This window comes from Solanum dulcamara, chromosome 8 (assembly GCF_947179165.1).
Source record: "Solanum dulcamara chromosome 8, daSolDulc1.2, whole genome shotgun sequence".
NCBI lineage: Eukaryota > Viridiplantae > Streptophyta > Magnoliopsida > Solanales > Solanaceae > Solanum > Solanum dulcamara.
The window spans coordinates 4,486,688-4,548,543 of record NC_077244.1 but is presented as its reverse complement, the minus strand read 5'-3'; the positions used below and the strand labels follow the sequence as shown (position 1 = coordinate 4,548,543).

The following is a 61,856-nucleotide window of genomic DNA, read 5'->3' as shown; positions in this document are numbered from 1 at the left end:
ACGATACCTATAATAATTGCATCAGAAGACGCAGCCTCGGGTCTTCCTGGAAAAGAATAGCACTGAGTGAGTGTGTAGTGGTCACAGAACCACAGCACCACCACTAGAGGCTCTACCACCTCTACCTGTCTGAATAAGTGTGTTGAAGCCTGAGTGAGTGTGTAGTGGTCATTGGCGCATCAAATAAATTGGATATCCACAACTAAAGCAAGGCCCCAAGACAGAAGACTACTGCAATGACCCTAATGGAATATCATAACCACCTCGGCTCGAACTCTGAGAACCTCGGATTAACTTCCCACTATAAACTACTGGCATAGAGGCATTGTAGCATCCCCTTTGGGAGGATGCCACTTAAGAAACAAAAGATAATTTTTGTTTAATTTCAAATAGTTAACACATTCAGAAAACTTGTTTTGAAATTCTATTTCCAATTTAACACCGTTGCGGGTCCATAAAATACACAAAACTCAAACTAGTAATTATCACAAACTATTATCTTCCTTTGTTCAAAATGACAAGTCAAAGTATAAAAACAGTACATGGCATTACTTGAGTTAAAAGCACACTCTAAAATTAGCAAAACTAGTCACCCAGTTCCAGTTACAAGCATATGGTTTTGTTTTCACAAGCCTTTAAAATTTTATACATAAGTGCCACATGTATCCTATACAAGTCCCCAAAATATTTACAAAACTAGATGTATATGCAGATGTGATCTTCACAAAGGCTCTAAAAAGTCTACTCCAAATGGCCATCTTCATATCTCATCCCGCACATTACCTATGATAGAAAACAACTATCGCTAAGCATAAAGCTTAGTGGTGTATAAATTTTGGGCTTGGAGCTATTAAATTCTTCAATTTCCTTGTTCATCGTAGGTGGATCAATAAGGTAAAAGTAAGCCCAAGTGAACAAGTATATCAAAGTACCAAATACAAACCTTGAATAGTTTCAAAATATCAACACTACTATTGGAAGGCTCAAGTATCAAGAAAGCTTATAATTCAATTCAAAAAAGTTGTCAAATAATCAATTTTTCCCAATATATATGTCATGCCATCACACTAAGCACAATCATTATCAAGACAGACCGAAGCCCCGAAATCAAGAAGAACCGAAGCCCATATCAAGAAAGGTCGTCACCCAATATCAAAAGAATCAAGAACCATGTTGAAAGTTGCTTTCCACTCGTACTCGAAAGTGGACGAACATCTATCGTCAAGAAGAACTGTAAATCCAAAGTTAAGATGGGCAAGATCCGAATCGAGAGGCATGTCAATATCAATGAAAAGACACTGTAACAAGAAGGACAAAGTTCCAACAAGAATGCAAAATGATCAAGCAATTCGTACAAGTGGGCAATTTAGCGAAAGTTTTGCAATACTTGAGATAATAATCATACAACGATATAAGACAAAGAGTAAGAAAATAACCCATCAAGAAAACTTCAAATTTTGAAAAATAAAATATTCCAAGTTCAAGTTTATACACGAACCTTGTAGTTTTAGCACATAAGAAGTTCTACCACAACTCGAGGAGTTCAATTCATCTACGCCATAGACCAACCAAAATTCACTTTGTCAAACAGTTCCTCTTAGCTTGTATAAGATCATATAAATCTTAAATACAAAATCAAAAATCTACTTAAGTTTAAAAGTCTCAGCATATCAAAACTAAATGTGAAATCAATAAAAATCCGCTCAAATTATCAAAATAGCAATTCTGGACAACACTACTATCTTGTATCGTTGCTTAGTTTCGAAGGGGTAAATGGGAGAAATAGGCTTTGTGGCAAAGAAAGTGATAGACATATGTCTTAGGGTCGCATACAATTTCGAATCACCCCTACAACAATCTTGTACAAAAAGATATGCCCAAAATACCAACAGCAGTTCATGTAGGATTTTCAAAATAAAATCTGGGCAGCACCTCCCCTATACTTCATCGCTCTTTTTCGAGCAGATAAAAGCAAAAATGAATTTTAGAGACTAAATGAAAGTTATATCCCTATGAAATATATTTCCAAAAAATCTTGAATCACTCGAAACTAAGCTTTACACAAGGAGTTATACTAATATTACTAACAACAGTCCCATCCAAAAATGGGTTTGCAAAACAAAGTTTATTCCCCCAATTTCGACAACACAACTTATCAACAACATCAACAACAATATAAACAATCATTCTACATCATAAATTAACTAATTCTACCCATTTAATCCAGTCCAAACAGCCCCTAATCCATAAGTCTCAACAAAGCAACAAACAAGTTTACAACGCTACTTCCTCCGTTTTAATCCGTTAAATCTCTAAACAAGCTTGTTAACAACAAAAGGAACCTCAATCTTATCTTAGGTTTGTAGAAAACATGACAACACACTCCTTCTTAGCTGATTTGTAGCTCAAACTGAAGGCAACGCAACGTGCAACACCTTTCTCTTCACGTGCTTCGAAATTCAGGACTCAAATTTTGGTCAAAATGACTTTTCTTAGCCTAGGAGTTCTCTCTCTCACCCTCTAAAATATTCTGGAAAGTTATGGTCTAAAATGGAAGAAATACGGCTGAACTTATCCTTATATGGTAAGAAATATGGGCCTGATCCGACTTGGAATCGGGTTGGGCCCAAAATCACTACCCAGCTCGACCTTTCTGACTTAAAATGTCTATAACTTTTGATTCCAAAGTCACATATAAGACCACGACCTATGGTTGGAAAGGTATTTAAATTATCTACAACTTTAATTTTATGAGTTTTCCAAATTTCTAAATACTAATGGGTTTATGGCCTTCCGAAGTCAGATCACCCGCAAACATAACTAAAAAATATATTTTTTTCTTCTTAAAAGAAAATTGGGGTGTTACAACTCTCCCCTCCTTAAGAAATTTTATCCCAAAATTTACCTTATACTATCCTCAAAACAAATGTGGATATTTAATTCGCATATTCTCTTCTTGCTCCCAGGTTGCTTCATTGGCAGAATGATTCCTCCAAAGGACTTTTACTAAAGGAACTTTCTTGTTTCTAAGTTCTTTTGTCTCACGGGCCAAGATTTGGATAGGTTTCTCATTATATGTCAAGTCAAGATTTATCTCAATGGATTCGACAAGGAGAACATGATATGGATCTAAGCGATATCTTCTAAGCATAGAAACATGGAAGACATTGTGGATCTTATCTAATTCCGGTGGAAGAGCTAATTTATATGCAACTGGACCAATCCTCTCAAGTACTTCATATGGTCCAATAAATCGAGGACTAAGTTTTTCTTTTTGTCTAAATCTCATAATCTTCTTCCATGGAGGAACCTTTAAAAATACCTTATCTCCTACTTGATATTCAATTTCACGCCTCTTAAGATTAATATAAGACTTTTGTCTATCTGAAGCAATTTTTAGATGATCCTTGATGACTTTTACCTTATCTTCAGTTTATTGCACAACCTCAGTACCAACCAATTTCCGTTCACCAATATCACTCCAGCAAAGAGGAGTTCTACACTTTCTCCCATATAAGGCTTCGTAGGGAGGCATGCTTATACTTGATTGGTAGCTATTATTATAAGCAAATTCTATCAAGGCTAGGTGTCTGTCCCAACTATCTTCAAATTCCATAATGCAAGCTCGAAGCATATCTTCCAAGATTTGAATCACCCTCTCGGATTGGCGTCTGTCTAAGGATGGAAAGATGTACTAAAGTTCAACCTAGTGCCCAAAGCTTCTTGCAATCCAGTCCAGAATCTAGATGTAAACCTTGGGTCTCGGTAGATACAATAGAAACAGGAACTTCATGTAACCTCACAATCTCCTCAACATACAATTTTGCTAGACGTTCAAGTGGGTAGTCCATGTTGATGGCCAATAAATTAGCACTTTTGGTTAGCCTATGAACTATAACCCAAATTGCATCATGATTTTTTTGAGTGCGTGGAAGCCCAGAAACAAAGTTCGTAGTTATTCTTTTCCATTTCCACTCAAGAATCGACAAGAGTTGTAACAAACCAGTTGGGACTTGATGCTCGGCCTTTACCTGTTGACACACTAAGCATCTAGAAGTAAACTTATCAATATCCTTCTTCATATCATTCCACCAGTAGTGTTCTTTAATGGTTTGGTACATTTTAGTACCTCCAGAATGCATTGCATATGATGAAGTATGTGCTTCATTCAAAATTTCTTTTCTCAAATTATCATCTTTAGGGACACATAACCTGTTTTGATAAAGTAGAACACCATTCTCCCTTAATTTAAAATCAATCTTTTCTCCAATTTGAGCTTATTTGATCAATTTCACCAGCTTCTCGTCTAACTTCTGTGCTTTTTTCACCTGTTCAAGTAGAACTGGTTTGACTTGCAAACCGGCAACAATAGAGCCATCAGAGTTAAAGTAGAACACCATCCTCTTAGCTTGTATAAGAGCATATACACCTAAAATACAAAATCAAATATCTACTAAAGTTTAAAAGCCTCATCATATCGAAACTAAACATGAAATCAATGAAAATCCACCCAAATTATCAAAATAGCAATTCTGGACAGCACTACTGTATTGTATCGTTGCTCAGTTTTGAAGGGGTAAATGGGATAAATAGGCTTTTTGGCCTCAATGAAAGTGATATACATATGTCTTAGGGTCGCATACAATTTTGAATCACCTCTACAATAATTCTGTACAAAATGATACGTCCAAAATACCAATAGCAGTCCATGTAGGATTTCAAAACAAAATCTAGAAAGCACCTCCCCTATACTTCATCAACCTTTTTTCGATCAGATAAAAGCAAAACAAGGTTTTAGAGACTAAATGAAAGTTATATCCATATGAAATATCTTTCTAAAACATCTTGAATCACTCAAAATGAAGCTTTACATAAGGAGTTATACTAATATTACTGACAACAGTCCCATCCAAAAATGGGTTTGCAAAATAAAGTTATTCCCTCAATTTCGACAACACAACTTATCAACAACATCAACAACAATATCAACAATCATTCTACATAATAACTTAACTAATTCCACCTATTTAATCCAACCAAAATAGCCCCTAATCCATAAGTCTCAACAAAGAAACAAACAAGTTTACAACGTTACTTCCTCTATTTTAATTCGTTAAATCTCTAAACAAGCTTGTTAACAAGAAAAAAAAAACTCAATATTACCTTAGGTGTGCATCAATCACAACAACACACTCCTTATTAGCTTATTTATAGCTCAAGTTGAAGGCAACGCAACGTGCAACACCTTTCTCTTCACGAGCTTCAGAATTCGGGACTCGAATTTGGGTCAAAAATGGTTTTTTTAGCCTAGGAGTTCTCTCTCTCATCCTCTAAAATATTCTAGAAAGTTATGGTCTAAAATTGAAGAAATAAGGTTGAACTTATCCTTATATGGTAAGAAATAAGGTCCTGACCCGACTTGGAATCGGGTTGGGCCCAAAATCACTACCCAGCTTGACCTTTCTACATTAAAACGTCCATAACTTTTTATTCCAAAGTCACATATAAGACCAAAACCTATGGTTGGAAAGGTGTCTTAATTATCTACAACTTTCATTTTATGATTTTTCCCATATTTCTAAATACTAATGGGTTTATGGCCTCCCAAAGTCAGATCACCCCAAAACATAGCTAAAACATTTTTTTTCTTCTTAAAAGAAAATTGGGGTGTTACAAGCATGAACACGTCTCTGGTGATGAAACTAACTGCCGTCTAAATGTTAACCTCTACCTCTAGACGAGGTGCCAAAAACTGACCACTAGAACGGGCCCTCTTGGGTTCCCCGAACTCCTTTCTAACCATCTATTCTGCCTCTTTGGCGGTGCTCACAATTGACTGGAAGGAAGTCCCATCACGAGCCGATCTGAACAAATAAGATCGAATAGAAAAGGTCAAACTCTTTATAAACCTACGGACTCTCTCCGCATCATCTAGGATCAATTCTGTAGCATCCTTCGACAACTGCTAGAAATAGGCCTCATACTCGGTAAATGACATTTTGTCTTGAGTCAAACTCTCAAATCTTAGTCTACTCCTCCCACACACTCTATGGGATGAATCGATCCTCAAAAGTACTGAGAAAAACTCCCCACTTAACCAGAGGAGATCCAACTGGTCTAGACCTCATGAATGTCCTCAACCACTCCCTAGAACTAGGGTGGTTTCCTCTTCTGAAACCGCTCATAGCATTGTTGATCTTCTTGAACCGCTGGGACCTGATGCTACTCTAGAGTCTGTACACCAACTCTAGTCTGTGAACCCTGTGGCGTGCCTGCAGTACCCCGAGTGAAACTCTCCAACATACCCAGCATACTCAATAAGGTCTCTTATAGCAACGGTGGTGCGGGCTCTGGAGGAACCTGGTCCTCAGCAATCTCAACCTGTGACTTTGGAGAGGCCTCTCTAGCACGACCTCGGGTAGGTGCCGCTCCTCGGGCATAGCCTCTACTGGCAACCGCTCCATGACCTTGGCCTCTATCTCTACCTCTAGCTAGGGTCTCAACAGTTACCTTGGAGACTGCCTCCCCCTACCAATAAACAGAGATCTCGTCCTTGGCATCTGTTAAAACAATACGTCTTACTCAGCACTAGCGATAAAGACTTGGCACGATAAGAAAGAATGAATAAAAAAGCTTCCTAACAGTCTACATAGCCTCTCAAAGATAACTACAAATGTCTTTATATCGATCCTCAATACTTTAGTGAGACTTGGCTTGTACATGTGAAACCTATGAACTTGGGGCTCTGATACCAATTTGTTACAACCCGAATCTAGGTGTGATGGCTTATGTTCTTTCCCACTGAACAAGTTAGCCTAAAATCCAACATTACGATAAATAAAGCGGAAATAGTCTAAATAAGTAAATAATAACAAAAGCAGAAGTCTTTCTACTTAAATACCCCGAACGATTGGTTGTCACATATATAAGTCGCTAAACAAAGTAAAACTGAAATGAAATACAAGTCTCAAATATGTCTTCAACTCTCAAGTAGAATAAAGCATAAAAGTATAGCAGATTTGAGAATATGCTGAATGTCAATAGCTACCTCTCCCAAAAATCCTAGAAGACTCGAATGATTAGAAGGAGACAGTGATCAAAATCCAGGATCAGAACCTACACAAGTAAAAAATCAAGGGTGAGTACCAAATAACGCGGCACCTTGTAAGCTAACCAGAAAAACTGAGTAAATATAACAGAATAAATCAACTCCTTTCCAATCCAACCAAACCTCCAGACTACAACCTGTACAGAAATCATCCCAACCTATCAGTTCATACTATAGAGTTCAATAAGGCTCAAAACACGGCTCAACATCACAAGAAATATCGTACAAATATTCACAAGTCACAAATAGGCATCAAACTGTCAACACAAATATGCAGAATACGTATATGCACACTCAATGATCATGCATGTGTGAAATTGCCGACAAAGACCTTGGCATAATAAGCTCTGATCGGAAATGACCTCAGTCTCATAATCTCTGACTGGAAATGACCTCGGTCTCATAATCTTTGATCAGAAATGACCTCAGTCTCATAACCTCGTCGAAAATGATCTCGACCATATAATCCCACCGAAAATGGCCTCAGAAAAATAATCCCACCAAAAATAACCTCGGCAATGTAATCCCACCGGAAATGACCTCAGCCTATCAATCTCACACCGAAAATGACCTCAGTCATATGATATCTTTGACCAAAAATGACCTCGATCTCAGAATCATATACCTTTCATCACAGTATTTTAGAACCAATGCAAACAACATGCTCACACAAGTAATGAGTAATAATCAATTTAGACAAACCGCAATCACAATTACACTATCAAGTATTTCATCAAAATACACATAGATATCTAGATTACAGCATGTAAATTTCAATACTCATCAGTATCACACATCGTCTTTTATTAACCCTATCGATTCATTTTAGATTAATTCATATCACAATTAAACCCGTAAACTCATTCCCATTATGCCCTAACACATATACCATGGGATATTGGAGAATTCTAAGAGATTCACAAAGTTTTATGTCACACCCCGGGAGGGTATCTTAGACATGGTCGGCACTAAAAAGCCATTACTGGCTCCAAAGAGAATCACTTGTCCTTATCACACATCCATTCATTCATTCAATTAGCGAAAGACTTAAAATAAAGACATAATTAGATGGACAATCCCAATCAATAATCTAACTCAAGAAATAAAGTCTATGGGCCAACAAATTGAACTCCAATTAATGTCATTAAAATAGTCTGATAAGAACAATTTAAGAAAATAAAATACTCGATCGACCCATCACTATCTAGTCTATGAAACCTCTATCACTACTATCTAATTGGTGCCAATGACAGGTTCATGGTACCTTAAATTAGAATGAAATGACTAAACTCAACTCAAGAATAACATAAGTGGTATCCTCCGAATGTAGGGGAGGACTCACCAATAAGCTGAGTGTGAACAGATCCTTAATGGTGCACCTATTGGTGATCTCTTAAACCTGTCTTTGCATCATGAAATGATGTAGGTCCAAATGGACGTCAATATGTGGAATGTATGAGTATGTAATATGGCAAAATAAAATATGCGTCGAGATAGAATAATATCAGTTCAAATATCGCAAGTCAGAAAGATAGGAGAAACTCAATCAAGGTGTCATAAGTCTAAAGTAAGAATACAATTTAGATAGAGACCAATCATATACAATCTAATCCAATTCAATCCAATCATTTACAATTCGATCCAATCCAATCATATATAATCCGATCCAATCCAATCATATACAATCCGATCCAATCCAGTCATATAAAATTTGATCCAATCCAATCCAATCGTACACAATCCAATTCAATTCAATCACATACCATCCAATCCAATCTAATCATATACAATCAACTCAACAATCAAGTCAAAGGACTCAACTCAATAAATATGAAAACTAGAATTTAGCAATATTTTACAATTCGACTAAATCATTTATAATCTTAATCAAACCAATTATATCATGCACAATCCACTCAATTTGGGATTTTCTCTAACTAACAACCATCACCTATGAGCCAGTAATGTGCAACAAGCCGACGTTGTTGCCACGTCCGTTCAATACTTTTCCGGGGTTCAACCAATCATGGATCCAAAAATCAATCAAGTCCTATCATGTCAGGACAATGAAATAGGGAAACATTCGACTTTAATAGTCCAATCCCCTCCTACGTTATCTACGTAGTTCATGGGATTCGAGTAAGGACTATACTCTTACCCAATTCGGTGTTCAATACTCCTCCCAAGACTCAATATGCTCATATCTATCAAGTGAGTAAAATACTCAAAATACTCATTTAGTCTCTTTTGGGCGTAGTTCAAAATCAATTCATTTATTCTCATTGGACTCTTTTCAAAACTCAATCAATCTGGTCGCATTGGACCCTCTTTCAAAATCAACTCATCTCAATCATCAAACTCTTTTCTTTAAATTTGATACAATCTCAACTCAATGAATGCATTTAAAACATAGTTTTTAACTCTTTGACTCAATCTCAAAATAGATGTTTTAATGTAATAATGCTTCACTCATTTATACTCAAAATACTCATGCTCAAAATAGTAATTAAGAGACTTCTCAAATTCATATCATGCTTAAACTCTTTCTAAATCAAAAATGAAGATAATCATTCTTTAAACTCAAAATAGTGCATAAATAATTTATACAAAAACGTTCACAAATCATTTTTAAGACTCCTTATCAAACAATCATTTATACTCAAAATCCTCATAAGACTCCAATCAAATCGAATTATGCAAATTATATCATGTAGTCACATTAGACTCCAATCCACTCCATCTCAACCATTATCATCAACATTACCTCTTCATCAATCATTTTACCTTTTTAAAAATAAACATCATTTACATCATCATCAAATATCTTGCTCCAAAATCCTCATATAACTCTATGTTCAATTTCATCAAACTCATAAAAAAATGCAGCATCTCACTTTGAAAGTAATATTTTTATTTATACATGAAAACCATCAATCTCAACATCAAGACAAATTATGACAAAAATAAAATCTCATCTTAGATTCATGTGAATGAATACATGAATCCATATTCTCAACAAAACTCAACTCAAGAACATCATTAATACATATGAATTTATATACAAAAACTCAATAAAAATTATCGATAACCCAAGATCTCAACTCATGAAACCTCAAAACTCAACTCAATCGAATCAATGAAGATGTAGCGCACGTGGATGAAATCAATCCAACGTTGTGAGTAGCCTTACATACCTTAGAGTAGATCTCGAAGAAATCTTGATGTTAGGTCCTAAATGGAGAGCTTGAATACTTGAGTTTGAGAGCAAATTTGTTGGAGATAATTTGAGAGAGAAGAGGATGAAGTTTAGGATTTTAGGGGAGGCAAGAAACTAAAATATGACTTCAAAACACGTACAACTTCGTATATATATAATTAGAGAATGGTCCATGTTGCCCTTACTAAAATCTGGAAATTTTTGCACAAATTTGAACTATATGAGAGCAGATCCGCGATGCGGAGGTGTTTCACCATAGTTCATTTTTTCCGAAATTTCGAGTTGAAGCAAAAACTGGCCAAGTCCGTGACGTGGACTTAGCGCACACCTCTCTAGTTAAATGGACACAACATTTTACTCCGAACTCCAAAAAGTTCAATCTTGATAGAGTTGGAAAGAAGACTCAAAGACCTTTAATTTGATAAGTCATGGGCCATCCAATTTATTATATTCTAAGAGATATGTTTGTTTGAAGTTGACCCTTATACGGACTCATTCGAAAACTTAACCGATAGAAATTCTTTGGACTTGGCTTAGTGTTAGAGATCCCTTATGACCCTAAACCACATCTAATACACTTAAAATACTTAGTAATTGATCACAACTCATATATACAATTAGAATTCATTCAGTTTGAGTCTATATGCATATGAAGAATAGTTCGAGTCTTGGCGGGAAAAAACATTGGGGTGTTACATTTTAAGAATCCACTTGCCTTATCCAAGACGCGATCAATCAATCCATGTGTGTCTTGCCCTTCTAATTATACTCCAAATCTCCACAATCTATTCAAATATACTCCAACAATTCTAAGAATGTGAAATTCGGCAAAAAAGAGGTCAAAGGCTCAAAATTCGACTTCACAAAATAGGGATTTAAATCTAGAAATTTTTGGATGAAACAGTTGCTCTTAGTCTTAGGAACTCAATAATTAAAATTGTTTCAAAAACCCAGCCCTAATCAAATCACAATCACTATTTTAAGAAATTCTCAAAGTTCTTTAAAAAGAGCAATTTTCACTCATTGAAATCTCCAAATTCATGTTAAAATCATCAATTAATCATTAATAAATGACGAAGTAGGGTCAAAATAACTTACTAAATGAAATCCCACAAGAAATCCTTCTCCAAATAGCCCCTACCGAGCTCCAAAATTCAAAAATGGAGAAAATAACATAAATCCCGACCAAAACCCCTCTCGATTGTCGCTTAAGTGATTGGGGGTTTGTTTAAGCGAAGTTCGCCTAAGTGACCCCTATCGCAAAAGCGACAGGTTGGTCGCTTAAGCAGATGTCGCTTTAGAGACACCTCCTCGCTAAAGTGAGGTGTCACGCCCCGGGAGGGTACCCTAGACGTAACCGGCACTCAGAAACCATTTCTGGCTCCCAAGCAAACCACATAGCCTGATCACACATCCGTTCATTCATTCAGCGGAAAGTTTAAAAATAAAGAATAATTTAGCGGGCAACTCAAATCACCCATCCAACTCGGAGAATAAAGGCCATGGGCCAACAGATCAACAAAAATATTTGTCATTAAAAATAGCTTGACAAGAATAACTCAAAGATAGAAGTACTTAATCGACCCATCACTATCTAGTCTATGAAGCCTCTATCACTACTATCTAATTGGTGTCAATGACATGTTCATGGCTACCTCAAATCAAAATAAAAAGGCTAACTCGATGCAAGAATTCACAGACGGTGTCCTCCGAATGTAGGGGAGGACTCACCAATACGCTGAGTGCGAATAGATCCCCAATGATGCTCCTATTGACGATCTCTTAAACCTGTCTCTGCATCATGAAATGATGCAGGTCCAAATGGATTTCAGTACGTGGAATGTACGAGTATGTAATATGGCAGAATGAAACATACCTCAAGGAAGAATAGCAGCAGTCCAAATATCTCAAATCGGAAAGATAAGAGAGACTCAAATAAGGCGTCATAAGTCTAAAGTAAGAATACATTTTTAGACAAAGACCAATCACACATCATACAATCCAATCCAATCATACACAATACAGTTCAATCAAATCGTATATCATCCGATTCAATCCAATCATATACAATCGGTTCAATCCGGTCATATATGATCAAATCCAATCCAATCATATACCCTTCCACCGTACACTTATCCAATCACATATCATATAATACAATCTATCCCACATCACCTAATCCGATCATATAAAATCAACTCAACAATCAACTCAAAGGACTCAACTCAATAAATATGCAAATTAAATTATGCAATGTTTTGTAATTCAACTCAATCATCTGTAATCACAATCAAACCAATCAGATCAAGCACAATCCATTCAATTGGGAGTTTCTCTAACCGACAACCATCACCATATGAGCGAGTGATAGTACAACAAGCTGACGTTGTTGCTGCGTCTATTCATACCTTTCCAGGGTATGAACGAATCAACCAATCATGGATCCAATCCTAACAAGTCCTATAATGTCAGGACAAACATTTTGGGGAAGCATCCGACTTTAATGGTTCAATCCCCTCCTACGTTTGGCGACATAGTTATTGGGTTTGAGTACGGACTTTACTCTTACCCAATTCGGTGCTCGATACTCCTCCCAAGACTCAATATGCTCATATCTATCAAGTGAGTAACATACTCAAAATACTCGTTTAGCCTCATTGGACTCCTTCAAATCAACTCAATCAAATCTGACCTCCTTGGATCTTCTTTCAAATAGACTCATCTCAACTCATCAAACTCTTCTCTTTAAAATTTATACAATCTCAAAATAGACCTTTTTATGTAAGAATGCTCAACTCATTTATACTAAAAATACTCATGTTCAAAAATAATTAAAAGACTTCTCAAACTCAACTCAAGCTTAAACTCTTTTTAAATCATAGATGAAAATAATCATTTCTTAAACTCAAAATAGTGTATAAATAGTTTGTGCAAAAATTCTCACAAATCATGTATTTAAAACTCCTTCTCAAAAGATCCTTTATTTTAAAAATACTCATAAGACTCCAATCGACTCAAAATATGCAATTCACATATCACATAATCACATTAGGCTCCAATTCACTTCATCACATAACCTCCTCATCAACATACCTCTTCATCAATCATTCTACACATATTAAATAAGCACCATTCACGTCATCACTCACATCATCATCAAAACATCATCATCACATCATCATCATATGTTATCATTTACATCATCATCAAACATTATCATCACATCATTGTCAAGTATCATCATCACATCAATCATCAAACATCTACTCCAAAATCCTTATTTTTGTCCTATGTTCATTTTATAGAAGCAAAGGGACATTCTTAACTAACCAATTCATTCTTTTCATTCCAATCAATACATATATACACACAACTATCCATCTCAACCTCAAGACATTTATGACAAGAAATCTCATCTTGGGTTCATGTGAATGAAACATGAACCCATACTCTCAACAAAACTCAACTCAAGAATATCGTCAATACCTATAAATCTATATACAAAGATACATTTGTAGTTAATAATATGAAAAATAACTATTTAGTAACTCAAGTCATTAAAATCATCAATCAACCATTAGTATCTAAAAACATTCCATAGTTTAGGGAAAACTTTCAAGGAAACCTTCCTAGAAGGTGCAACTCTTTCACAACTCCTAACCAACACATCTATGGGCATATGGAAGAACTCAATCCATATTTTAGGTTAGCCTTACATACCTTGTTTGAAGACTTTGAAGAAACCTTGATGTTAGGTCTTCAATGGAAGGCTTGAATCCTTGAAACTCTTGAAGGCACCCTTTGTTGGAGATGGATTTGGGGAAGAAGAAGAGGAAGAGGAGAGGGAAAATTTTAGGGCTTTTTAGAGAGAGAGAGGCTGCAATAATATGATCCCAAAATGGTCTAGGGTGATACATATATAATTTGGGTAAGTTCCCAAATTACCCCTCCTCAAAAGTTCTGAAAATAGGCTAAAAATGCACCTGGCGTGATAGTGGCGTGTCGCGCCCTTGCAGCGCTAGGCTAATTATGCCTAAAACCTGCACACCTCGTAGTGGCGCGCCGCGCCAAGGACCAAACTACTGAGGCACATTCTTGGCGCGATAGTGGCGCGTCGCGCCCTTACAGCGCCAAGGCCAATTTTTTCTGGGTTCTGGAAATTGGCTTGAAAAACCCTGCACACCTTTTAGTGGCGCGCCGCGCCAGAGCCCAAACTACTGAGGCATGTTTCTAGCGCGATAGTGGCGAGTCGCGTCACTGCGGCGCCAAGCCCAGTTTTCCAGCAATTGCAACCCAGGCCTGAAAATCTCTACTGTGCTAGTTCATCTTAGGATCGTCATATCTTTTGACTCTGAACTCCAAAAATTACATTCTTGGTGGCATTGGAAAGAAGACTCGACGACCTTTAATTTGGTAGGTCGTGGTCCACCCAGATCGTCATATTTCAAAAGATAGGGTCGTTAGAAGCCAACCCCTCATGCGAACTCCTCCTCAAACTTAGCCACGACGAATCTTTTGGCTTGATTTGGTCCTAGGGGTCCTTCATGACCCCATATCACCTCTAACGCTCTTTAATTACTTAGGAACTCATCCTAACTCATATGAAAAATTTCAAGTCCTCCGGTCCGAGTCTACACTCACGTGAAAAAATGTTCGAATCTTAGCGAAAAAAATTCCGGGGTGTCACACGAGGTCTGTACCAGACACAACTGAAGTTCTCAATTCACCAAGTTTCAAAGTTTCGAATTGACCCCGGGAATTCGTTCGGGATCCCATATAGACAAACCATATATGCAACCCTACTAAACTAGACATTCCAAATTCAACGGAACCATCGAAATTTGATTTCGAGATTTCCTTGATCCGAAAATCAAAAAGTTACAATTAAACCAATTTTATGCCTCAAATGATCAAAATGCCCTCGGAGCTTCCGAAAAATATACATGAACTCTTTCTAGGCCTACAATTACCCTTTGAATCCAACGGAGTCGTCGAAATTCAATTTCGAACATTCGATCCTCAAATGTTGACCAAAGTCAAATCTATAGCTAAAAACTCAACTATTTTCAACTCAACCCCTCAAATCCACAATATGACCCCAAATATGATTCTGTGAACTCTCCTTGACCAATTGCAACGTTCCAGAACTGACAATATTGACGAAATTTTGTTCCGAGACTCTAAACTCCGAATGACCTCAAATACCACTTTTGAGTCATTCTAAACCTCTAAAACTCAAAGTTTACCTAAAATCTCAACTTTTCAAGAAAACTATGGAACCGACATCGGATATCAATCAAATATGACTCAAAAAAAGTACCAAAAAGGGTAAAATAGTCTTTTTACAAAAAAATTCAAAAATGACCTTCAGGTTCATTATATGTTTTGAGCATGGTAGGCAAAAGGACCAGACTACATTGGTGTGTTGAGGTTACTAGTTCATCAACCGGGCAAGGCTACCAATCAGTTGCGGAGACAGAATTTTGACTAAGATGGTTTAAAATTTGAAGTAGACACACGAACTAGTTGAAGGGAGTTCGACATCTATTATATATAGATAAAAAAATTATTTTAACCATGTATAAATAGTATAATTTTCTGTCGAAAAAGATTCAAATGAACCCCTAGCCACAAACTGGGTGGCTCCTCCACTGCTACCAATAGTACGCACTAGCTTACATCTATCTAGATGTCAGGCATTTTATGACATTATAGCTTAAGATTTCTTGGCAGAAAACAATCAAACATACAAGGTTTTTACAAGAAATAGAAGCCAAACTCTTGAAATATTTTTCCTAACCTTAACTTGTGGTAAATTTTATAAGTAACTAATGCCCTCCATTTCATTTACGGTATGGTGGTAGTGCGTGACTGGGCACATAATTTAAGAAAAAAAATTACTTTTTAATGAACTTTAACATGTGAAACGTTTCTATAGCTATAAGAGCATGTCATTAAGAGTAAATGGGAAACTTAAAGTTAAAGAGTTTTCATAATATAGAAAGGTGACATTGCTTTTCTAATGTAGTAAATGTGTCAATAAACTAGAACAGAGGAAGCATAACGAGATTTGATGTCCTAATAAATCCCTACATCTATGACTCCAGAGAAATTAAAAAAAATTGTAGTAACTAACACCCTTTTCCATTAATTTGTCTTCGAGCTTGGTCTCTTTATCTTTCAATCCACTGATTTGATTTGAGGCATCAAATCTATCTCTCCTCGAATCATGTCCAGGATTTTCTTGTATTTGATCAAATTGCTTAATGTAATTTGTTCGTTCTTGTATCTATTCTCTAACATTTTCCAACTTATTCTTCATCTTCAAGTTCTCGTTATTGTTTCTTGAGAAAGACATTCTTGCTTTTGATATATATGTCAAACTTCAATCAGTACTGCAATATGTAATATAATTAAATAGATCAATTAAAAGCTAAATCAGAATACATAAAGAATTTCTATACTAGAACTATGTCAAATATATATTGATTTTGTTTATGAATGTACTATAAACCTGTTTATATAAACAAGAAACTAAATAAAGAACAAAGAAGAGCAACATAATTAATTGCTATTAAGAAAAATAAATAAAACAAAGTGAAAGGAACTAACATTAACTTTGTGAAAGATGGCACTTAATTCCTAGCATATTCTATATTGTTTATATAGATGTCACTCCTTCAATTATTTTCTTTCATTTTTTAATTATTATTTTAATGCACTATTAATTGAAAATATTACTAAAAATAAAAATTACTATATTGTAGACTAGGAAAATATATACGATTCAAAAGCAGCATGCTAGGAAATATAATTTAGGAAAATTTAATTGTAAGAAATTGGAAGAAAAATAAAAGGAAAGATTGCCATGAAATAAGAAAATTGTAGTAATTTGACACTTTTTTCAATGTTTTTAAAAGACTTTATATTTAAAAAAAGGTTTGTAGGAGTTATCAAATTTTCCTTTTCTTTGTCCAATCTTTTATTGGAGTTATTTTTTTCTAAAATTTTCAGTGTTTTCTTAGACGGTTTTCTTTTATTTGATATTTCTCCCTTAAAATTATATTGTAATACTTATTTTTAGTAATATTTACATTAATTTGTACGAGTAAAATAGAAAGAAGTAATTAAGAAAAAACTAAGGCATTGGTGTCTATATAAACAATATGAAGTGTTATTATGCATGTAATAAACTGAGTTAGGCTTCATCATCAAGATAGTTTGATATATAGTATACACCAAAAGCAAGAATGTCTACCTCAAAAGGTAAAACAATTAAAAAGAATTGGGAGAAGTTGATAGAAACGAGACAAAAGATAAATAACCAAACAAATGACATTAAAAATCAACAAAAAAGTGAAACTGATACCATGAAAAAATATTTTGAGTTTTGCAGTAGGATTATGACCTGTTGATTGTATTACACAAGTATCAACATATCAGAGTTGAAACACATGTGATCATAGTAAATCGATAGTTTACTAATTATTCAATAATTTTATTACTTGACATGATTGATTGCAACATTTTGATTTTAATATAATGCGTAAAATAACTAAAAATTAATATAAACATTTATTGAAGAATTAAAAAATATATATTTAAAGAATTTCCTTATGGTGCATGTCCTCAAAGCAAGTTGATCATTAGATCATCAATAGTTAAAGTTGAAATTCAATTCCTACATTTTCAAAATCTATTTATCCATTATATGAATCAAATATTACATGATTTTAATATAGAAACATATAGACTAGAAACATCTACAAGATAATCATAATTAAATATATTATAAATCCACTTGATATCTCCCATATCCAGATTTGTCATGTCTGGATTTGGGTTGGGAATAACAATGCAATAATAGAGCTATGGATTGGAGAAGGCAGTGTTCCCCAATCCATAATTTCCACCTAGCATTTTGTTTTCTCCTCTTATTATTAGCTCTTGTTAATCACATATTTTTTGTTATATTATTTTTATTTTATAACACATTAACGATACAAGACTTTAAGTAAATACTTAATTCTGCTAAGCTAAATTTTTGGCTATTATGAAACACTATATTATAATAAAATTCAAAAAAAAAACTTATTATTTGTCAAAGATATTTATCATAATGACTATCATATTCACTATGAAAATCGATCAATATTAAGTATAGAGCAACTCGATTTCATTGTCGGAAAAAAAACTCTAAATTGAAAAGCTACAAATGATGAAAAGATTAAATACCTCTATAATACTATAATAATATCGGGTAAGAAATGTGTACTTAAAAATTACCCTCTTTTCCTTAAGATCGTATTATACAAATATGTCACAGTATATCATAAGTTTACTAATTATCCAAATAATTTGACCATTTCTATAACCCAAACAGCTAAAAAGTACATAACATGTGATATGTAGTAGTAGCCAATAGGTAAGTTACCATTTCTATCAAATTATAACATGTGATATATAGTAGTAGTCAGTAGTTAAGTTACTACCATTTCTATCAAATTACAAATATATCATTTTTATAAAAATAATTTGTAATCATCCTTACAAGTACATACCTTTTTTCTCTACATCTTTGGTACATATATAACTTAGACTGTTTTATAATATAACAACAAACTATGTAAGTATTTTCTTTTGTTTCTTCCTAAATATTCAAAGTCGAACAATAGACTAAAATTTAAACCAAAGAGCATTGAATAGAAGAGTCAATAAAAATGTACTTGTTCCACTTTAAAGATCAGTACATATATTAATTACCTTAATGTTCTTGTTAAATATTCTTTGATTTCTCTTGAATCTGTATTTTCATTCCGCTGGACTACATAAACGACCAATTTGAAAATCTTGTACCTATTTTAATGCCTAGTTCATACATTAAGAATTCAAACATGTATATTTTAGTGTATGTAATATATATATGCTATATACATATATAGGCTTCAATGGACTATACTAAACTAAAGTTAATAGACTATAATTTAAATAAGTTTTATACATTAGTATCGGATTTTTGAGAGAAGAATATGAAGAGAGAATTAAGAATTTCTTTTCCTTTTTAAAAAAAAATTGAAAGATGTGCTCTCAACAATTCCCTAAAATGTAGTATGATAATAATTAATTGCATTAATTATCAATTTTTCTCAAAAAGAAAAATTAAAGCACACCTCTTTTTTACTCTCTAAATACAAGAAAAAACAAATAAATATTAATGTAATAAATAATTATAATATGTTAAGAATTTTAGTTAAATTTTTATTTTAGTAATTATTAAAAAGTACATTTATGACTTGTAATATGGAGTCTTAAAGATATGTACTGTGATGTGATTTTTCCTTTGTATTTTAGAAAAGAATTAATCTAAATAGATGTTCACATAACTGCTTAAATTAAAACAGCTAATGGATGTATATTATATTATAATTCATATAATAATATATGTATAATCATGTATACTAAACATAATCGTGTATACTCAACATATTAATCCATATCTACCGACTAAAAATAAACAAACAGTGATTTGAACCGGCTATTTGGGTAAATGTCCTATGTTGTTTTAGAGATGGCATGTTCACCTTCTTGAATGGCACAATTAACACTATTCAAGAACTCAAGCTAACATATGCTAATAATAGTACAGAATAATTATTTGTACTTAATGTAACATCGTATGCCAAAGACCAAATAGTACAAATACACAAGAGGTTGCACAAAGCCAATCCCCGGAAACAGTGAAGCTTCATTGTCTTTCTAATAGTTCGCATCTTCATAGACATGTCTATTTCACCATGCATATCTTCGAACACCTCTTCTAGAGCACCTTGTTTTTACTAGTTAACCCGTAGCCGTATGGAAATAGAGGTTCATAGGAGTTATGTTCTTGATGCTGGGGCAATTGATCTACACTTTTAAACCACGTCATAGGGAGCTTTCCATGAAATTCAAAATCTCCAAAAATGACATCAGTGATACCAGATCCTTCGGTGCCCGGTAACCAAGCAGCAATGAAGGCGTCCATTTTCTCCAGTAGTGAAGGCTCTATATATAAAGGTCTTCCAGAGATCAATATCACCAACGTTGGAACTCTGTCTGCAACCAAGCTTATTAGTTCTTCTCCACCAAGAGGAATTATGATGTCTTGGCTATCTCCACCGCTTTCACAATAGGGAGGTTCACCAACAACTACAATGGAATAAGAGAAGTCTTGACTCGCAAAGGTGTCTGGTGACACATTTTCCTCATATACCACATCTGTTTCCCCTCCAATAGCATCTTTCACAGCTTCCAGAATTGTTGTACCTACAACAAATTATCCATTATAATTAGCAATTGACTAAACTATACTTCATAGATGAGTTACTTACCTTCTATATTATCTTACCAGGGGATTTCAGTAAAACATGTATTATGTTATCATCGGCCGATTGATAAAACTAAGCGTATTGTCAAAAGGACTCAACACATATCCAATCCCAATCCTCGTCCTTATTGAGGTTCCTAAGGGAAGCCATGTGCACTAAGCTTCCTTTTGAACGGGGTCCGAAAAAGGACCTGATCACATTGGGTCTATTGAGGTTCATAGTCCATGAGGACCTTTGCGGAAGGCTTACAAGACTACTCACAAGCTTTCTATCTATATGTCATATAAAATTATGTTACCAGCCGGCATAATCAGGCATGTATGACGTAATAGCTTAAGATTTCTTGCCAGAAAACATATAAGGAATTTTACAAAGGCATAATACATACATATGCCCTTTAACTTGACCTCTGCTGACATCGATGCCCTCCAACTTTGGGTGTGCTTAAGTAGACACTTAAACCTGTATAAAGTTGAACAAGTAGACACATATATCCTATGTGGCATCCTACATGTATTATGCCACGTAGAACATGTATATCTACTTGTTCAACTTTATACAAGTTTAAATATCTACTTGTTCATATCCAAAGTTGGAGGGTATAGATGTCAGCTGAGGTCAAGTTAAAGGGCACGTTTATATATTATGCCTTTTACGAATCACCCACAAACAATGAAAAACAAACTCTAGAAATATTATTCCTAACTTTAACTTGTACCAAATTTTAAAATGATATAAAAAAGAAAGAAAGAATTATCCTACTCTGAACTAGAATGCTGTGGTTGTGTGAAAGTCTGCCAATATTCAAATCTACAGAGGGAACTCATAAGTAGTTGGTGCTGTGTTCACATTTCTTTGAATCCAATTAATTAAAACCATAAATCCCACAACTTGCAGCAACCATTGAAACCATTTAAAATAGGTAAAGAAACATGTTATTTTAAACTAGAATGCTTAGGTTGTATGAGAGTGCCAATGTTCATAGATACAAAGTGGGGTCTAAATTTACCCCAGAAAGTAAGTCAATGATGCAACCTTTCCACATTATTTCCTCCGTTTCGTTTAATATGACGGTGCTTGGTTGGGCATAGAGTTCAACAAAAGCAAGATTTTTACACATAGCAAAAGTACTCAAAAAACTTGTGGACTCATTTCTATGGCTATAAAAGGGTGAAATTAAAGGTAAAATGGAAAACATAAAGTTAAATAGTTTCCACAGATTTTAGAACATACTAAACAAGAAGTGCCATATAACTAGAACAGAGGAAGCATTACTTACCAATCGTGATTCTTCCACCCATTCCTTCCCATGTTTTAGTCCACCCTCCGCATTGGAATCCAAGGTCATCAGCATGTTTTCCTGCTAAAAGAATTCTCTTTGCTTTCCTATCTAGCGGAAGAAATGGTTTTGTTACATCCTTTCCATTCTTTAGAAGAACCAACGATTTGCGAACTGCTTCACGTGCTAATCCTCGATGTTGCTGAAACAATTATCAAAATGGTAAACACTACTACGAGACATCTGCACCGTTACATTCTTTAAAATGTATAATTTTACCGAACAAACAGAATGAGTAGTATATACATTGTAAAAACAGGTAAACAGTCTGCCAACTGACATAGTTAAACTTTTGTTAAGGGCAATGCAAAGCTATGTTGCTCGGACTCAGGTGTGGGTACCCAATACGGGTGCGTATCTACTATCTAAAGGCCGTACTCTTCATCACATAACTATTAGGATTTGGTGGTATGGATCCAAGAGCAGATACGGGAACGGGATATGGCCAATAAATGTATATTATTACATATATGAAGTATATATTTAGATTAATTAAAGGTACTGAACTAAAGCTAATTAATTCTTTATAAACACCTAATGTTTTATTCATAAGATATCTCATGAAATAGCCATCAATCTATACTTCACACAACACCCTAGATGAGTTGACCAAATCCCTCGTGGATCCCTCACTCACACAAATGTCGCGTCGACACGGGTGCGACAAGGATTTTGAAGAGTCCACGCAACACAGATGCAAAGCAGATGTCCAATTTGTTGTTGAGATAAAAAGTAGAATAGTTCAGATAGTCGATCAAGCAAATAAAACTTATGAAGGGCATATTTGATGTCAAAATCCAAGATAAATAATTTGATAATATCTGTCAAAATGAAGGACAAGATGGACTTACATTACAACCAACAATATCCAACAATGACCTATCACTCAGAGGGTTCTCAAAAGCTCCGGAAACAAACTTAACTCTCAGTATCCTTTCAACAGCATCATCAATTCTGGTCATTGGAATCTTCCCAGATTCCACAAGACATTTCAAATGATCGAGAAATAATTGATACCGAAAGGGAACCATCACCTGCAAAAATTTTAACAGGTAGTAAGAACATAAATAACTCATGCAAAGACATAATAACTCTTAAAACCTGATTTTATTTACCATGTCAACCCCCGCAACGATTGCTGCCAAAATACTTTGGTCATAGTTAGATCCATGAGGATGGAAAAATCGGTCAAGTGCTTCGGAGTCGGAAATAACAAAGCCCTACAAGAGTTAGCATTCAGATTCTTGCAGTGTATGTGATCTTTAAGCCAATCATATATTAAGAGAACAACTTGACAAACAAATAGAACATGAGTGCATAGCATTTCATTCATAATTGAGGAAAAATAAAACAACCAATAACCAAATTCCATGCAACCAGATTCAAATTAAAGTGAGACTTGGTTTCTCTCATCTCCTTACCTACTCCTTCATAAGTTGAAGCAAAACCAACGAAACAAGTTTTTGCACTTTCGGCTTAGTGAAGTTTTAACCAAGTAGAACCAACTCCAAGGCACATGAACTTTTCTAGCACTTGGATAAGAGAAATTTTGGTGTTTTTTGCACACTGGATTCGATTTAGGTTTTATATTTAGAAAATTGTTGAGTGTGTTTGGATTTGAATTTGAGAAAATTGGTTTTGAGACAGCATTGGGTTTGTATTCTCAAAAAAACTACACCATTAGAGTCCTACAGCAGTTTTTGAGGCTACAATTTATGCAAAATTAATGGATTCAAATTGAAAAACTACTTTCATACATTATTCCAAAGAAAGAATTAAAAAGCCAAAGAAAATGGGAATGTAGACAATATGAAAGGCCAAGACAATTGTTTGCTGAATACAAAGTCCAATCATGTTTGGGCTTCAAACCAATTTGGTTAGTTTTCTATATTGTTTTTAAAGAATGATACCGAGTACCAATGGGCCCTGAAACTCAGCTTTTTGGAACCGCAATATGTTCAATCACTTCCAAGACTAAGCATGAAAGGAAATGAGAAAAGCATCTGGCAATCTAGAGGAGTTTTATGTTGAACTCATGGTCCAAATGAACAATAGAGCATTAACAGAACAGACAATCCTTACCTTAAATCCAAGCTTCTCTTTCAAAACTTCAGTAAGAAGAAAGTGGCTAGCATGCAGGTGGCTTCCATTCCATTTAGAGTAGGATGCCATGACCGTGCAAACTCCCTGAGAAATACAGTCAATATAAGGGGTAATATGTATTCTCTCTAGATCATCATACGATGATATGGTATTTCCCTCATTTATACCTCGGTCAGTACCCCCATCTCCAACAAAGTGCTTTGCACATGCAACAACCTTGTCTCTGAAGTAAAATGCATCAATCAGTCCAAAGAGATCCTTGCCATTAAGAGAACAAATAATACAAAAGATAGAAACATCTGACGAATGATCAACAAAAAAGTGGTACTCCCTCCATTTCAATTTATGTGGCACCGTTTGACTAGGCACAAAGTTTAAGAAAGAAAGGAGAACTTTTAAATTTGTGGTTAAAACAAACCTTAGATATAGTCATAAATCACTTCATTAAAGGTAAAAGGAGAATTTTAAAGTTAAGTAGTTTCAAATTATAGAAAGGTGACATTCTTTTTGGTACGACTATAAAGGAAAGGTGTGCACATAAATTGGGTGAGGAAGAGTAATATCTAAGAGACGCTTTTCAACATTGAACTTGTTTTCAACTCTAGGTATATTTCTACTTTTTCTTCCCTAAAGATTTCTACTGAAAATTGCAATATGTAGAATAGCATTTGAATGCACATAAGAATTAAGATGATAGGTTGTAAAACACATGGGAGATACATTTTATATTCAGAGAAGCGTACAAAATTTTGGAATTTGTATTACGGCAACTTCTACTACCTTCCAGCTAAAAAAGGATAGTTTTGGGGGTATCCAGGGGGTGGTTTCCCTTGCAAGCCTGTGACTATTGAGGTCATCTTCCTAACAAGTTCGGTGTCTTCACCATAACTCTCATAGCATCTTCCCCACCTGGGATCTCTGCATACCTGTTCCACATTATTTAAATGAAGAAGTCAAGTACACCTCAAGATAATAGAGTTACAAAGAGATAACACTAGAGAGATATTGCCTTAGCTCCAGCTTGGTACTATATAATTTCTCTTTATCAATATACAATCTACTTACCTTCTCAAACAAACAAAAAAACAAGTATTACTACTAGAGAGATAGCAGCTGCGAGGGACTGGGAACATAACAACCTTCACAAAGAATTCCCACAAAGAAAAATGACAAATCATTTTTTTCTTGTCTCAGTTAGCAACATGCTACTCCCTCTTTTTCAATTTGTCTGTACTACTTTCCTTTTTAGAGCCCGTTTGGATTGGCTTATAAGTTGCTGAAAACAATTTATAAGTTGCTGAAAACAATTTATAAGTTGTTTTCAGCTTTCTTGAGTGTTTGACTAACCAATTTAAAGCCATTTTATGCTTAAAATAAGCCCCAAAAAATAATTGGGTATGTTTGGCTTAGCTTATCTAAAACAGCCTATAAGCTGTAAGTTGTTTTCAGCTTTCTTGAGTGTTTGACTAGCCAATTTAAAGTCATTTTATGCTTAAAATAAGCCCCAAAAAATAATTGGGTCTGTTTGGCTTAGCTTATCTAAAGCAGAGCTTATAAGCTCTTTTAGATAAGCTAAGCCAAACAATCACTTAGTCCTTTTCAAAAAGAACGTCTCTTTCCTAAGGGTATTTTCGTACATTCTACATATCTTTAGTTTAAGACCACAAGATTTAAAAGTCTTCTTTACTTTCTTAAACTCTATGTCAAGTCAAAACCAGACAAACAATTTGAAACAGAAGTAACTAAGAATTCAAATGATCCAAATTTTAGACTTTGATGCGATACTTGGGAGTATCCTTTTTTCCGTTTTGCTCTAAGGGTATATATCTCCAGTGTAATTTCACGTTCCTTTACTTCATTCATCCATGAAATAGACCTAAAATAAAGACAATAAAGAGACAAGAACACGTTCAACTTACAGCAACACAAGGAGCAAAAGTATAGTTAATGCCACAAGCCCTGACTTCAAGAGCAGTCACTATCCCAATCTTCTGAACCAAGTCTGCATCTCTGCTCGACATTTATCCAATTTGGGTCTTGATCTTAAATGCCAGTTATCAATAAGAAATTGGTAATAAAGATCAAAGCTTGACATAAATTCAACCTGGTGGCTCCAAGGCCCACATTTTGTGGAAAAATGGTGGCACCATAGACATTGTTATTGCCATGAATAGCATCAACTCCATAAAGAAGTGGAATCCCAAGCCGTGATCCCAGTGCGGCCTTTTGAAATCCGTCAACCATTTCTGCCCAAGCTTCCGATGGGGCATCCTCAAATGGCGCACTTCCTCCAACACTGAGTATACTCCCTGCGCCATGAAAAAGGTTCAACTAAATGTCAGTCAATCAATAAGTCTCAATCCCAGAACATCGTAGGGCCGGGTATAGAATCCTCTATACCTGTTCCTCTCCATTACGTCTAAGTGTTCTCTAAGTCCCAATTTTATCCTAAATAGATAACTAGTTTAATAACAACCAGTTAGTATCACCTGAAAGAATCATTTATATGCATTCCTCTCTATTCAGTTTCATTTCATATCAATACAAAATAAAGTATTCGCTGAATCTCATACTTGTCCCTGTACTTGGATAACTAGCTTAACTCAGCTACTTAGTATCACCTAAATGAATCCTTTATATCTTTTTTTTCCTTCTTTTTTAATGACGAAAGAATGAATCCTCCATACTCTTTCCACTCTATTCAAGCCCATTTCACTCCATTGCTAAATAAGGGTTTAGCTAAATCTCACACTTATCCAACTAAGTAGAAACTTATTACCACCTTTTTTAATAATGCGGTTAGTACCACTTAATTGAATTAATTTATGAGTTTTGTGTTTGAAAGGTAATTGCATCCATTGGTAACCTATAATAAACAGTAAGTAACCTACTGTGACAGGTTAAATTACACTGATCGTTTCAAAATTCCTTACACCATTATATACACGTAAATCCATTATTTATAAAATTTTGTTCTATTCGGGTTTATTTCATTCCAATACTTGAAAAGGGGCTCTAAATCTCACACTTATATCTACACCGACAACTAATTTAATCTATCAATTCTGGTGGCAGAGCTAACACTTTGATTACGGGTTCAAATGAACTCAGTAGCTTTTATCTAAATTCTATCTTTATCTTAAGAAATTCATTAAATATGTACCTCCTCCGTCTCAATTTAATAAACAATAACATCTTTCCATATCCAACAATAATTTAACTTCAAAGTTCACATCTTTCACTTAATAAAAATGATTTACAGCCACGGAAGTTTCTATGGCTTATTTTAGACAACAAGTTTCAAAAGCCTTACTTTATCTCTTAAATTGTATGTCGAGTCAAAACAACTATAAAGATATGGCACGTGGACCTAAATCAACCCTCAAAAGCTGGCTCATGAGGTATGGAATTATTGCACATTCCATATAAGCATACCACCTGTCTATTCCTCAACTCTGTGGGACTCCAACCCACTCTAACACCCTCTTCAATCCAAGGCCAAACTAGATCGTAAACTGAGAGCCCAAACAAAAATGAACCTGGCTCTAATCCCATATAAAAATATGGGATTTGGGTCTAACTCAACTCTAAAAAGCTAGCTCGGATTATTGCCCTACTAATTGTTCCCCAACTAACATGGGACTCTTATTCAGTCTAACATTTCACATAAATTGGAATGTAAGGAGTATAAAAAAGACTTACATCCCCAACTCATAAACTTCATATCCAATTCACCTAATATGAATCATATGCTTTTAGGGCAAAGAGGAAAACAATAATACTAAAAATGAAAGGGCAGACCTATAGAAAGGTGAGTGATGAGAGAAGGGGTTGCAACACTGCGTTCGATTTGAGTCATTTGGCCGATTTTTTCTTCAATTGTCATCCGAGATAGCAAATCTTTCACTCTTTCCTCAATGGGAGCTGATGGGTTCTTGTAGACACAATCCATTTAGCTCCTCAAAAACTAAAAAGTTGAGATTTTTCTTGAATAATAGTAATTGGGAAACAATTGAAAAGTGGGATTATTGAGAAAAGAAGAAAATGGTGATAAGTGAAAAAAATAGCAATTGAACGCTCTTTGGAAGTTTATTTAAACTGAAAAGAAGAAAGAAAGGCGAGTGTCGTTTAAATATGAGACAAGTAGGCGTAAATAATTACTTTCGTTCTTAAATTATTATAGATTTAAATAAAATATTTTTATTTGATTAATTAAATTTAGATACATCATCAATCTATTACATATTATAATAAGTGATTTTAAACTCTTATAAAAATATAAGGTTTTTAATAAAAATTTGAAAAAATTATTAAAAATATTTCTAAACTTTGCATAAATTTAAAAATTTATTTCATTTATATTATAAGATCAAAAGAATATTTAAGTTTAGTTAACCAACCGAATAAGTGTTTTTGAGATTATCAGAGAATGAAATATTTGTGGGTTGATTTTTCTTTATTTATTTTTGTTTTGATTTTAAAGAAGAAGCCAAATTAAGATGAAAGAATCGGCACACGTGTCCGAGAAAATTTGGTCTGGGCCCGAACCTAGTAGGTGACGTTTTTGGTCTATGACATCGGTGTTATAATTATCTTAAAATTATTTGGATTAGTACTATTCAGAAATAATTATTGATTTTTGTCATATTTTTAATTTATTATCATCTATAGCAATATATAATAATATTATGATAAATTTGTTATGTATTAAAAGTATTTTATTCATATAATATAAATATATTATAAGTATTTTAAAATATATTATGCTTGTTTGGTAAGAAATTGACATAATATATTATAAATATATTAAAATGTGTGATAAATTTATTATTCATGAATAAAACTTGTATTGTATGTGTTTTATAAATTATTTTTGATAATACGTATTAAAATTGTATTATAAATGTATTATAGGTATTCAGTGAAAAAAATATTATTGATATAAATAGTAAATATTTTCTTAATAGCATATCTATGTAAGTTTTATATAATACACAATCGTATTTTTTAACTTGATTTTAGTTTGTATTTATATTTTATAATTTTGAGTGTGCAGAAGTAAATAAAATTGAACAGTTATATACACACATTCTACACGATATAATACAAATCAGTTCAAATATATTTCACATGAATTATCATATAGACAATGGCGAATTTCCATCAAAGAGGTTCAAATAAAACAAACAAGCAAAAAATTAAAAACCTGTTGAAGCATATGTGGAAAAAAGCCCAAGCACAAATAGCGACATCCTGAACCTGTTTTACCACTAAACCACGCCTTTGGATTATGTTCAGAGGGGTTTAATATTAAATATATACATATAAATTAAAAAATTGCTCCTATATAAATAATGTAATTTTTTGACAAAAGAGGTTTGGATGAACCTTTGGACTTCGTATAGCTCCGCCCTGCATGTAGAACGCATGTGTCTACTTGTTCAATTTTATATAAATTTAACTATATATTTGATTCAAAGTTAGAGGGCATAAATGTAGGTTGAAACTAAGAGTGGCAAACGAGTAGGTTAAGTCAAATATGAGTTGATCGAAAATGAGTTAAACAAACATGGATAAAATACTCAACTTAACTCATATTTTAAACAGGTGAAAATGAATTATTAAATGGATAATATAAGTAAATATGGATATCCATATTATAGTAAGAATCCTATTAAAAATATCAAAAACAAAATCTTTTTACCCTCACTCCTCATCCCCACCCCCATTCCGTACACACAAAAAGACACTTTCTAAATTAATTTTTTAAAATTAATTTTTTATCACCCGCACCCCTAGTCCTGCTCCCAACCCCCTTACCAGCCCACCCTTCCCTTACTCCTAAATAGAGCTGTTAAAATGGGCTAGACCCATAATGCAGGCCCAATATAACTCTTAAATTAAGTGGGGTTGAGCTAGATTTTTTCAGCCCATTTAGGAACGAAACTTTTTAGCCTAGTCTCATTTGATCCGCCGCCTCATAAGCTCAACTCGCGAGCCTCAGAGGCCAGCCTGTGGGACGTGAATTTTAAAAATATCTATTATATATATATTAAGTAGTGCTTTATTTTGTCAAATCTTCAACAACTAGGCAATTGAAGTTAGTATAACTATGAATCTTTGACCTCTTTTACTTTTGTGTTTATGCCTAATTTTTGTTTCTCCTTTCTTGTCTAGTTTATGGAAAAAATGATTATGTAATGTATGTTGTTTTAATGAATTCTATGAATGTTGATTGTTGTATCTTGCCTATTTTAGTTGTTTTGTAAGTATTCTACTAAAGTGTGTGCAACTAATGGACATGTAAATTTTTGACGTATTGGTGTTGCGTTCATCAATGTTCGATAATCTTTCTGAGAGACTAATGTTGTCCATCTTTTAATTGAAGGGTTAACTCATCCCAACCCGTAACCCACTTAGAATTGAATTAGACTGCTATTTTATAGGTCCTTTAGTAAAAGTGTCAGTCCGTCCTGATTCATTTAACTCGCTAGCCGTTTAAGATTGGACTAGCGCATTTTAACAATTCTACTCCTAACCAAGCCCCTAGCCCCACTCCGCCACGCAAATCTCAGTCCCTCAAAAAAATTATTTTTTAACTACAGCTATCCCCGCCCCTCCCAAGGCCACCCCAGGCCCTACCCACCAAAAATTCATTTAAAAAATTAATTTTATTTAGATTTTTTTACCAGTCCACACCCTCAACCCCCCCCCCCCCTCCTCCCTTTTCCAGCCTCCTCCCAAAAAAATATTTTTTTTGAAGAAATTTTTTAATTTTTTTCCTTAACCCACCCAATCCCCTTATCCTGATCACCTACACCCAAAAAAGAATTAATAGCGCTTTTCTTTCTTTTATGAATGGACATTTTTTGCCCATTAAACTATCCATTTTTAAATGGTTAATATGAGTATCTATTCTTTTTTTCCCATCTTAAATGGGTTGGGTACTCAAACCATTTAAAATGAGTTAATCTAAATAAGTATCTCTATAAAATACCCATTACCTTTTCTTATAAGACATAATAAGAAGTACAAGAAGTTCAAAGCGTTATGTGAAAATAAATAACGAAAGCGACACAGATAAAATAGAGTAATCAAAGTATAGAGAGTAGTATATAATAACAGAAAACAGAGCACAAGAAATTATAGTGCGCTAATACGCCTACTAATAAGGAAGAATAATGAGACTTTGTACTAGCCTTCTACCCTAATATGGGTCTTCCACACCCTCCTATCTAAGGTCATGTCCTCGGTAAGCTGTAACTGCGTCATGTCCTATCTAATCACCTCTCCACAATAATTCTTCGGCCTACCCCTACCTCTTCTTAAACCATCCATGGCCAACCTCTCACACCTCCGCACTGGGGCATCTGTGTCTCTCCTCTTCACATGCCCAAACCATCTCAGTCGCACTTCCCATATCTTGTCTTCCACCGAGGTCACTCCTACCTTATCTCGAATAGCGTCATTTCTAATCATATTGCTCCTGGTATGCTCACACATCCATCTCAATATTTTCATCTCGACAACTTTCATCTTTTGAACGTGAGAGGCCTTAACTGGCCAACACTCCGTCCCATATAACATAGCCGGTTTAACCACCACTTTGTAGAACTTGCCATTAAGTTGTGGTGGCACCTTCTTGTCACATAGCACACTAGAAGTGAGTCTCCATTTCATCCACCCTACCCCAATACGATGTGTGACATCATCGTCAATCTCTCCGCTGCCTTGCATGATAGACCCAAGATACTTGACACTACTTTTCTTTTGGATGGCCTTGTCACCAAGCCTAACTTCCACGCCAACCTCCTGAGGTATCTCACTGAACTTGCACTCTAAGCACTAAATCATCAAATCTAAAAAAAAATCATCCGGTTAAAAAAAAATAAAAAATCTCGTCAGATCTAAAAAAAAATAAAAAATATTTTTTTAAAAAAAGAATTTAATTTAAATTGTGCTCACCATATATTGCCTAAACTAAATCTCTAATATGCAAATTTTTTTCCAATGTCATATTAAGTGTTTGAATAAAAAAGAAAAAAAAAAGAAAAATTCTTCCGATATTATATAAATTGATAAAATATCTGGAAAAAGATCACCGGCAATTTAAGTATGTTGTAAAAAAAATATTTATATTTCTAAAAATAATAAAATTGGGCTCTATTTCATAATGAAAAAAGAAATTTTAATTAAAAAGATATTAACTTAAGTTTTAATGTTAACTACTTATGTGTATTAATTAATAATGAAAATGTCTAATTAAAAATGAACATGTGTTCAAATTAATTAGATTTTATACTTCTTTTTCGTCTCTCGCATGCCTCAACGAGAGTGAACACACTCTCTGTGCCACCTCAGTACTAAATGGTGTGTTTATTACACTTTAAAATAATTCAGAGGGTAATAAAACCTTAATTTAATTTAGGTGTGTCCTAGCTTTGACCCGGGTCTACACGATTTCAATTATAGTTAAAGGGATACTTGTGTATTTTAAGTTGAAAGGGTATTTTAGTCTAAAGTTATTTCATTAAACTTATACTTGTGTATTATCCCTTATTTTAAGTTGAAAGGGTATTTTAGTCTAAAGTTATTTCATTAAACTTAAATAGGTCATTTCCAACCAAATTCATAAAGCCGGGCGAAAATATTCTTTTTGTGCAAATTGCCCACAAATATTAGTCCAAATAAATATTAACAGCATAACTTTTTTGCACGCTATCAGGTCATCATTTGCATATAAATTTTCATAAAAAATGAGAATGGTAACATAAAAAATTAATGCAGATTTCCTGTTACAAACATGTTTCCAATGTCATTCTGTATAAATTACATCCTAAAATACTATACAACATTGAATTTCCTCTTGACTCTCCTATGTGTATACATCAAACTTTATAGAGCTCCTATACACAGTATCTTACAAATTAATTTGAGTTACACAATTAAGGAGTTTAATGGGGAAAGAAGAAACAAGCTAGGTTGCTCGAACTCTCCTGAAATGTTGCGGCACCCTTGTCAAATCCGACATGCATCGGTCAACATTTTTGAAGAGTCTCAAACAAGTACATGTTCATTTTCTCAAGAGAAAAAAAAACAAGATTTTTAACTATCCCTCATTAGTCTTTAGCCTTTTCTTTACTATCTGTTTTGTCACTATGTGTTTCCTTTGATGTTGCAGAATTACCCTTTTCTGAAGTTTGTTCACTTGCACTAATAGGAATGACTAAAATTTCATCCTTGTTAGTTGAAGGGGAAGCAAAATTTGTAACATCACTTGACTTTTGATGTTTTGTGCTGTTGTTGGAAGACAATATAGTGGTCTTGTTTGGTGATTCTATAGAGACTTCTTTGAGGTTCATTTTGGGTATGTCCACTTCCTTCTTGACATCATTGTGGTTAGTGGCTTCTTCATGGGGCTTCTCTTCATCATTGGATGATTTCTGCTCAGGATTGCAAAACCAAAAGGAAAATGTTTCACTTTGAAGTTTGAAATCAATGAATAAGTCCGAAATTTCGCTAAGGATGTTCTAGATTCAATACATATTACACATTTACATGTATAAGAAATATATTGAAGCTATAATGTATAGTTTTTTATATATACGATGTTCAACTGACCATCCTGACCTTATCTGGTTCCACGCAGCTTGAAATAGTATTTTGTTTTTTGGTTGGGAAATACTCCCTCCATTTCAAAAAGAATAACCTGGTTTGACTTGGGACGGAGTTTGAGAAACTTTTCAATTTTATGGTCCTAAATTAAAGTTATGTCAAATGTACAAAAATGTCTTTTAATTTTGTGGCCTGAAACATGTCATGTGGTGTTTCCAAAAAAAAAAAAAGAAAGGGGTGATTCTTTTTTAAACAGACTAAAATGGAAAGGAGGTCATTCTTTTTTAAACGGAGGGAGTAGTATTTAAGCACAAAGATATGATAAATTAAGTTCTAATTGTAGTGTTGTGCTTATTGCTAATATATCAACTATCCAGCTAGGTTTGGCATCGATATGATGGATTTAACTTATATATACTCACAGTGTAAGTTTAAACACTTTGTGCTATTTAACTCATTGTAGTAGGTTGTCTGCCTTATTTTTTCAGATAACTAGTTCAACTTATTATGGACAGTTAGTGTAGTTAATTATATAAACGTACCGTTTTAGCATCTGCATGATGAAGTTGGTGTGATGCAGACTCAACCAACAAAGTTCTAGACATTCTTTGACTTGGACTTTCACCTATTTGTTCTTCCCTGTCAAAGTTCAACAGAGGGCCTTGACCTGTTGAGGACTTTGGTTCAAGTACAGACTTTGGTGATGATGAACAACTTGAGGCTGTAGGGACTTCTCGGCTTGTAGATTGTAAGCTGATTGAGTCTTGATTGATACCTCTCTCCGATGGAATTCCAGGTATAGGATCCTAAGTTACATTAAAAACAACAATAACTGAAATTCCAAACATTCTATAAGGGAGAAATTGGAAAGAAAATGTTTTTTTTTCTATTAGGTTTTTTATGCAGAACTTGAAGATGCAGCTGCAACTACATTTCTGTTAGGATGTAAACTCTGTTTTCCTTTTATGTTACTTTAAAAGTTCTGGATTAGTATCAAAATAATACGCGGAATAATTGCATCTTCTGGAAAATCTTGAAATCTACTTTCATATGTGTAAATGATTCATTTCCTTTCTGCCAAAAGACACTGCTGTACTGACACATTATAATTTTATAACAACTTATGATACATGTTCATTATGTTTGTCCGGTTAGTACAAAGTACTAATTATATATCTTTTCTGCCTTCAACGAATCGATACACAGCTAAACTCTGACAACGGTTATTGTTTGCATGACAGATTTCAACTTCTATTTGTTAGTTTAACTTAGAGTTGATTTCTCATATGATCACTCGATTAATAGTCTATTACATTAGAAAAAGTCACTTTTCTTTGTTAAAGAAAGGTGAATTTCTAAGATAATAAACTATTAGTTGAGTGACCATCTGAGAAATCAACCCATTTAACTTGTATAATATGATCGTTGTCAAATTCATTAAATCACCAAACCTGCATTCTCTTCTGTTCTTCAGAAGTTGAGGAGCCTTCCCTTGCTGAGAACTTTGGTTGAATCCTAGTGTTGGGAGAGGGGGATGAAGTAGAGGCCATCGAAACTTGTTCGACCACCAGATCATGTGGTGATGATGATGATGATGCTTGTGAATCATCAAAACTCTGGCTAATTGTAGAAAAAACTTCTTCAATATGCTGTTTACCACCATTATCACGAAGTGTTTCCTGAATGTCATTTCTAGGGAGAGACTTTAAATTTTCTGCAGACTTCTGTGTCTCCGGATGTGGAACTGAATTTTGCACTGTCGGATTTCTTAACGTAAGTGTTGAGATCCGAGTAGTGGTTGGATCACAACTTCCAGCAGTTACTTCATCCGGATGCTTATTTTTTAGTCTGCGCGTGTCTACGTGTTGAGTCTCCAGATTTGAACTAGATCCTTGATCAATGATAAAATTTGGTTGCGATACAGACTTAGATGATGATGTACTAGAGGTGTCAAATGAGGGGTGTCCTTGTCCAATAGTTGAAAATGCCACATGTTCACTATGTTGTTCGCTGGCACTGTCTAGCACGTGTGAAGCAACGTCGTTCTCTTTGGCTGAAATTGAATTTTCTGTTTCTGAAGGTAATTCAGAAACTTGTAATGTTAAGTTGCTTAAACTAAGATCTGATTCCTGTGAACCAATTGAATCTGATCTCTCACTGGAGATGTTCACTGACCTATCATTTTGTAGCTGATCAATACTCGAAGAGGATCCATGTTCGATTAAGCAACTTGGTTGTAGAACAGATGTCGGTGATACTAGTGACGTTGATGCGAAAGGGAGTTGTTGTACTGGAAATTCTGGTTGTAGTAATGAACCTTGAAATCTTTCACCAACTACAGAAAGTCCTTCCGGCCTACGCTGTTGATAACTACTGCTAGCTTGATTCCTGTCTGTCCTTGGAGGTGGAAATGAGCTTGAACTAGTGGAATACGGTTCAATTGTTCGTTCTGATGGAATATCTTGTGGCACATTATTCTCAGACATATGGAACCTCGAAAATCCAAATTCTACTATATCTTGTTCAGTGACCTCGCGTACTTCTCTGGAATTTGATTCATTTTCATCTACTCTAGCTAGGTGAGAAGAAGACATCAGCATGTCTTCACTGCTAGACGTTATGGCTTTTTCTATCTCCCCATCTATAGAAATCTCTTCACCTGCGGATGAGCTCCCATCGTTTGTCAATGGAGGTGAACCGACTTCAGAAACCTCCACTTGCAAGTCAGAAGCAATAGACTGGCCGGGAGTGTGATGCATAGGACGATTAGGATAGTATAAACATTCGTCCTCTATCGTTTTCTCCAACAAGGATGAACCGGAATGTGATGGATCACCTGATAAGTTCCTTAGAGAAGGAGAAGCAATAGATTTCAAGATTGCATCTTTGTCTATCTTATAGAATGGTTCGTCATCTTCCGATGAAGATGATGAACTAAACCTATTGCTAATGCCTTCCACTAGTACTGACTTTATCTGTACTTCACTACTGTCTTTTTCATCCTGGCTATTATCCTGGCCTTCCCTACTATGATCTCCATTATAGACCACGTTCATCTCTGGTTCGGACGCTTGAGACGGTACTTCTTCAACTACTCTATCATTATATTCCTTACCTGCAAACAAATCACATTTGTTAAGTTTCATTTAAAGGAAGTATTGAAGGTCACCCTGAATGAGCTCGCGCACATTCTTGGTCTCAAGCCGGAGATTAAGGAGGAGAGTTGCGATAGGTTGACATCCAGCACTAGTTATATTTGTCATGTCAGCCTGAGGTGTTTACTAGACACATTTCTATCAAGAATAACAACACACCCAGTGAAATCCCACAAGTGGGGTCTCGAGAAGGTAGAATATACACAGACCTTACCACAACCTCGTGGAGGTAGAGAAGTTGTTTCCGAAAGACCCTCGGAATAAGTGTCTAAATGGTCACTAATAAAGTTAAGATGCTTAACTTGTAAAACATGTCAAGTTTAAGGGGCTATCTAGGTATTCAGCCAAAAAAGAATAGACGTGTCATTTTACCTAACGGGTGTCTTGATTTGGAACTTTCAGATGTCTCCGGAAACCATTGCCTGGATGGAAGATCAGAACGTAGAGTCCTTTTGCGCTGATCAAGATTCAAGTCCCCTGGAAATGCAGTCCCCAAACAGAAGCTTTCATGCCTGGATAACATCAACTCCTTCTGTTCCTGAGCTAACATGAACTCTTGCATAAAACTTCCACCTCTTACATTAGGCTTTTCTTCATGTTGATCATATGGAAGGTCAAAAGGATTCCGATTTGGTCCCAAAATCGAAGGGGCTGAACCCGGGGTAAGTGAAAATTGATTAGTTGATTCTCTGTGTTTTGGAATTAAAATTGAAGAAACTGGAGGATATGTTTCTTTGCAGCCTATATTCATCAGTGATCTTCTAACTTGTAGGCTAAGCATCTTTCGTGCTCGTCTTCGTGCCATTAAACTTTCCAATCTTTTAGTCCTTTCAATCTCAGAAAGTCCAAGATCCATAAGATTCTTTTGATCTTCATCTTTCCATTGCACACCCTTATTTCTTGCCCCATCATATTCTGTTTCATCAAAACAGGATCCTGTTTTTCTCTCATACATACAACTAAAAGATTTAAAACATTTTCCACTTGCTTCATATGAGCAACCTGAATACTCAACAGGCCTTGAATTCTTGAAAATATTTGAGCTGGAAGAACATTCAGCATGATCATGACTTATCGAATGCACTTCCACCTCTCGAATATCTTTCAGTTTTTCTTCAATCAACGCGCCTTTGTCAACAAAATCATCACTAAAAGGTATTCCAAACGATGCAAATTCCTCAGCACCAGTTTCTATACATTTCTTGGATTTTCTTCGTCTAACGGATCTAGCTCGAAGAAAAGCCTTTCGTTTATTTTCATTGACATCTTCATCATGATCTTTATCAACATGATGACTGATTATATTACTTCTAGGTTTCGAATGATCAACATCGTGTTCAAAATTTGGAATGCTAAAAAAGACTATAAGAAGAATAGTGAAAAAGAACAAAAGGGGTAAGGAATAAATGAAAAACCAAGTGTTTGATGGTGAAAGAACATAAAACAAGATGAAGAATAACAAAGTGAATGAAACAAATGGATGTTTCTTGGTAAAAGTGGAGGAAAATTCTATAGAATATTTAACATTTGTCCATATCAAACTCCTAATATTGCTTGACTCAATAGCCATTTTTGTTTCAAATGTTGCATCATTCGTAAACTTTTTCTAAAAGGGTACATCAATAATTCAATTATCTAAGCAAAGATCATATCTTGACAAAAAACACAAAGAGACTCTCATTTTAATTAGTTGAATAAAGAATTTTCTTTTGAAGGATAAAGGATGACAAGAAACTTTTGAAGAAAATTGGACATGATGATGAAAAATTATGTCTTTTTTTTTTCTTACAAAGAAAAAGTGGGATTGAGGAATTTTGTTCATTTTTTTGTGCTTGTTTAGGTAGTGAGATCCTCTAATTTTAGAAATTTTCCACCATCCTTGTTCCTGTTTTTTAGTGATAACTAGAGATTAGGATTTTAAATCAACATATACATAGTATCTATTATTCTTGTCCTTTCGTGACTAATACATTACCTTGAATATTATCGTAAAAAAATTATTAAATAGGATGAAGATTTAAATAATCTAATTCAAAGTTCTAAATTATTTTTATGGATAATAAACAAGTACCCTCTCAACTATAACCAAAATCGCTAGGACATATATGGGTCCTATTATCCATCTGAATTATTTTAAAGTGTAATAAACACACCCTTCAATGCTGAGGTGGTACAGAGAGTGTGTTCACTCTCTTTGAGGCATGTGAGAGACGACAAAGAAGTATAGAATCTGATGAATTTGGACATATGTTCATTTTCAATTGGACATTTTCATTATTAATTAATACATATAAGTATTTAATTAAAATTTCTTTTTTTCATTATGAAATAGAGCCCAATTTTATCCTTTTTAGAAATATAACAAAAAAATTGGGATAATGCACAAGTACCCTCTCCAACTATGCCCGAAATTCCAACTACACACCTTAGCTTCACTAAGGTCCTATTACCCCCTGAACTCATTTATTTTGTAATTTCGTGCACCTTATTTGCATACGTGGCACACTGAACCAGCACACTGATAACGCTCAATTACACCTCTCGAAAGAGATATAGACGATCGTTAGCAGTATATTTTACCCAACTAAGAGTCGGGGTTGAACCCACATGGAATAGGTTGAAACAAGTTCTATTTGCTATCACTATTCAGTTGTAATTACTACTTCCCAAAAATAAACTTGCATAAAGTAAAAGTGGGGATTTTGATTATGATTTAATAACAAACGACAAAGTAATAACAAGTAAACAAAATTAAGGTTGTAAACAATATGAAGACTAGACTAGGATTGTGTTCTCCATGACTTGTAAGTGAATAGGCTAATCGTATTTATGATATCGTTCATTGTATTACATACAAAATCTAGTGAGTTAGGTAACATCTAATTCACCTCCCGGTCCTTCTTAGAAGTATCTCATTCATCTCCTCCCGATTTCAGAATGTATACTTTACTAACCCTCGCCCTGGATCCCAGAATATTATCTCCTCCCGGTCTCAAGTAACTTAGACGAAGTTTATCTCTTCTTTCGAAGCTAGAATCTTTGAATTTCTGTTGTGAAATTCTTTTCCTAATCACTACCTCCCTCCCAGGCAAGCAACGAATACAAACAAGCTCTTAATGCGTGCACTCACTAAGAAAGACTTTTGAATGAAGAAATCACAATACATGCAAAAACAATTCACAAATATCAATCCTACATTTGCCTATTCTAGTAAGTCGTCATGGTTCCCACAATCCTAGTTGTGAATTTTGCTACTCATACTTGTAAGTAAAAGAACAAGAATTTGTGAGGAATTCATGAATTAATACCTACGCAGATGAAGAAGTCAATCTTGAATCAATCACACGAATCACAACACAAGGATGAAAATCGGAATGATATTCCAAGAATCAATCTCCAAAAGTAACTAAGTGTAGCTTCAATATGTTCACAAAGTACTCAAAAACTAGTAAAAACGCTAAACCCTAAAAATAAAATAAATTTGGGTATTTATAGAAATACAAAACCAAATCCTAAACCAACTAGAAAAACTGAAGTCGGCATGTTTCACACTCGACCACTACGGATTGTACTGGAGTTCACGGTCCGTGGTCCTTCTCCCGTAGTGTTTAACTTGAGCTTCAATACTGTGTAGCTCTTGACTTCTTCACGGACAATCCTCACGGTCCGTGGTGATGAATACGGTCCGTACTGACCTCTGTGTTGATAGACTTTGCCAAAATTTGTACCATCAGCACTTTCATAAGATCATCAGTACAACACCCACTACGGCCCGTGCAAGGCACTATGGTCCGTGGTGGATTCTGTGGAGTTGTACTTAGCACCTCCAGCACAGCTTCCTTCTCTCATCATCTCTACGCCTACCACCACAGTCCGTGCAAGGCACTACGGTCCGTGGTGAAGCTCGTACTCCTCAATACTCAGCAAAACAGTATTCAGACCCACAAAATCAACAAAACTTGTGCGCGACTTAGTTTTCGTGCAAAAACAAATAAAAACCCACATCATATCTACAGAAACATGCTTGCAACACACACTAATTCACCGTTTTAAGCGTAGGGGGCTGTAACTAAAGAGGTAGCGAGACTGACCGCAATTTCAGGAATAGGTTGAGTTTCTTTCATTTTTGTTATGGAAAGTGAAAGTCGTCAAAAATATCGTAAATACGCAACACATCAGACACGCGCCTCAATTGCGTGAATTCACGGGGGGTGTCACGTATGCAATAAGGTGCACGAAATTACAAAATAAATGAGTTTAGGGGGCTAATACAACCTTAGTAAAGTTAAGGTATGTAGTTGGGATTTCAGACATAGTTGGAGGGGGTACTTATGCCTTTTCCCTATTTTTTTCACAACATACTTAAATTCCCGATGATCTTTTTCCAGATATTTCATCAATTTGTATAATATCGGAAGAATTTTTTTTCTTTTTTTACTCACACTTAACATGGAATACGAAAAAAATTGCATATTAGAGATTTAGTTTAGGCAATATATGGTGAGCACAATTTAAATTAAATTCCTTTTAAAAAAAGTTTCATTTTTTTTAGATTTGACGATTTTTATTTTTTTTTAGATCTGACGTTTTTTTTAGATTTGATGTGGCGATGACGTGGAGGCGAGTGTAAAGCACCTCCCTTCATGTGAGTGATTATATAGGTTTTAGGGTGTGTTTATTACACTTTAAAATAATTCAGGAGGGTAATAGGATACATGTATAGTTAAAGTGTGTCCTAATAATTTCGATTATAGTTGAGGGGGGTACTTGTACATTATTCCTTATTTTTATTAAAAATTATGTATTTTTTTCTTTCCCTTTTTACATATGTTTACATTTTTTTTAAAATCTTTTTACAATCTTCATTATTGAATAAGAGAAAATAAAATTATAAAATTCATTATTAAAATTTTTTGGAGGCTCAAAATGTTGGGGGGTCTAAAATAAAGGTTTTACTAGCCTCGTCGTTAAGCTATCTATGCACTTAAGGATGAGTTTTTCTCATATGCGTAAATCTTGATTAACAGAATTACTTGATATTTATGATGATAAAAAGTAATTGATATTCAATGTAATAGTCCAATGTGCGTAAATTGACTTTAATACTATTGATAAAAAGGTAGAGCTAACATTTTATAAAGTTGGTCTCTTTGTTGCCCTCTTTTGCTTTGACCACAAAATCTTGAAACCTATCTATTTTTATATTTAGAATTTATATCACCGATTAATTCAAATTTGCATTAAATAGGCTCACTAGGGGTAGAAAATCCCTATCAAAAGTTTTTTAAAGTTTTTGCACAGAGTGTTCCTAGTAGCTGATCTTAAATATTATCTTCGTTTTTTATTTTGTAGCAGAAGTAGGCTTTGATTGTCTGTAACTCACTAGAGTCCCGAAAAACAAAAAGAAGATATGTACGAATGAGATATGTTTATTATGCAAGGCAAGTGACCATTTTGCCCTTTAAATATAAGTGTATGTCCTTGTATTTTTCATGCTAACACGATACAAAGTTATACCAATTTTGTAACACCGCAAATTTTTAAACTATGGTCCGAGTCATTCTTTAAATGCGTATAGGCCTCAATCCGATGATTTCTACTGTTAAAAAGGTATTGAAGACAATTTCTACTATGGGAAGATATTTGAATGTGAATTAAGATCATAAGAGACTCCTAGCGTATAAGGATTGTGTGGCCTAATGCCAAGAAAATGAAAGGTCATTAAGCCTTCTTTCCAATGCCTTCGACCGTTCGTCAACCCGAGTTATGCGCTAAAAGTTATGCTCATTTTACTGGGCACTACGTAGTCTGCGCAATCCGCCGCGCGAACATGACGTCAGTTGCGCGACCGCGAGGCAAGGTCAATGTTACTGTTAAGGTTGCGCGAATTGCCGCTAGGCTTTAATTGCGCGACCGCGCACGTTCTTCGTAATTCTTTTAATCGTATTTTCATTTCACGTTTTAGGAGGGGTGTTTTCATCTTTTCCTCATCCCATAATCCTAACCCATGACTGTTAACTTCTCCAAAAAGTCAAATTCAATGAGATTTAATAATTGCGACAAACTCTTTTCCTCTTCTTCCCCAACATTTCAAGAAGCAAGATAGAAGGTTAATCCTCAAGGTCTATTTCCTAAGTTCTTCGTCAAAAAGGTATGTTTGAACATTTCCTACTTCAAACTCCTCATATAAGGTTCATATTCTAGTATTCGTATTTTCTAAATTACGAATTAAGGTTAAGGTTGAGAGATGCTTTCATGAAAATTGATTACAAATGTTTTTCTCTGGTCTATTATGTTTAAATTAAATTTATTATGATTTTGGAACTTGGATTGTTAGTTTTTAATGGGTGAATTGCCTCATATGATTTTGAAAAGAGTTTTTCGATATAAATAACGGTTTGAGAATTTGTGATTCTTTCAAAAGCTTTGGTTTAAAGTGATGAACAAAGGGTAATTTTCCCTCTCGATTAAATGTTAATGGAATTGCATTTTATATGTTGTTTTATAACTTGAAAAGATTTGGATGATGGCATTGAATAGAATGTTTTATCATAAATGAGTCTTTGGTTTTCAAAGAAGGGGCTAAGAGTTTTTAAATGGTTAATTATACATTTTGGCATGGTTACTATGGCTTGCAAGTCTTGGTTTGACAATACCAATGGAAATATATCTTATTCGAATAACTCTTAATAAATGGAAACTTGTAAAGGTTTTAATGGGGCTTAAAGAGAGTTTGGTAACATCACCGAGAAAGTGTAATGTCCTTGTGATCCATCACCCAAAATCGCGTTTGCCGGCATGGGTGGTTTTTGTCCTCAAATATGGCTAACCGTTGTAGGTTGTTAATCGGAGTAGCCTCTACTGTCTTTATTTGGGAGAGCTTGGTTCGCCAAATTCTTATATTTCTCAATTCATGCGGCATACATGGATAGGGGCCCTTGATCAAGCAGAGGCCGGACCCATATAGCCCGTGGGTCGCATATGTCGGTGGACACTACCTTACTTAGAATTAATAATTTTCGAAAGGTCTATGTCTAAATATTTTGGGTTTACATTTATGATTTTGCATTTCCTTTATGGTTAAATTATACATGTATGTATATTGTTTTGTCCCCTTCCCGTACTGATCGTCCTCGGACGCTACATCATTTTATGATGTAGGATCGGAGACACAGGTTCGCAATTCCAGGAAAAAATAGATCTTTCAGTGACAACAGTTAGCATTGTGGTAATCTTTCCATCCTCCGAAAAGTAGACTCTTTTTTTATTAGTCTTTCTTTTATTTTTTCATGGTATGTCGGGGGCCATGTCCCGAAGTAGACTTTGTTATTCTGTTAGTAGAGGTTTTGTAGATCTATGGTTGGTTAATTAGTTTTCTTATTAAGAGTCGAATTGATTTTCCTCTTCTGAATTCTTTTGAAAATTAATTGAAATGACCTTATCTTCCGCATTAGTATTTAATTTGGTATTTGTTTTGAATTATCTAAGTTAAGCAGATTGATTGGTACTCTCGAACCTAATGGGATATCGAATGCTATGTCACGTCTAGGATGAGATTTCGGAGCGTAACAAATTTAGTAGAGTTTGTGATTTAACCAACAAGATAGTTCGGTTGAATATAGCATGAAGTCCTATGAAATTTTCAGGACTTGCATGCCACAATCTTGGAACATATATTTTCCTTTTTGCAGTTTTGAAATCATAAAAGATAGGTATCATAATTGAAGTGGAATAAATTAATGAGAGAGGTATCAGGAGATAGGAATGAAATGAAATAAATAACAGAGGGGTATTATGAGTAAAACAAAATAAATAACAGAGAAGTAGAAACGGAAAAAATTGAATTAGTTTATATAGGTAAATGAAATAAATTTATATGAGGTATCGTAAAGAAAAATTAAAAATCATAATAATCCGGTAATGGAATAAGTTAATATAAGGTACCATTACTAAAAATTAGAAATCATGAATTCATGATAATTTGATAGAATAAATGGAATAAGTTTATATAAGGTACCATTACTAAAAATTAGAAATCAGGAATTCATGATAATTTGATAGAATAAATGGAATAAGTTTATATAAGGTGGTAGAGTAAATGTAGTAGGTTTGAAATTTTGATCATTCGGTATGATTTGTGAGTAATTCAACATGATATTCTGTATTTTTTTTATGTCAATAATTTTTCATGACTTATCTATCATAGTTTTTCCGTTACTTTACCATCTCCTCAACTTAAGGATACTTTAGTCTGAAAGTTTTTCAATAAACATAAAAAAGGTTATTTATGAAATTATTATAAAAAGGGAAGTACTCCATTCAAAGAGTTCAAATCAAAAACCTTCATATTAAGGGCGAACAAATTCGAACCATCCCACCAAACCCTTTAGTGATGATACTATTACGTAGAACAAAGTATTTGAGAATAACCTAGGTAAAGTGTTTGATATATCATATATAGCATCAGATTGATAAAATCATTAACTTGACAAAAGTAATACTTTAGTAGTTTGATTTGTGCAGATTTTAAATAAATTAATATAGTGTCATATATCCCCAATAAAATTAAACTTTTACATAAGAGGATTTTTCTTATTAAAAAAGCGCATCAATGCAAATAAAAGATATGAATTTGATACAAATTACGGAGAATCATATCCCAATAAAATAAAATGAAACAACAAACTGACAAAAAGAGTTTTGAAAATGAATTCAACTCAGGGGACTGGACTTATGTCAAACTTCAGCCTTATAGACAAGTGTTTTTAAAAAGACATTGTACGAGATTACAGAGCAATAGTGTCGCGGAAATAAAAGGATTAATCACATACCTCCTGCCGGAGTCGTCGGTTTTCGTCTTTCAATTCCCGTAAAGTTTTCTAAGCACTTAATCTCATGACTATTAGATGGTATGAAAGTTTAAAGAAGATTATGCTTAGAGACCTATAACCAAACATATCCTATTTGTAATTGTTCTACCATCGAGAACAATTTTCATTAATGGAAGTTGCGAGTAGTTGGATATAAGGGGAGGTATGTGATTCCTCTTATTTCAACAGACATTCCTATCAGAAGATTGGCCCCAAGTATTTTTGTGTGCTTGGTTTAAGAAAACGTGAAAGTAAATGTAGTAAATATAAATAAAATAAAATAAAAATATTTATATCTCAATATCAAATAAATTAAAATCAAAAATTTAAATTTTCACTGTTTTGTTATAAAAAACTTATGTAAGTATATGCTTTTGTTTTCCTTCTATGTTAATCAAATATGTCAGTCCCAAGATAACAAACATATATAGAGAAAAGAAGTGAAGTTATACATAACTTCATCTACTGATTTGATTCAGTAGAATTTCATAATTTTGATTTATATTTTATATTTTATATTTAAAAATATATTTAATACGTACAAATATTTATTAAGAATTCAATAAATTATATTTTTTAAAATTTAAAATTCATAAATTTAAAATTAGGTAGTTATTTTAAAATATCTTGGATGAAGATGAGGTCTCCCTTCACAAGCTTTTTTCCAATATATAAAATTATAAAATCCATGCAAACTTTAATATAATTAAATTGTATAGTATATGTGGTTTTGGTTTGGACAAGAGACAACATATGAATGTCACACATTCTCTTATTTGTTTTTTCCACCTCTAGTACATTTTCTTATTAGTTTTTTCTAAGCAAATCAATTAATTATAAAATATAATAAAAATAAAAGTCACGTGAGTACTGTTTTTTGGTTAATATTTTACTCTTAACATGTCATAAAGAGAATGAAATTACTTTTCATAGTACTTGACCCTATGCTGTGTGGTGGGTTGGGGGGACTATGCAATCTACAAATAGGGTATGAGGGTGCATCATAGAGTGTATACATGTTTTATTTTTATATTTTGAATAATAAAATAAAAAAGTAATGATAAAATACTATAGAAAACATAACAAAGCAGTCTGAAAAAAAGAGAGCAATAACTACAATAAAATAATATGATAATTGAAGTACAGAAAACTACAGATAATAATTAATAGAAATCAAAAAGCAAGAAATGGCACTAGTAATTATACTACGACTAATAATATGAATTAGGAAAAGCGAGACAACGCTTAACTACCTACTAATCTTTTATCCTAATCTATATCATTCATAACCTCATATCTAAAATTATGTCCTCGATAAGCTGAAATGATGTCATGCCCTGTTTAATCACTTATCCTCAATACTTTTTAGCCTACTTTTACCCTTTCTAAAATCATCCATAATTTAAATCAGAAAGTAACAAATTAGATACCTCCTCTATTTCAAAATAAATAATATTTTTTACGTCTTCATTTTATTTCAAAATAAATGATATTTCACATAATCAAGAAGACATTAATAATGTTTTTCAAATTTTACATAACCAATAAATTACTAAAGAGCTACATTTTTTAAAGATATTTAACTTATTAACGATATGTTAACATAACTCACATTAAAATAGTGGGACTTAAATACTTAAAAAAAAAGTTTAGCAAGATAAAGAGCCCCGTGCCAGCTGGCTCAACATATGTTACCTATTTTGTTTCAATTTATGTGACATGGAAAATTTGGAGTCAATAAAATTTTTATATGTTTTAAAAATATTTTAAGTTGTTGATTATTATGATTTATAATATTACAACAACAACGATCCAATGAAATTCCACAACGTGGGGTCTGGGGAAGGTAAAGTGTACGCAGACCTGACTCCTACCAAGGTAGGACGGCTGTTTCCGAAAGACCCTCAGTTGTTGATTACTATGATTTATATATATTTTTTTACATAATACATATATATTACTCCTTTCATCCCAATTTATGTGGCACAAATAAATTTCGAGAGTCAATTAATTATTTTTATTTTTATTTTTTTAAGTTGTTGATTATTGTGATTTGTAATATTTTTTACTTAATTTTTACATAATATATGTTTCTGCAGTTGACCTAATTTTGAGAATCAACCAAAATTTTATAAGGTTTTTAGATATTTAAGTTGTTAATGTTCGTGATTTATAATATCTTTTACGTAATTTTCAGATAATATATATTACTCTTTTTGTTTCAATTTATGTAATACAGATAGAATTTCGAGAGTCAATCAAATTTTTTATAAAATTTTTAAATATTTAAGTTGTTAATTATTATGATTTATAATATTTGTTATGTAATTTTCAGATAGTACATGTTACTCCCTTTGTCCAACTTTTATGGCATAAGTGAATTTTTGAAAATTAACCAAATTTTTTATATTATTTTTAATATTTTAAATTGATAATTATTGTGATATATAATATTTATATACGTAATTTTTAAATAAATGGTAGCAACAAAACTAATAATTAGAGATGAAGGTGGGGTCCATCTATTAGGAAGAATAAAGTAGAGATGTAATACCCTTTTTGTCCATAAAGGAAAAGGTATAAACAATGTAACATTGAGTATAAGATAATTGAAGGATTCAATTATAAAATGAAAAAGCTAAATGACAAAACTATCCTTTAATTTAAAGTTAATTTCAAGAATCATCACATGTGTGCTTCTTCACACTTCTAAATAGTAGTAAAAGTAATGCTAAGATGAATGACGTTTCAAACCAATCCAAAGAGGAAATAATGATCAATATTATTTTGGAGATTAATCAATCTCTTCATTGACTTTAAAAGCGGATATTGAATATGAAAGTAAAAATATTTTATTATATATGTTTATAAAAGTTACTTAAATTTTTAGATTATTAATCGTAACTTGTATAAGTTCTAGCCTCAATACTTTAACCCTTTTCACCCATATTTTTCTGAATTATATAACATTGAAAAGCAAATATATAATTTGAATTTTATAAGTTTACATGAATTTTATGGGTTTATGTTTTTAATTTTGCCATTTCTATTAATTTTTTTGGGTTAAATACCTATTTTTTTCATACATAATTGATTAATTTAATGCATATATTTAACATAATCTTAAATTGATTGAAGTTTTCTTATATTACAATTTCGGTGTATTTATATTTTTTACCATTAACAAATCATCTCAGATTTGTTGTTACATTATTAGATTTTTTTTTGTATAAGGTTGATTGTAGCCGTGATAGTAATGTCCTGAAACTTATTTATCGATTTGAGATATCGATAAAAAAATAATAAAGGAACATTAAATGTAATTTAAAAATGTGAACTTCACAATTTAGGGGTGCTTATCGGGCGGATCGGACGGATTATTATGCTTAACGGTTTGATTTAACGATTATCGGCTTTTAAAAGTACTAATCCGCTAGCCAACATATAAGATATCGGTTGAATTGGTGTCAGATTAGCAATTATCAGACGGTGTATCGGTGGTATGGTAACATGTAAAATTTCTGCCACTTACTTCAATTCCTCTTCACACCAGGCATGCACAATGTAATTTAGGTAAGCAGATAGCTAAACAAGAAGCACTTTAATTAATAGAAGAACAAACGAGATAGCTAAACAAGAAGCACTTTAATTAATTTAAAGTACTGCATTCAAGGAGTAGCTAAACAACAGACAGGATATTCAAATATTCAAGCAAAGATACCATTTGAATGTATACAAGTCCCAACATAATTGTTGAGTTTACATTTTAAAATAACTACCAGTCATTACTTCAATGAAATATAGTTACGATTACTGAAAAAAGGAAAGACGCGAGAAAACATAAAGGAGACTAGACTTGAGCCAAATACAGGACTAATATGAACATCAAATCAAGCTTTACAAAAGCAGGAAGCTAAAGAAAAAACAAGAAAATTGAGTTCAACTAATCAACATGAACTAACATAACAAGAATCCCAAAATGAGAGGGAAAAGATTGGAACTGTTGCAAAATCTTTTCATGTTTGAGAAGAAGAGAAAGAATGTTTCAGAGAAAAAGATTAGGGATTAGAAGAAGATCTGCTCAGGGAATACGAACCATAGAAGATAGAACCTCATCTTGTGGAGATGAAAAACATCACCGCAATCCGACGATTTCTTCGTTTCTCTTCATAGCAGATAGAAACAGTTCTTAGTTCAGAAAGCTGCATGAACTATGGAGTAGCTAAACCTAAGACAAGACGGCACAAGATGAGAATTTGAGAGAGAGACTGAGAAAGAGGCGGAAATAGTCACAAATTCGCTAAACCTAAAGTCTAAAGAGGGGCGGAACTGCTGAAGTAAGTCTTTGTAGAACTCTGTAGAAGAGTTGAAGACTTGAAGTAGTCAAGTAGGGCTTCTAGTAGAAATGGGCCTGCCTATTTAATTAAATTGGTTTGGCCTGTTTAATTAAATGGGCTTGGCCCTTATTTTAGGTTTACAAATAAAAATTATCAATATTATGCATATTTTATATGTTTAGGGATAAAATATATTAAAATATAATAAATTCTTAACGGATTAACGGTTTACCCAATAACAAAATTGAGTAATCCATCCCCCACGCCGATAAGCCGTTAATTATAAAATTTAAATCTATTCCCCATCCGCTAATCCGATAACCCAATACCAATAAGCCAATAAGCCAATTTTGCAGTTGGGTTATCAGCAACGGACGGTTTTGAACAGCCCTACTTCACATGCCTATATTCTTCAAGCAAAAAAGGTATAGATTTACTCCTAATTTTATTACTATAGTTTAAAATTATTTGTAAATTGAAGCTCTGTTATGGATAAAAAAAAAGAAGTAATGGCCAAAATTTTATTTGACTTTTTTTTTCTTTTCGAATTTAATATCTAAACTATTAGATGTTTGCGTTTTCTATCTAATTATCACCAACTATATATTAAAACATATTTTGAAGTTGACTAGATCAAATGTTTGAATACAATCGCTTGAAAGCACATGACAACTTGATTTGCCCGTAGAATTCCTTCACTTGGTAGCTGACTCATTAATTTCGAGATGTGTTTTGATAAATAGCTGATGATAGTTTATGCATAAAATACAAACACCTTATAATTAAGGTAGAGAACTCACAAAAAAATATTAATATTTCAGATATGCATATACTTCATCTATTTCAATTTATTTATCTTATTTTAATTTAATATGAAATTTAAGAAAACAATTAATTTTTTAAATCTTATGATCTTAAATTAAGATATTTTTTTTACCGATTAAAAAGAAAAATATATATATACTAAATAAAAAATTTAACAAAAATAAAGTTACTCAAATCAAACTTGTCTACCTTGACAATCTCAAACAAAAAATCGGATAACACGAAAAAACAGACAGAGTTAATCAAACGGTCAAAAACAACCGCACCCGGCAAATCCAACGGTCATCCTTTCTTCTTCAACCTCTCGCCGGGAATAAAATCACTCACAATCTGTAATTCCCACTTCGATTTTTTTTTTCCTTCACAAATTTTTCCTCTCAAATGGCAACAATCGAACACCATCTTCGTCCGTTTATTCATGTACAAATTTCCTTAAATTTTCAGTATAATCCAAAGTATATGTACAGACATACTTTCTTCTGTAATCGTTATGGTTTTTTACATGAAAAACCCATTTCTTTGATCCCCCAAAAGACCCCTTTTCGTCAAAATGCTATTTTCCCAAAATCCCTTTATGGGTTTGAATTTTTTGGGAAAAAGAATTCGAAGAAAAAGTTAACCCCACGTGAAATTAGTGTCCGGGCCAATGGGTCCTGTGAACAAGATTCGGATTCAACGGAAAAACCCGAATCTTCAGGTACAGATAGCAAGAATTCTTCGGGTTCAGAACCGGGTCCTCGGGTTCCTAATTCGGGTTCATCAAGAAGGGAGAAGCAAGGGAAAGATAATTGGTGGTGGTCGAAAGGGAAGAAATTGAGATGGGAACCGATAGTTCAAGCTCAAGAAATTGGGGTTTTGTTATTGCAAGTAGGGATTGTGATGTTTGTTATGAGATTGCTTCGGCCCGGTTTGCCATTACCCGGGTCGGATCCTAGAGCTCCGACAATGTTTGTAAGTGTTCCATATAGTGAGTTTTTGAGTAAGATAAATAGTAATCAGGTGCAGAAAGTTGAGGTTGATGGTGTACATATAATGTTCAAATTGAAGAGTGAAGTGATTAGTAGTGTTATAGAGAATGAGGTTGTGAATGTGAATGTGAATGGAAATGAAAATAGTAAGTTACAGGATTCTGAGGCATTGCTAAGGAGTGTAACTCCTACAAAGAAAATTGTTTATACTACAACGAGGCCGAGTGATATAAAGACCCCTTATGAGAAAATGCTTGAGAATGATGTTGAGTTTGGTTCTCCCGATAAACGGTCTGGTGGGTTCATGAATTCTGCACTGGTAAGGTTTCGATGAACGACTTTTCAAGTGTATATTGTTGTTATGCAATGTTAAGTGGTATATCTACACCGCTGCACGTTCACTTATTATATTTTTATCCGTAAATGTTTTTAGTCCTTCTAAAGAGGAATGTAAGACCGGTTCGACAGCAAGAGCAGTAACACCAGTAGTAGTACAGAACACTTGTAGATACACATTCAATTTGCTTGAAAATGGACTGGTAATTAGATATCTGATGCTTCGTCAACAACTATCGTTAAAATGTTTTAGTTCTTTCATCAAATTTTTATAAATGCTCTTAATTGTAACTTCACTGCTTTTGATTTGCTATATCTCGAGTTCCCACAAATGGAGCAGTTATAACTAGACCGACTTAATATTATATAGTTGTTCTTCCTTTTGTTGGAAGGAAAATGTTGTCTTGCTTCTTATGTCATGTAGTTACTCTCTTTTCATAGCACATGGCACTTAGGGATTGTTTGGTTGGAAGCAAATTATGCAAGGATTAGTACTATAGGGATTGGAAAGCAGGATTTAATAATACAGAATTTAGTAATGAAGGATTTAGTAATATATGGATTATAATGTTGGGATTATTTACTATTTAATTATTGTTTGTTGTATTAAATTTATTATACTGTGTACATATATTTTTTCAACAAAATAAAATATTGGTTACTATAATGAATGGTTGTTTTTGTCATTTAGTGGTTTTAATACATGTATCACTAATCCTCGCATTCTTATTCCCATTCAATCGCCCATAAAATAACACACATATCCCTGCATAACTTATGCGGGTACTAGTTATGTGGAAAAGAAAATTGGAGCCAAACATCGTATTGAACAATGCTAAGTTTTATGTGGAAAGAATAAATGAAACTGAGCGTTGTATTAACAATGTTGAATTTTATGTGGAGATTATTCTTCCCACTAGTCCCAACCAAATGGCACCTTGAGGTATTTCTCTGCCTATTAGCCTGTTGTATTTCACTTAATCACCTAGACTTTAATCCTTCACTGGTTAGAGTCGGCTAACCTATTGCACATTCCTCTTTTATCAAGATTTAGGACCAGTTATGTGAAGCTCATTCAGACAGTCTTTAGGGTGCTCGATTTGAAGACACATATTGTGTTCATGGCTTGTCAATGAGTTGTTTCTGGAAAAACCGCTGGAGTCTGAGGATTCACCAGAATGATTGTTTTGAGTAATCTGTTCTATTTATTTTCGTCTTTACTTTTTTGTGATGTTGTCGTTATTATTCACTATCATAATATTACAAATTACATTTCCATCTTACATTGGAGTTCAAATTCAATGCTCCGTATTCAAAATGCATTCATTTGCTGACAAAGAAGATATGAATAAGGATTTAGAATTTAATCGTATGGTTGATCTTTTTTCTTCTTCACATCTTTCTTTATGCTGGAAGAAAGCACACCTGGGTTTTGAGTGTTTGGAGAGGATATGTATGAAGAAGCTCTCACAAGCATGAGACTCATGCTCTAATATATCGTGTGTTTCAACCATGGATTTGCCTCGAATGATAACTGATTACTCTAGTTATGGATAATATTACCAGTAGCACACTAGTTTATACTATTCAGAGAAAATATTGTGTAAATTAATGAAACTGGTGAGGGAGTTAACTAAAAGTTTGAAAATAAAGAAGCAGTCTAAAGAGGATGGGTTGTAGGATAACTAGAATTAAGAATAGAATAACGCACTGCAAGTGCTAGAATCCAGACCCGACTTGTGGGATCCCACTGGGTATGTTGTTGTTGTTGTAAAAAAAAACTGCAAGTGCTAGAATAAAAAGACCAAAGTTGAGGTGTGAGCAGATGTGATTGTGGTTCTTAAATTCAGATAATTCAAATATTTAGGCTCAATATTTTAGGGTAATGGTATGATAGATGAAGATATAACACATAAAGTTAAAATAGAATGGTTGAAATGGAGGAGTGTGACGAGAGTATCATACAATGGGAGGTCTAAGTTTTATATAATAGTCGTAAGCCTAAGTTTTTTTTTTTTTTTAAGATTGGGAATGAACTTTTTCTTCTAAGAATAAAAATTATCAACAAGATGAGTGTCATAGAAATGAGACTGTTAAGATAGATGTGTGATCATAAGAATTAGATAAAATAGGAAATGATCACGTCTTATATCATGTGCAAATAATACACATAAGAGCATAATATGAGAAAATGTTTTTGAGATGACTTGGTCATGTTCTACAAAGGTCTCCAAATGCATTAGTTAGTTGGTTTGAAACAAAATATCTTTGAAATTTCCAGAAAGGACAAGATAAACCTCAAAATCGCATGGAACACAATTGTTTTTAAAAACCTACAATCTCTCATTTCAAGCAAAATCAGCGAAAAATAGAATACTATGAATGCAAAAGGTGGGGACTAAGGCTCAGTTATATTGATGCGCTTACATCAGGTTCAGTGTTCTTCTAGGAATCTTTGGTCTGTTAAGAGTTTTGTATGTCAGTTGAAAATGTAGAGGACCTCTAGTTTAAGAGAACTCCAAATTATTGAGTATTGTTAATGATATGGGTCCATAGTGGAGCAGCATGTATATTAATGATTCATATAGACCCCAATTAGTTGTGATTGAGCTGTACTTCTTATTGTTGTTGTTAAAGTATTTTGAGGGAGTAAGCAACAACAACAACAACAAACCCAGTGTAATCCCATGGAACAAACAACAACGTCAAACGAAAGTATTTCACAGAGTTTTCAGTCATAAGTTCCTTTCCAAGTTGCTATCTTAGCTTAAGATGTCTTGTGTTCCGTAAAATGATTCAAAGATGACTAGATTTTCTGTTGATTCCAGGCTAGCGTATTCTCTTAATTTGGTATGGGAAGTTCCACTTGTCACTCTTATGGAACAAACTTCCTGCTCTAAGTGTGAATACTACTCCTTTTCACCCTTTCCTGTCAGACAAGACCTTTGACATGATATTCTGGAGTGTGAGAGATCATTTTTTGTGTTTTTTTTTTGTTCAAGTGCAGTGATTCCATGAACGCGGGATTCTTTGTGCACTGGGCTTCCCTTTCCCATTGCAGTGATTGCATGCTTTTCTATAATTTTCTTGTTATTTTGTTTCATATGAAGTATTGGCTAATCCAACTTGACATTTCTTTCTAGTGCCCCATTCATGTTATTCATCTGTTCTCTGGTGTAAGCTAAACGTTTCATTATTGTTTCTCAATCCTTATTTTTTTCTCCAGATGTTGGAATTAAAAACTTGAAGAGCTATTTTACATTATTTTGCAGATAGCATTATTTTATATTGCTGTACTAGCGGGGCTTCTTCATCGCTTCCCAGTGAACTTTTCTCAGGTACATACAATTGTGATTCAATATATGTGTGTGATTATTGTATGTCCATGATATTTCTGAATATGTCACCAACTTTATCGTGGCTGCTTATTAACAGAGCACAGCTGGTCAGCTCAGAAATCGCAAGTCAGGGGGTTCAGGTGGCACAAAAGTGGCTGAACTAGGGGAAACTATCACATTTGCTGATGTTGCAGGCGTTGACGAGGCTAAGGAGGAGCTAGAAGAAATTGTGGTATTTTTCATTTTCATTGCTGAACTTCTCTTAACAACATTTCTGCGATAAGTGCTGCATTTTGATACCATAAGAAGTTGAATAGTTTATAATTCACTGTTGTGGTGTTTTTTAATTGCTCTTTTTCCCAGGAATTTCTTAGAAATCCAGATAAGTATGTACGGCTTGGTGCACGTCCTCCTCGTGGTGTTTTACTGGTGAGTTTCAAATTTGACATAGTAATGGGACTGTTAGGTGGTTATCAAAGTGAAAAAGCTTCGAGAATACTATACAATAATTGGAGGCTTCAAATAGTAACTCATTGAAAACTTCTATTTTTTGTTCTTGGTATTTTTCTGTTTCTGAAGGGATTCTCTCTCTATCCCTTCATGTCACTTTGTGATGCCTCTATAGTCAAATTACATCATTCTTTCCTGCCAATTTGTTATATAACTATTGACTGGCAGACCATTCTACTTGGGGACACCATTTGATTAGTTATATGCTTTGTGCTTCTCAATGTTTAAATTATAAAAATAGCTTTAATTGTTACAGGTAGGTCTCCCCGGGACAGGAAAGACACTTCTAGCAAAGGCTGTTGCTGGGGAAGCCGAGGTTCCTTTTATCAGTTGTTCTGCAAGTGAGTTTGTAGAATTGTATGTTGGAATGGGAGCATCACGTGTCCGTGACCTGTTTGCACGGGCAAAGAAGGAGGCACCTTCAATAATTTTTATCGATGAGGTCATTGTGCTTTCCTCCTCCTCTTCTTCCTGTACAAACTCAAAATATTCTAATAAAAGTGTCATCATTTTCTGGATGTGCAGATAGATGCTGTGGCAAAAAGCCGTGATGGTAAATTCCGCATTGTAAGCAATGATGAAAGAGAGCAGACATTGAACCAACTACTCACTGTAAGACGTACTGATTTTGTGGTGCTGCATCACTTCAGTTTTGCATAAGAAATTAATATCTTACAATAATCTGCAGGAGATGGATGGATTTGACAGTAATTCTGCTGTAATTGTTCTTGGAGCAACAAATCGCTCTGATGTCTTAGACCCTGCTCTTCGCCGACCTGGGAGATTTGACCGTGTAGTGATGGTTTGTATCTTTCTTCTATGGGAGTAAAATTTTCATTTTGTTTTAAAGCTTTTGTCCATGTATTAGAACATTCATGACCTCATCATACAGACAACTCCTATAGAATGGAAATGGTGATGTAAGTTCCTGTTTCTAGGTGGAAGCGCCTGATAGGTCTGGAAGAGAAGCTATCTTAAAGGTACATGTCTCCAAGAAAGAACTTCCCTTGGCACAAGATGTTGATCTTGGAAACATCGCTTCTATGACTACTGGTTTTACGGGGTAAACCTTCTTCTCCGATTTTCATAAGCTTTTAATTTTATATGTGATGTTTCTATGGCTGACTGATTATTCATTTGAGGATGGTATAGGGCAGATCTTGCAAATCTGGTGAATGAAGCTGCTTTGTTGGCAGGAAGGCTGAATAAAATTGTAGTTGAAAGAGTTGATTTCATTCAAGCTGTTGAGCGTTCAATTGCGGTATCACTCTTTACCTCTCATAAGTATGCTCTAATGGCTGAGCAACAGCATGCACCATTACTCTTTTTTGCATTATATGTAACTCTTTCTCCCTAATCGTGTGTTAGATCCATGAGGTTAGTTCAATTAGAGCAAAGTGGGCATACATAAGAAGCTTGTCATGAGAAAAGATAACCCATATTAGATGTTCTCCCTTGAACAAGAATCCGACTAGATTTTCCATTTTTGGGCTCCATTGTATGATAATTTAATAAGCTTGGATTTCTAGAGCTTTAGAGAAGTGGCGTATATTATTGATCCTTAAACTTCAAATGTGTACGTGCCGATGCTTTGAACCTTGATGGTTCTAAATACTCAGAATTTTATAAGCAATGAGACACATGTCCAAGACTGATGAATTCCTAACATTAGAGTCAATGGTAGAACTGGCGGAGTCAGACTTCATTTGATCCATCTTTTAGCTAAGGACCAGGGTGTTCTAATTTCAAGGGCAACTTAAATACAGAGCGGTGTTTGGTCCGAGTAAAATTACATATTGCTCAATATATGTCTATGGATCTTGTATAACATAATTGGAAAAAGATTGAAGAGGAAGGGGGATAGTGGCTGCCCTCTAAGAGCCGTTTAAGAAGCATTGTCTACTAGACTTAACAATGTTGAAGGTCTAATATTTCAAAAAAATAAAATAAAAATGCTAGATGGCGGACAAGTTATAGTTTGCATCCTCCATGCTTAATCTAGTAGTGCTGGTCTATGGGCTCAAATGAGTGAATAAACAAAGTATTTCTTTTTCTTGACCTCGATGCTACATTAGTTGACTTGTTTCTTTTAGTTTCTCTTCTTGATCACCATTGCTATTTAGGTTTACAAGCTTCTTTTTTGATGTTTCAGGGCATTGAGAAGAAGACTGCCAAACTGCAGGGAAGTGAGAAGGGTGTAGTTGCAAGGCATGAAGCAGGGCACGCGGTAGTCGGGACTGCTGTTGCAAATCTTCTTTCTGGGCAGCCACGGGTTGAGGTGATCATTAATGTCACTGGCTCTGAGAAATTCTTGTTCTTCCTGATTTACTGCAAGCTCGTATTATTTGTTTTGTGTCCCACTGGATAACATCTGACAAAAGAGGCTGATGTAAAAAGGAAAGAGAAAACTCTTTAATAGAATTACTCAAGAAATAGAATTTCTGGAGTTAGAAATTTTTCAGAACAGGAAAATCAAATATGTCTGCAATTCTTGAACAGTTTTTAACCTTTTCTTGTACATAATTGGGAGTAGTGCAGTCATGGTATCAATAACAGTTTTCGTTTTTCATTAACCAGAAGCTGAGCATATTGCCAAGATCTGGAGGGGCTTTAGGATTTACTTATATTCCTCCAACCAGTGAGGACAGATATCTGCTCTTTGTTGATGAATTGCGTGGGAGGTTGGTCACTCTTCTTGGTGGACGTGCTGCAGAAGAAGTATTGTACTCTGGACGTGTATCTACTGGTGCTCTTGATGATATACGCAGAGCAACAGACATGGCCTACAAGGCAGTGGCTGAATATGGTCTTAGTCAGACCATTGGCCCTATTTCAGTGGCAACACTTTCTGGAGGTGGGATGGATGATAGTGGATCCATGTCCTGGGGAAGGGATCAGGTCTTTTCCACTTTTGCCCCTTTCTTCTTGTCTGAATTCTCTGCTTTTTGCTGCTCTAATATTTAATCCAAACTTATGTTTCTAACTTAAGAATACCACCTCTTTAGCAGAACTGAAAGTAAAATTATTCCACAGGGGCATCTTGTTGATCTTGTTCAAAGAGAGGTCAAGGCTTTACTGCAGTCTGCACTTGATATTGCACTCTGTGTTGTACGTGCTAATTCCAAGGTTCTTGAGGGGTTGGGAGCTCAATTGGAAGGTAATATATTCAATGACACTTTACTAGTCAACTTTTTGGTATTTTTTAGTATTGCTTTCTTTCGATAAGTTCACATGACAATGATTTTGCATTGAAGATAAATAAAAGAATCTCATTTTAATATGTTAATAAACAACAAAGATCTCTTTATGATACGTGATGTGTCTTTTCCTTTCATTCTCTTTACTTTTTTCTTTGAGGAAGGTGGATACTCTTTCTATTCCATTTTATGACACTGTTTCGGTTTAGTGTGTGTTAAAAGTATGGCACCCTTTTATATTTGGGAACTCTTTAATTCTATACTTCCTATTTTACTGTCAATGCTCTTATAGACGCAAAAATGACATGTTTAAGACCACAAGTTTTTATGGTACTTTTGATATGTAATAAAGAGCTTTCTTTCTTTATTATACTCCATGCTCAGACCGACATATAAAATGAAACTGGAGTATTATATTTGGTACTTTTTTATGGATTGATGTTTCTTCCTCTCAGAGAATGAGAAAGTAGAAGGTGAAGAACTACAAGAATGGTTGAGCATGGTTGTTGCACCAGCGGAACTTAATTTTTTCGTAAAGGGCAAACAAGGATCTTTACTTCCACTGCAAGCAGGCTCTGGATGACAGAATGTGCAAGCTTAACAGAGTCATCAGTACAAAAACAAATTTCGAGTAAGGACTTCCACGCCTTCCTTTGCTCTCAAGGAAAACAAAGCTATATTCCTGAACCAGATGGGCTTCACTTGCTGGCATCCAGACAGCATGATTTTGTATGTGTTAGTAAGGTAATTGACAGCTACTTAACTGCTACAAACACCATTGTTATATACCACGATCACAGATTGGTGACTCAAAGAGAAGGCATATGCAAAAGATCTAGCCAAGAGTTTCTTGGTTGTAGAGGTGAAATGAAAATAGGCTCGTGATCGGAGTGATGTCTGTTGGTATTTTTCTTCTACATCACTTGTACATGTGCCAATTATTCTTAGTAATTACAAGAATCAATACCTTTATATTGTATCATACATCTGTACTGCAGCTTACAAAGAAGTAATCTATGTCTAATGTTGTTGGAGAAGGTGAAACTGTGTATACAATGTAATCTTTCTAATTAAAGTATCAGTAGGTTGCCATAATCTTTGACTTATAAGTGCAGAAAAGCTTGCCAAGCCAATGTAGTTGATTTAGTCTCAAAAAAGCCAATATAGTTGATTTCTTCTTTGTTCATGAATGTGAAGTCATTTTTTATCTGAGCTGAATTAGCATTCACTGAAACGACTAAGAGGGAGCCGAGGGTTCTCTGAAAACAACCTTTTTACTTGTACGAGGTAGGGGTAAGATTTGTGTACACTATTGTTTTTGTTGAAAAGACGGCCAAATTATATATTATATACAGATGGACTATTTTGTATTTTTCAATATTTTTGAGATGAAGTGTGAATCTTTAATATCTCTCTCTCTATATATATAAGCATTGAGGTCTATGTTCTCAATGCAAGTTGTATGTCCATGCTAAGTAATAGCATATTACCATTCTCAATTGACTGACTTAAGGAAAAAGGTCAGAATCCCCAAAGCACAATTTTTAACAAGATCTTTCTATATTGAAAAAAAGGAGATGCAAATAGAGAGGCATATCATTTTTAAACTTGCATACTACTACAACAACAACAACAAGCCCAGTATAGTCCCACCATGTGGGGTCTGGGGAGAGTAGAGTGTACGCAGACCTAACCCCCACCTTGAAAGGTAAGGCGGCTGTTTTCGAAAGACCCTCAGCTTAAGAGAGAAGAACAAGAGAGGAGAAACAAGAAAAACAAGACATAGGTCAGTACAGCCAAGCATATCGAAAACAATATAAAAATATGAATAACGAGAGCAAGAAAGTCAGGGTAGGAAAGACCAGAAAGAAAGAAGCATTAACTACTATAGATAAATAGGATACCCAAAGTAAACCAGACCAACAAATATAAGCAGTAATCAAATGCAGAAATCAAATGTTAATAAACAAATTAGCAAAACTACGACTACTATGGAGAAAAGATAAGTCACCTAGCCCACTATCTTAGTCTGAGTCCTCCAAAGCCTCCTATCTAAGGTCATGTCATCGGTGAGCTGCAACTGTGACATTTCATGTCTAATCACCTCTTTCCAATACTTCTTTGGCCTCCCTTTGCCCCTTCTGAAACCGTCCATAGCCAATCTCTCGCACCTCCGCACTGGAGCATCTGTGTCTCTCCTCTTCACATGCCCAAACCATCTCACTCTCGCTTCCCACATCTTGTCCTCCACCGATGCCACTTTCACCTTATCTCGAATATCTTCATTCCTAATTCTATCCATCCTAGTGTGCCCACACATCCACCGCAACGTTCGCATTTTCGCGACTTTCATCTTCTGAACATGAAGTTTCTTGATTGGCCAACACTCCGTCCGTACAATAGAGTCGGTCTAACCACCACTTTGTAGAACTTGCCTTTGAGTTTTGGTGGCACTTTTTTGTCACACAGCACTCTAGAGGCGAGCCTCCATTTCATCCACCCTGCACCAATACGGTGTGAAACATCGTCGTCGATATCCCCATCTTCCTATATAATAGACCCAAGATACTT

The 61,856-nt window shown here is 34.2% G+C and overlaps 3 protein-coding genes across 4 annotated transcripts; 1 reads left to right on the top strand and 2 right to left on the bottom strand.

Moving 5' to 3' along the window:
• Nucleotides 1–19,738: 19,738 nt before the first annotated feature.
• On the bottom strand, nucleotides 19,739–28,234 carry LOC129899572 (uncharacterized). Its single transcript, XM_055974579.1, has 9 exons — nucleotides 27,936–28,234; nucleotides 26,239–26,443; nucleotides 26,054–26,144; nucleotides 24,915–25,060; nucleotides 24,114–24,357; nucleotides 23,147–23,251; nucleotides 22,883–23,065; nucleotides 21,972–22,173; nucleotides 19,739–20,630 (listed from the first exon to the last, which is right to left on the bottom strand). The coding sequence occupies exons 1-9, from the start codon at nucleotides 28,084–28,086 to the stop codon at nucleotides 20,143–20,145; spliced, it is 1,815 nt and encodes a 604-aa protein (XP_055830554.1). The 5' UTR covers nucleotides 28,087–28,234; the 3' UTR covers nucleotides 19,739–20,142.
• A 5,019-nt stretch (nucleotides 28,235–33,253) lies between these two features.
• LOC129900985 (uncharacterized) lies at nucleotides 33,254–38,474 on the bottom strand. Its single transcript, XM_055976087.1, has 4 exons — nucleotides 37,277–38,474; nucleotides 35,201–36,864; nucleotides 34,292–34,555; nucleotides 33,254–33,577 (listed from the first exon to the last, which is right to left on the bottom strand). Exons 1-4 carry the CDS (start codon nucleotides 38,472–38,474, stop codon nucleotides 33,254–33,256), a joined length of 3,450 nt encoding a protein of 1,149 aa, XP_055832062.1.
• Nucleotides 38,475–51,115: 12,641 nt separating this feature from the next.
• On the top strand, nucleotides 51,116–60,380 carry LOC129898726 (ATP-dependent zinc metalloprotease FTSH 9, chloroplastic-like). Of its 2 annotated transcripts, XM_055973374.1 has the most exons (13): nucleotides 51,116–52,223; nucleotides 55,513–55,578; nucleotides 55,676–55,810; nucleotides 55,942–56,007; nucleotides 56,345–56,530; nucleotides 56,614–56,700; nucleotides 56,777–56,890; nucleotides 57,027–57,151; nucleotides 57,241–57,349; nucleotides 58,241–58,366; nucleotides 58,666–58,986; nucleotides 59,122–59,245; nucleotides 59,741–60,380. In XM_055973374.1, the coding sequence occupies exons 1-13, from the start codon at nucleotides 51,318–51,320 to the stop codon at nucleotides 59,866–59,868; spliced, it is 2,493 nt and encodes an 830-aa protein (XP_055829349.1). In that variant the 5' UTR covers nucleotides 51,116–51,317; the 3' UTR covers nucleotides 59,869–60,380. The 2 variants fall into 2 exon arrangements, with proteins under 2 accessions (XP_055829349.1, XP_055829350.1); XM_055973375.1 differs by lacking the exon at nucleotides 59,741–60,380 and having other exon boundaries at nucleotides 59,097–59,229.
• Nucleotides 60,381–61,856: the final 1,476 nt, after the last annotated feature.

What these genes read in the sequence shown, in the direction of transcription:
- LOC129899572 (XM_055974579.1), bottom strand. Translation starts at nt 28,086, where the DNA reads ATGGATTGTGTCTACAAGAACCCATCAGCTCCCATTGAGGAAAGAGTG. An exon ending in AAGAGAAGCTTGGATTTAAG is followed by an intron (nt 23,252 to 24,113) that starts GTAAGGATTGTC and finishes TAACTCTTGTAG; the next exon opens with GGCTTTGTTATTTCCGACTC. An exon ending in GGGTGGAAGAATCACGATTG is followed by an intron (nt 20,631 to 21,971) that starts GTAAGTAATGCT and finishes AATTTGTTGTAG; the next exon opens with GTACAACAATTCTGGAAGCT.
- LOC129900985 (XM_055976087.1), bottom strand. Translation starts at nt 38,474, where the DNA reads ATGGCTATTGAGTCAAGCAATATTAGGAGTTTGATATGGACAAATGTT. An exon ending in CAAATCAAGACACCCGTTAG is followed by an intron (nt 36,865 to 37,276) that starts GTAAAATGACAC and finishes ATTTGTTTGCAG; the next exon opens with GTAAGGAATATAATGATAGA. An exon ending in ATCATGCAGATGCTAAAACG is followed by an intron (nt 33,578 to 34,291) that starts GTACGTTTATAT and finishes AATCCTGAGCAG; the next exon opens with AAATCATCCAATGATGAAGA.
- LOC129898726 (XM_055973374.1), top strand. Translation starts at nt 51,318, where the DNA reads ATGGCAACAATCGAACACCATCTTCGTCCGTTTATTCATGTACAAATT. An exon ending in CATTGAACCAACTACTCACT is followed by an intron (nt 56,701 to 56,776) that starts GTAAGACGTACT and finishes AATAATCTGCAG; the next exon opens with GAGATGGATGGATTTGACAG. An exon ending in ATGACTACTGGTTTTACGGG is followed by an intron (nt 57,152 to 57,240) that starts GTAAACCTTCTT and finishes AGGATGGTATAG; the next exon opens with GGCAGATCTTGCAAATCTGG.